At 32.8% G+C, this 60,948-nt stretch overlaps 1 protein-coding gene and 2 long non-coding RNA genes across 3 annotated transcripts; 2 read left to right on the forward strand and 1 right to left on the reverse strand.

Annotated features, from left to right (window-relative positions):
- Positions 1-9,172: 9,172 nt before the first annotated feature.
- LOC134693782 (uncharacterized) lies at positions 9,173-10,073 on the forward strand. Its single transcript, XR_010102475.1, has 3 exons — positions 9,173-9,395; positions 9,752-9,829; positions 10,031-10,073. It is a non-coding gene; the product is annotated as an uncharacterized LOC134693782 (long non-coding RNA).
- Positions 10,074-16,980: 6,907 nt separating this feature from the next.
- Positions 16,981-20,834, forward strand: LOC134693783 (uncharacterized). The gene is made up of 3 exons (XR_010102476.1): positions 16,981-17,048; positions 19,349-19,456; positions 20,266-20,834. It is a non-coding gene; the product is annotated as an uncharacterized LOC134693783 (long non-coding RNA).
- Positions 20,835-44,962: 24,128 nt separating this feature from the next.
- On the reverse strand, positions 44,963-59,486 carry LOC134692630 (aplysianin-A-like). Its single transcript, XM_063553089.1, has 6 exons — positions 59,234-59,486; positions 58,575-58,767; positions 57,890-57,994; positions 56,263-56,472; positions 46,577-46,691; positions 44,963-45,646 (listed from the first exon to the last, which is right to left on the reverse strand). The coding sequence occupies exons 1-6, from the start codon at positions 59,484-59,486 to the stop codon at positions 44,963-44,965; spliced, it is 1,560 nt and encodes a 519-aa protein (XP_063409159.1).
- Positions 59,487-60,948: the final 1,462 nt, after the last annotated feature.

The following is a 60,948-nucleotide window of genomic DNA, read 5'->3' on the forward strand; positions in this document are numbered from 1 at the left end:
AGTTTAAAGTAGTTGTTTCTATGTTGTTGTGTCATATCTATATCTAAATACAAATATTGATTTTCATCAAGTAGTTATTTCATTAGCATCGAAACCATACCAAGAAGAACTAACAAACCTTTTCGTTAACGATTTATCTTAAAAAATGAACGACCCACATCTAAAAATTGACCGTGATTATATGTTTTTATCTATTATTTGACCGTGAAGTTTACACACTATTTGTAATACTGTGAATACCTTGCATAGGCAGTTAAATTGTCTTCACTTAATGTTTACTTATTTAGACTGACTTGCGGACATTTGCAATCAAATCAAATTATCTTTTGTTTCAAAGATATTAAAATTAGGTTTTTTTCAGGTTGATAAGATGTGGAATAAGGTTTATTGAAGGTTTATTGAACTAAATATGCTTACCTGAAACTATTTTATCAAGAGTCAAATACGACAAAGATGATAAAATACATGTTTAATGTTATCCATGATTTACATGTACATGATAAGTTGTTGAGTTGTAAGTACTTTGTTCATTGTCCAATATTATCATACATTTATCTTTGTAGTGAAATTTTATTTGATATAATTTCCATTTAACAATAGATTATGCATCTAAACTTTAAAATGATATTTTGTGATTCATTCGGACAAACCACAAAATTTATAAATGTATTATGTTTATATTGCGACTGATATAAAATAACTCGTTGTATTTTAAATCAAAGTTTTAAACAGGATACCTTATAATTTTCAATAGAAAACTGACAGACCATGCACATGGGGTTTGAAACAAAGTCTGATATTTATCATGTTTAACATTGGCGTAAACTAAAATTGCAAAAATGTTTTTAAAACTCATCCAGATTTTAAAGTTTAAATGTTTTTTTTTAATGATTTTAGTAAAAAAAAAAATTTGAATGAATGCATATATAACAATACTGTTTATTATATAAAGGAAGCATATGGAACAATACACTTTCTATAATCTCAACAAAAGAGTAATGAACTCACATATTGAAATCAGATCATGTTCTAGCTTGTAAAAACTAAATGAATTGATTTTGAAAATGTTTCTTAAACTACCCCGAAACGGTACTTGATGTTGTACATAAATGGATGTTTGGTTGAAAATATGTCGTAACGTTGGCGACCTGAATCAGTCTGACGTTATTAAACGACGTCTACATAAACTTGGTTTTAAGTCGCGATCTTATACAACGCCAACACAACATCGGATGCAAGATGTTGTTCGGTACTTTGACCTACAATTGTTTACTTTTTATAAATTGTGACTCGGATGGAGAATTGTCTCATTGAAACCCATACCACATCTTCTTATATTTATTAAGACAAAGAACAAGGAAACATACACTGAACGAATAAGATTTGTACAAAATGTAAATACAATATTAAAACTTAGGTGCCTGTTTATCAAAGATGTCACAGGTAATACTTAAAAAGAATAAGACCATTCTTACCTGAGACAATATGGCGTTGAATAAAACAACTTACACAGGTAAATTTAAATTCGATAATTTTGTTTTTAGGAGTAGGGAAGTAAATATTTATTTACACAACTAATCAAGACTGTTTTTGTATCATTAAATAGCGATAAAATGTTACCATTTGAACTTAAAACCCTACTTAGCATTTATGCATTTTAATGATGATGACAATAAAACAGTAAAGATTCTTAAAGTTATGTTTGGGTTGATTAAGAGTTCAATTATTTCTTTATTTTAATTGAAATCAGGAACTGCCGTTTGATTTTTTTTTACTCTTTGTACATCATGATCAGATAGTACAAATTGGTTCGCATTGCTTTACAATGCAAAATAAAGGCAACAGTAGTATACCGCTGTTCAAAACTCATAAATCAATGGACAAAAAACAAAATCGGGGTAACAAACCAAAACCGAGCGAAACGCATATAATATAAGAGGAGAACAACGACACAACACCGAAACGCAACACACACAGAAACACTACAAAAATACTTTTTCTTTTGTACTGTGGATTCATTTCTTTTCTTCGTGGACTCAGGAAAAGTTGTATTTTTGTGAATATTTGATTTCGAGGTTTAGCCAAATAAAATTGAGAAAGGAAATGGTAAATGTGTTCAAGCGACAACACCCAGACCATAGAGCATACAACAGCCGAAGGCCATTAATGGGTCTACAATGTAGCGAGAATTCCCGCATCCCAAGTTTGCATACAAGCATATCAAAAATGTGTACTTTGTTGAACATTTAAATTCGTGGTTTTCTTCCACCCACGATCTCCACGAAAATACATATCCCACGAATAATATTTTAATCCACAGTCTCTGCATGAAACTATATATTTAATTTGTAATTATACCCTTGATAAACTACATATAAATTCTCATTAAGTTTATTTATCATTTCAATTTCACATTTAATTGTGGTTTAATTTAAATTTCAGCTATAAATTAAATTACTACATTTAATTGTGGTTTAAATCAACCTTTATGCTAGCTTAAATTAAATTTATGAGTAAGTTTAAATGAATTCATATTTGCAAAAATTCTTAATTTAAGCAAAACTTATTCAATTAAACATTCGTTTTACTTAACATGTATGTGCATTTCGTCAAATATAAATACCTATTTTCAAAATTTATTTTAATATAATCTCCACTTTACTAGACATTTAAGAAAATTTAATCAATCATTATATAGATATTTTGAAAGTTTAATTTCGAATAATCTTCATTTTGTTAGACATTTTAGAAAATTCAATCAAACATTATGTAGATATTTCAAAAGTTTAATTTTGAATATTCTTCGTTTTACTAGACATTTAAATCTGAATTTAAGCAAGTTTATTTTAATTCATATTTACAAAATAAATGAATTTAATCAAATATTAAATTGCTATAAAACAATTTCAGCTACATTTAATCTTCACTTTGTCCAACATTTAAGTATTTATTTTAGAATAAATGCTTAACTTAACAAAAACTTGGGCCTTGGTCATTGTTGAAGGCCGTATGGTGACCTAAATAATTTAATGTCTGTGTTATTTGGTCTCTTGTTGTCTCATTGGCAATCATACTGCATCTTTTTTTTTTTTTTTTATATTATCTGAAATTAAATTTGAATAAAATTAAAGATTCAAGAAGAAAATACTGAATTATAATATTAAATCAGCTTTTCGTTTAAATCCTGATTAAAGGGTTTGCTGTATTTGTGTTTGATTTTTTTAACTTTCTTTGTAGAATGTATACAATAAAGATACCATGAGTTTGAATCCATAAAATGTTATTTCATCATTGAGATGTAATTATCAGTTGATTTTTGAAGAGTAATAACTGTCGGGAAGTAGATACTCTTCTTAATAAAGATACACATCACTATATTTTTAATGATCAAATATCTACATGTAAACCCTCTCTTTTGTATCATGTGAGGAAATTTATTAAAAAAGTTTAGTCTAAACATAAAACTGTTTAAAATCAGAACAATATTTTTTTCGTATTTTAAGCTTTCTAATGCAACACACTTGTAACGTTCATTTTGATTGGATAACGTCACACATTTTCATGGCATCAATTGACAATTGATTTTATGGGACGTACGCGCAACAGCAGACGGCATATGGCAAACTTTAAATACGTGTTTTAACGTTCTTTTCAACCCGTTTCATTAGAATGAAGATAACATTATTGCATTTTAAGCTCCGACAGGTTCAATTGGGGAGTTGATGGTCGCAAATACTCGTTTAATCTCTCCGCTAACGCGTCGCCAGTAAACTTAATTTGCGACCATCAAATCCCCACTAAAACTACAATACAGTTATCTCCTAATTGTTACATTTCAAGAAATTAATTTTATTGAATAAGTTTCAGTTTTGAGAATCTAAAAAAGTTTATCCCCCCCCCCACCCCACCCCTTTTAGACTCTTCTGTTCTGCCTATATTTCTTTGGAAAAAATATTTTGCAAGATTAAATAGGCATTTATTGTTTATGAATATTATCAGAGATTTGAGTTATTAATGGCATCATATGCATGACGATATCTAACTTGTATTTACCATCTAATTAGAAAAAAATATATAATATTCTGTATAGTATGTATACATAGATGTACCATACATTTTGAGTCCCCTAGCAATAAAGTTGGAATGGACGTTAGGTTTGCACTCTTAAGTCTCTGTCTGTCAATCTGTCTGTCAATCCGTCCGTCCTGCAAATCAGCTAAACATATTACTGTTGTCATGCTTGAAGATATTGGGTATAATATTTGGTATATTATAGTATAAACATGACAAGTTACAGATCAAGTTATAAGTTTGTTCCGGTTTGATGAGCTTTTATCAGAATAATCGTCTTAGAAAATCACATAAGTAATCCGTGTTCTACCCTTTTTTTTTATTTGCTTAATTTTTTTTCATATAACATTACATTTAAAAGTTACAGATCAAGTTTCATTTTTCTTCGAATTGATGATATTGTGCAGAGCTACATGTATATGATCCTCAGACCATGGTGTTATGCCACTGTTTCAGAAAAGGGAGCAGGTTTAGTACCATTAAAACGTTTAATCCCTCTGCAATTGTTTGCACCTGTCCCAAGTAAGGAATCTGATGTTCAGTATTTGTTGTCTGCTTAAGCAGTTCATATAAGTGTTTCTCTTTTTTATTTAGATTACACTGTTGGTTTTCCCTTTTGAGTGATTTTAAAATTGTTATTATTGGGGACCTTTATAGCTAGCTGTTCGATGAGAGCTAAGGCTCCATGTTGAAGGCTGTACCTTCACCTAAAATGGTTTACTTTAATAAATTGTTATTTGGATGGAGAGTTGTTTCATTGGCACTCATACAACATCGTCCTATATCAAGAACTAGAAAAATCATACAACAAATCAATTGTCTGCGTTTCTACTGTTAGTCATGCCAGACTACCATTATACTTATTTGATATTTGGTATACAGTTTTAACATGACAATTCATACATCAAGTTCAAATTTTTTTATAAGGAACTTGTTAACCATTTTAATAATTACTACATTTTACTGTATATGCTGTTTCTGGTTTTTAACTTTTATTCTTTTTGTATATATGTACATTTGAATTCGAAGATGTGCAATACATGTATACAAAGCATAATATTTAGGAGATAACTGTATTGTATTTAAAGCTCCGACGGCATCAATTGGGGATTTGATGGTCGCAAATTAAGTTTACTGGCGACGCGTTAGCGGTGACAGTAAACGGGTATTTGCGACCATCATATCCCCAATTGATGCCGTCGGAGCTTAACATACAATAGTGTTATTTCCATTCTAATTAAATTGACAGAAAACAACGTTAAAACATGTATTTAAAATCTGTCATATGCAGTCTACGCCTGCGCGTACGTCCCATAGCACCAATTGTCAATTGATGCCATGTTAATAAGTGACGTTATCCAATCAAAATGAACGTTACAAACGATGTTGCATTAGAATCTGTAATAGTATATTTTTTTATGAATTTCCTGTTCGTTAAAACACATTTAAAACGTTCAAAGCTTCACAACAAGGCCACTGAAATGTTGATTTCATCGTGAAATTTTCTGTGATTTCTGTCAACAAGGAGTGTCCAAAATGTACTAAAATTTTGATTAACTATATGGGAGGTTACTCTGGTTGCCTTATACAAAGAACTGAAATTAAAGTAAATAATTGCACTAAGGAAGATAACTCTTACATTTTTTAGTTTCATTTTGAAAACAGTTTTCTAGGGATTTGAATCATTTTCAATTAAATTTGAATATTAACTTTTGATTATTTTCTTTGTAACAGCACTGTTAATTTTAAGTTAAAAATTAGGAAACTAATAGGCGAGTGACATTTTCAGAAAAGACGATTAGTTAGTGATTTTAATGCACCCACCTAACACACAGCTGGATTTGTTATATGTTTTAGTATGATATCGGAACTTCCTTGTTTTTGTCGGTCGTAAAAAAATTGTACGGTGTAATTTTTGTAAAAATTGAATTAAATAAAGGCAACAGTAGTATACTGCTGTTCAAAATTCATAAATCCATGGACAAAAAACAAAATCGGGGTAACAAACCAAAACCGAGCGAAACGCATTAAATATAAGAGGAGAACAACGACACAACACCGAAACGCAACACACACAGAAACTGACCAATCATCAGACAAAACACCACGAGAATAACAAATATAACATGAAAACCAAATACATGAATTTGGGATAGACAAGTACCGTGCCACGACTTATCTCAATATCTCAAAAATAAGAGAAAACACAAACGACTCAACGTTTAAATGCAACACACAGAGAAACGAACAATAATATAACATATTCCTCACTTGGTACAGGACACTTTTAAAGGGGAATACAGTGGTGGGTTAAACCTGGTTTTATGGCATGCCAAACCTCGCACTGTAATGGCAAAGTTAAATATAATTTTGAAATGACAACATAATATTACAGGACTACAATACAAATAAATAGGAGAACATATTAGACAAAGAAAAACCTGATAATAGATAACAAAAAGCATCAGGTTTAAAATTCAATACGACAAAAAATCGAGAAATAATTCCAATTTGAAAAATGAACAACAGTGTTGAAGCCTGAAAATTAACAAGTAGCTTCATTTTCTGTTGTCACATTGCAAAAAATATGTACGTTAAACATGTCAAAAAATAAAAGAAGTAATTTTTGCGAAAAAAAGGATTTTTGTAACAATTTTGGATTTTTTCAAAAAAAGGTGATGCCAATTTTCATATTTTTTTTTTTCATTTCTTAGATTTTTTTGCCTTGAAACCCAGATTAATGATGTTCGTATTATTTAATAGTTCATTACGTTTTTAAAACATATCGTTATCACTGTATTATTCTGGATTTTATACATTTTTACACACTCCCCCTTTTCAATAAAATTTCCGAAATGGCTTTCTCTGTTAATTTCACCCAATTTAACTGACTTAAACGCTTCAAAAAAGAGTATGAATAACCATGAAGGCATTTTTTTTAGTACAAAAGTTACGCAAAGTGTGAAAAAAAATGGACCATAGAAGCTGAGATGTCAACGTGTTTTTTTTTTGGTAGAAATAGCAATATCTTATTTTTCTTAGCCAATTTGCACTTACAAAGAGCGGAGATTATGAATAACTATTGAAAAAAATACTTCTTTCTCAATTGGATCAGTGCTCATTTATTTGTGCTACTTTAAGTACGTAAAACTGTATCATAAACTTTGAACGTGAGATATGTTCACCTTTTAAAGAGCCAGAGCCATTTTCCAGTGAATTCTTTTCATGCGATAAGATAGGTAAATCAGGTTTTAAATAGCCAAACAGATTCTTATTATAGTACATAAAAATACGTCACATCATCTATTTTCATACCTTGAACATGTATTGCTACAAAAACAAGGCCATGACTATTGATTTTTTTAATATTGATTTTATTTTATTATTAACATCCTGTATGCAAGGTGCCATACCATGTAACTTGTCAAGGAGCCAAATAATATCGAACTAATTTAAATCGTGATTTTCTCATTCTGAATATGTATATCTGTATTTGTCCTGGTCTTTTAAGTTTTTATCGTTTATAAGATAAGACAAGAAAATACATGTACATGTATATATTTTAACCGGAAAAAATCTTACATAAGTTTGTCATAGCTCACCTTGTGTTACTATTTCATGTGTTATTGCCTTTTCTGTAATTTTAACAAATCGGCCCTTCGTTGTGATACAAATGCAACAGCTTCTTGATGTTTTACCTACAATCACGATTTGTAGTGTAATTGATTTGTTCTGTTATGTTGTTTTATTTTTCTGATGAATTAGGTACCCGTGTATAGACGGTGGTAAAAATGTCAGTACTAGTATCTTTACAGTTTGTGATTTTTCAACACAATTGTTGTTGACTGCACTTGTTACATATAATACCATGTTCAAAAAAGGATTCGACGAATTGCTTTTTGTTGTTATGAAACTTGTATACAATGGCCTAATTTTAAGTTATACCGTGACACCAGTCGTACTAACCAAAACCGTGACACCAGTTGTACTAACCAATACCGTGACACCAGTCGTACTAACCAATACCGTGACACCAGTCGTACTAACCAATACCGTGACACCAGTCGTACTAACCAAAGCCATGACACCAGTCGTACTAACCAATACCGGGACACCAGTCGTACTAACCAATACCGGGACACCAGTCGTACTAACCAATACCGGGACACCAGTCGTACTAACCAATACCGTGACACCAGTCGTACTAACCAATACCGGGACACCAGTCGTACTAACCAATATGGGGACACTTGTCGTACTAACCAATACCGTGACACCAGTCGTACTAATCAATACCGTGACACCAGTCGTACTAACCAATACCGTGACACAAGTCGTACTAACCAATACCGTGACACCAGTCGTACTTATCAATACCGTGACACCAGTCGTACTAACCAATACCGTGACACCAGTCGTACTAACCAATACCGTAACACCAGTCGTACTAACCAATACCGTGACACCAGTCGTACTAATGAATACCGTGACACCAGTCGTACTAACCAATACCGTGACACCAGTCGTACTAACCAATACCGTGACACCAGTCGTACTAACCAATACCGTGACACCAGTCGTACTAACCAACACCGTGACACCAGTCGTACTAACCAATACCATGACACCAGTCGTACTAACCAATACCGTGACACCAGTCGAACTAACCAATACCGTGACACCAGTCGTACTTACCAATATTGTGACACCAGTCGTACTAACCAATACAAATAGTGAATAATAGTCAAGAAATTAAGTTGATGTTGACAACAACATTCCAAAGTGTCATAGTCACTAGTGAGAAGTAACCAAAAAAAAAAGTTGGCAAAGCTCTTCAAACCATTTCAAAACAAGTTATCGACAAACAGATTACATAAAGTTGTATATAAATTCAACGAATATTGGTATCTAGCAAATTCTAAATTCCGCAGTGTATACTATTTATTGACCTTATAGGTGTAATACCACCAAATCATGGTACGTCACATCCGGTTGCATACAAAAGTAGGCCTAAAAAAATATTCCCTTGAATTTGACAGTTGTAGAAAATTAACCCTGCATTTCAACGCACTTAAATTTGTATGTTTAATGTCTGAAAGCATCCTTCTTTTTTTATTTGATGGTCTTATAAAATATTTTGGAACGTTGAGGTTACATAGCTACCAAAGCAGGTAACCAGTAAATAATAGTGTAAAAATTGGGTTGTTTACTTCCGGTGATGATTATTTTCTTATATGCAATGAAATGTTGTGTGAAATTTTCACTGTATCACTGGAAAGGATTAAACTTTACACATGCAAAGTATTTCTTTGGTTGAAATAAAGGTAAATACTGTACAATTTTTTTAAAAGTACCAATTTAACAAAGACTAATAGGGAAAAATCAATGGTGGTATTACACCTATTTAGGGAAACTACATGTGCACTCGTGACCTTATTGTACTTTCATTTTTAAAAGTTATTAATAAACCAGTTCATACATTGTAAACATGGACTATTCGGAATGGATTGAGACACAGAAAGCACGTTTGAGGTAAAATTGCCTTGAAATGGGGGTTTACGGGTGTTTTCTAAGTCAAATGGGTGGACAGACAAAGCTGTATTTAGTTTACTGTGTTGAATTTTAAATTACCCTGGCTAATAGTTTTGTTTAGTACAACATGTGATTTTTTTTATTTCAGTGTTCACATGTTCTGAAGAGCATTCTGTTGAAAAATCTTATATGTGAATTGGTCTGCGGATGACACTTCAGCATTAAAGTAAGTATCAACCATCATCATGTTTTTTGGGTTTTTTTTGGCCGCAAAAGTTTACAACACATAAGGGCTTCTAGAAACTTCCGTGTAGACAGTTAACATTTATAGAGACAGTTCTTTCAGCTAAAACACTTTAATTATTGATTTAACATTACATTTATATTATTTTTGTGGGGAAATAATCACATTTGTTTTATTTTTTAGACAAAAGATATCAAGTTTTAATGAAAAAGGAAGGAAGAAGGAAGGAAGAAGGAAAAATGGACCAAAACAGACCTAAACAGACCTTCAAATGAACTATTAAAGGTGTAATAAAATTGTTTATTATCTAAAAGTTGTCTTTTGTATTCTATTTAATTGTTTGAATGTATAGATCATGAATTTCTGATCAGATATTAGTCAACACTGCATTTTATAATGATACACTGAAATTAGGATTTGTCGAAGAAATTAGACTGAAATTGCCGTAGGATATGGCCTTACATTATAGTGATTTTCTCTGAAACTGAAGCCCTGACTGAGACAAAACTTGACAGTTATGCTTGAAATAACTTGCAATTGGAGGGAAATAAATTACATTAAGTTTATTTGACATTTAGGTGTTCTTTAGGTGTAATACCACCAAATCATGGTACGTCACATCCGGTTGCATACAAAAGTAGGCCTAAAAAAATATTCCCTTGAATTTGACAGTTGTAGAAAATTAACCCTGCATTTCAATACACTTAAATTTTTCTGAGTCGTAAATATGTATGTTGGATGTCTGAAAGCATCCTTCTTTTTTTATTTGATGGTCTTATAAAATATTTTGGAACGTTGAGGTTACATAGCTACCAAAGCAGGTAACCAGTAAATAATAGTGTAAAAATTGGGTTGTTTACTTCCGGTGATGATTATTCTCTTATATGCAATGAAATGTTGTGTGAAATTTTAACTGTATCACTAAAAAGGATTAAACTTTACACATGCAAAGTATTTCTTTGGTTGAAATAAAGGTAAATACTGTACAATTTTTTTAAAAGTACCAATTTAACAAAGACTAATAGGGAAAAATCAATGGTGGTATTACACCTATATGACGTTTACGTTTTGTCATAATGGCTAACCCGGACACTATATACCATAACATAATATTTGTACAGCAAAATAATCGAAAATAAGACTAAATGTTTACAATTAACCACTTGGCGTATTTACGTGGTAAAGTGTTTAACCTGTATGTCAATAAATCTCAATAAAACTATCAACACAGATGCACAACACATTCTTAAATGTTCTTCACATTTAGGCTTTATCTGATAAGATATCTCAATGGTATGTCTTTTATGACACTCAAACAAACAATTTTACTATTTTGTCATTATGTATATTCTCTTAAAAGAAGTGTATGCGTACGGCGTTTATTAAAGATCGTCTTTCTCATACAAGTTTCCTGCGTATGATGCCCTTGTCGTAATAGGTTTACTAGGAAATCTTATTATTTAAAAGCAAGGCATAAATACATGCGTATGAACATTAAAAAATATAAATAAGGATAAGCAAACTACGTCTAAGTAGAAATCAAAAAAATACGCCTGAATAAAAAGTTAATTAACATTAGAATTTTTAAAAATTTAATCAAACATTCAAACATTAAAAAAACAACTAAATGCCATTTCTAAATTTATCAAGAATGATAACTCATGAATGACAAATATTGAAAATATCCCTATTTTGAGAAAGTATGTATGCAATAAGAATGGCTTTACGAAAACGGCAGGAAACATCCGTCGTACTACGAAACATTGGTAACAAATTAAAGAATATACCGATCAAATTTGATGGATTGATTCTTCCTTCACACAGTGTATTGTAAATGATTAGCCAACATTAAAAACTAATATTTTTACTCACCCTTTAGCGGTATCATCAATACTAACACTTACTGATCACGTGATGCAGTTTTATTATCATATCATTGAACAAATATAGTATTTGTGTAACACGATATACATTTGATCTATTCGTCTACAACCTACATTAGTTAGATATTTGAAATACTATTATGTCATAAAGCTACATGTAACTGTTCAAAGATTAAAATCATTTGGTGGCATAATCTGTTTTATTCTAGAAAAAAAAAAGTTCATAGTAGAATGGTAATTTGGAAATCTCAAATATAGCAATGCGAGCAAACCAACATCTAGGTCATTTTGGTGTTTGATAGAAAACTGTATCTCGTGGTTGTGTGTTTAGGTGCTGGTATATTGTATATATAACATCTCCATTCATTTTCAGAAATAAATACCTACTCTTTTTTATAAACCTATTTGTAAAATTATTATACAAACTCCTTCTTATACTCGTAATACCATCGAGCATTTCCCGACAACTATTTGACCAATTTGTTCTACCCCAAAAAGCACGGGCTTTTATTATCTGTGAGTCGTTTTGTCCTTGATTTGTGAATATGTGCCTTTTCATCATCTGGACTTGAACATTATGCTCAACTTAAAACATCAAAAACACTGCCCTCCGGAGTTCTTAAGATCTCGTTGGTAAAGTAAGTTTAATGTGTTTCTGTCGTTTTAAAAATATTGGTTCATAAAAATATCTCTTCGTAATTTTTGGGTTAGAAGCATTGTCGGGATATTTTTTCACCACATCACCTATATTTTATTTATTGTAGGACCACTTTTTTAAATGAATGATTTATTTCATACTGGAATTACAGAAGAATATGCAACGATATCTGAATGAATTTTATTTTTACCTAATCGAGTGAAAACTTCAGTGTTGACATCCTATATTACTAAGCATATGTCAAACGTTATCCTAATTCCGATTGCGCTTATACGATAACAGCGAAAGCATTACATGTTCCACTTGTTTCGGAACATATATCGCATGTTTTATCTACAGTCCAAAACAATTCTGTGAATGTTTACATTTAGAACATTGGGAATGTTGTCAGTCAAATGACCAAGTTCGTCTTATATTCTATTTGTCTTTAATTCCGACCAACAAGCCATTTTCTATTCTGCTTTCAACTTTTGGCAGTACGATGCTTGTTTTCGCTTAATCGTATTCGTTGTCTTTTCAGATCAACTGGTATAAAAAAAAGTATGCGTAGCTTGGCGTCCGTCTTCGTCGTCGGCGACATTTACAATAAACTCCTTTCAAATTTTACCTACATTTATCAATATTGGAGTATTGCGTTCGATATCATCGCTCGCCAACCAAATAGGCCGACATGGCTTTAATAAGTGCATATGGGTAAAATGAAAGTTTGTCTATTTCATTAAAACAAAATAGAGAAATAGAGACATTCGGAAAGAGCAAAACTGTCCAGATTGTTGACCTTAGATGAATTTGGCTATATGTTTTAGATGAATGGAGGGCCTATATTAAAATCCGTATGATTTGTATCTATAGTAAGTCACACATATAGTATGTATCATGTTTTTTTCCAAAATATGAAGAAAAAATCACCAAACTTGTTTTCACAATACAGTTTCGGAATTTTTTTTTCATACCAACGTATGTAACATATTTAATTATATGTGTAGTTAGTTTTTGTACTGTATCTTTGACGGCTATGCTATCTGTTTGAAATATGTTATTAAGACACTGTCTCATTGACGAATATGCAACATTTTTCTTTATCATTTGCGTCGTTAGGATATAATCTAGTTGACGTATCTGACACAGTTTAATTTATTTTCTTGTGTCGTTAGTGTTCTATCTCATCATAAAAGAGAGACAAAAGATACAAAAGGGACAGTCAAACTCGTAAAATAAACTGACAACGGCATGGCTAAAAATGAAACAAACAGACGAACAATTGTACACATGACACATCATAGAAAACTAAAGGATAGACAACACGGTCACGACCAAAAACTTTAGTTGATCACAGCTGCTACGGAAGGGTAAGCAGATTCTGCTCCACATCTGACACCCATCGTGTTGCTTATGTGATGAAAAATCTGGTAAATAGTATAATTCCGAAGGTCACACACAGGTTTGAGTACGGTATGATTGACCTACTTTCTACTTTGTTTAGCGTCGTTAAGGTACTGTCACAATGACGAATATGATTTTTGTTTAATTTGTGTTTAACATGTATGAGTACTGTGTCCGTGGTATGTACGATACATTCTACTTAAATTTATGTTTCAATAACCTTTTGCATGTCTATTTTATCATGTGTGTTGTGTGAGTGACATTGAGGTATACGCACACCTTTTTACTGGAAGTGAGAGCTCTGTCGTCAATACCCAATTGTTGAAATATTTTCGTCGTTAATTTACTTTGTTGTTGGTGATAATGTAACAGCTTTTTCTTACTGGTATATTTGGTTTATATACTATCTCATTTATGTATATCACACATTTTCATAAATTAATTGTGCCATTGATGAACTGTGTTTGCTTATATACAACTGTCTCTTATTTATTTTTGTCGTAGAGGTACCCTCTCTCTCTATATATAGCGTATATATGCCATAGTTGCCTCTCAGCTCATTCACCATTTCAGTTGTGATGTTCCCGTCTTGTTGATGTGAAGAAATGTTTATGTCACTTTTTTACACTGTTGTTAATATACAGATACATTCTGAGTGTCGAACATGACAATTTATTTTAATTTGGAGTTGTTGGAGTATCGTGTCATATGTTATACGGGTTCAGGCGACATTTTGTGTTTAAATTTGTTGCGCTGGATACTATTCGTTTGCGTCTATTCAAAATATATTTTTCTATGATTGCATTTATTGATTCAGTTTGTATCAGCTGTTAGTCCTATTTGTCTTTATTTCATAATCTTTCTAATGTCTCGTTTGTTAAATTGTTTTCGTTTGATACTGGCATATTGGCAAATGGTCGTTAAACAACAGCAAATCATTTATTGACGTAAATTTCACATTGTTTTATTTTTTGTCTGTCAAAAATTACAACTGAAATGGTGAATGAGCAGAGAGGCAACTATGGCATATATACGCTATATGGAGAGAGAGATATAACAGCAAAACCGAATACATGAATTTGGCATACACAAGTACCGTGACACGTCGCAATGTGAATGTACACTCAAAAATGAGAGAAAACAAACGACGCAACGTTAAAATGTAACACACACAGAAACGAACAATAATATAACAATGACCATCTTCCTGACTTGGTACAGGACATTTTTAAAGGAAAAAATAGTGGGTTGAACCTGGTTTTGTGGCATGCCAAACCTCGTCTTGTAATTGCAATGTTAAATATAACATTGAATTGACAACATTATATTACACGACTGCAATAAAAATAGATAGGATAATATATTAGACAAAGGAACACATGATTAATAGATAACAACATGCATCAGGTTTAAAATTCAATACGCAAAAAACGCGCCTCGTCCACACAAGACTCACATGTGACGCCTAGATATAAAAGATCGAAAATTAAAAAAAGTACAAAGTTGTACAGCACTGAAGATCAAAAGCTGAAAAAGGTTGTGTCAAATACTGCTATGTTTTTGTATGCTTGGGATAAGAACATCCTTATTATTCAGAACAGTTAATGCAATTGCAGACAGTAAAAAAAAATTATCAAATGAATATCAAAGAGATATACAGAATGAGACTGAAGTATTAACTAATTACAGAAAGCTAAACCCGAATACATAGTGACATGTATGAAGCAGATAGGAAAAGATGTGGATTATACGTCAAGGAGATTACACCCTTCTGACGCAGACAATAAAAAGGTATGGAATATAAGTCAAGGAGACTATACACTTACGACGCATATTAAAATAAAATATGGAATATATGTCAATGAGACAATAGCCTTATGACATATATGATGCAGATAAAAACAGATGTGAATATCTGTCAATGAGACTATACCTCAAAGACGAAGACAATATATCATACATATCTGCATCATACGTGTCATAGGGTTATTGTTTCATTGACATATATTCCATATTCTATTATCATATGCGTCGTAAGGATATAGTCTCAGTGGCGTATATTCGCGTATTTATATGGTCTGCGTACTAAAGATAAGTCTAATTGACGTATAATTCCACATATTTTATTAACTGCGTCGTACGGGTATAGTTGCATTGACATATATTCCAAATCAAACATCTTTCTAATCATCTGCGGACTAAGGATTTAGTCTTATTGACGTTAATTCCATATTTGTTTTCATTGTCTGCGTCGTAAGGTTATAGTCTCATTGACGTATATTCCACATCTGTTCATTATCTGCATCGTAAGGGTAAAGTCTAATTGACGTATATTCCACATCTGTTTTTATAATCTGCGTACTGAGGATAACGTCTTATCGATGTATATTCCATATTTTTTTTATTATCTACGTCATAAAAGTTTTATCTCGTTGTGTATACACAAACCCCACCAAAGACTAGAGGTGATCTCTGGTCCTCCTAAAGGGTTAACAAATCCTGCTCCTAATCTGACAACCATCGTGTTCCTTATGCGGTTTATAATTCGGTATGAAAGGAAAAGGATTGTAGTTGCGACTTAATGAACATATCCGATATCAATTTTGAAACGGTTATTCCGTTATGGTCAACCAACTCGTGACGGCGTCCGTAAAATTTGCGAAAAGATAATTTCAACTATCCCATTTGGAACTCTTGATTTAGTAGCTTCCTTGTCAGCAACAATCCTCTATCAATAACATTATGATAGGAATTGCAAGCACGGGGATATCGTATCAATTGGAATATGTATACACCGTATGCAGGTGCTCCTGGAATGTTGCTACTTATAAATCGAAAATTCAGAATAGGAAAGCTGAAATCATCTCTTAATTATCTGCGTTGTAATAATATAGTCTCATTGACGTATATTTAACACATTTTTTTATAATCTGCTTTGTAACTGTATAGTCTCATTAACGTTTATTTCACATCTTTTTACTATTGTAAATTTTGGACGTATATTTAACTTCTTTTTATTACCTGAGTCTTAAGCGTATAGTCTCATTCACGTATATGCCACATTTTTTTGTATTATCAGCGACGTAAGGGTATAGTCTCAATGACGTACATTCAACCTCTTTTTATTATCTGCATCCGCAGCGACATTAAGGTGGTTTTCCCGCAAAACCGAATAAAAAAATAGTGCAGGAGTTATTTCCCCTATCTAGATCAGAATGTGTAATGGCGGGCGACTTTTGACGTTGCAGACACAGTAACAAATGTAGCAACAGGTAAGGTACGCGTATCGCATGAATGATGAACTATATGTCATATGGTGTCTTTTTTCATATTATAATGTATTTTCACATCAAGAAATGGATATAATTTGAGTGAAAGCTGTATTTATCAAAAAAAAATATCAAGCGGAGTTTAAGCTCCGCCCACCTGTTTACCTTATTTGGAAATTCAATGTAGTTGCGAAGCTTGCAGTTTGCAAGTTGGTTAATTGAAAATAACTGAAGTAGCCGTGCACTTGTCAGTTGAGATTATAACGACCTGGTCGAAGAAACTAATGAGAACAAATGGAAAATTTATTCAATATGATCCAATGTCAGGACAAAACACGACTTAGGTGTAATTTATCGCTTTCACAGCTGTTTCAGGTATTACAATCTAGAGATATATATCTGTTTATATGCCCTTTATGGGCCCTGTAATTTGGGAAATAAAAATATTCTATTCTATACTAAAATGCAGAGGGCATGGCTTGTGCACTAAGAGATCAGATTAAGGTTCCACTAAAGTCAAAATATAGGACACCTCATAAACATCTAAACTTTGCCTGTATTTTTCACACAGGCACTTGTTTCTGTCAATATGGGGTTTACTATCCATACCAGTACAAAAAAAAATGGTATGGATAGTCCCATATTGACAGAAACAAGTGCCTGTGATTTTTCAACCTATAATGAATAAAGTCATAAACTATGAGAACATATTTACGGTATCTTTCGTATTGAAATGATGAGAATTGAAATGGGAAATGTGTTAAAGAGACAGCAACCCAGCTATAGAACAGACAATAGCAGAAGGTCACGAACTTGTTTGTTTTCAGACGTTTTATCTTCTATGTTTCGTGTTCAGAAGGATGACTTGATGTGTGCTTCATGTTTCCCCTTATTTATTTTCCATGTTTCCTGTCATACTCTTTAATTTCTCGTGCTTTTGACATACATCATGTACATGACATATTATTTTTATATATATAATAATAATTATTGGTATTAAAATTGAATAGTCACTGCATTCACTTTCCCTCTAAAATTAGAGTACATGAATGATATCTAATATCTGAACTGTGTCCCTGTTCAGTGTTCAGCTATATATATCCCCAGTAAACAGAATCGAGCCATAATGGTATTTGTAAAATTTTCATTGCGAGACCTCATGTCCAAGAGGCAGGAAAAAAAACACTTGTAATAAAGCTGTGTATTCTGTTATAACAGACAATTGTGTACAAGCATGAACAGAAGCAAATCATATCCATTTATTTTGACGGTATATTAAAGTCAGTCTGTCTGTCTGTTCCAGAATTGAATATTTTTCGTCGCATCTTTCTCAGGAAAATAACAAGGACTTCTAAAATTTGGTTTGAGGGTTTATATGAGTCAGCAATACCAAGTGATGCTTTTTCATATTCACCACTCAACACATTCCTGTGTACCTTAAAATTCTTAAAGTGTATGGGGGTATCAAAAGTGATCAGTAGCTTACAGATTCACTTGTTTGCTTTATATTATTTTATATTTGTGTGGGGGAGGGGGCTGGCTATTGTGAGCAGTGTTCTCAGCACTTCTAGTTAATCATAAAAATTACATTAAGACGAGCAAAAATTAGCAACATGCATATCCTGGGTTCATTTAATTTGCCTTAATATAAACATTAAAATGTTTAATCCTGCTGCAAATATTTGCACCTGTTCTAAGTCAGGAATCTGATGTACAGTAGTTGTCGTTTGTTTATGTAATTTATAAGTGTCTCTCGTTTCTTGTTTTTTATATAGATTAGACCCTTTGTTTTCCTGTTTGAATGGTTTTACACTTGTAATTTTGGGGCCCTATATAGCTTGTTTATTGATGTGAGCCAAGGCTCCGTGTTGAAGGCCATACATTGACCTACATGTATAATGGTTTACTTTTATAAATTGTTATTTGGATGGACATGATATATAGTTGTCTCATTGGCACTCACACCACATCTTCCTACATTGCATTTCTATTGTATGGCAAAAGTGATTTCTTTATTTTAAAAAATATATGATTCATTATCATGATTATACATGTTACAATGTATACACAGGTTCATACTATTTTTGACATACATGACATATAGCTCTGTAATTTTTTTCACTACTTGTACATCTTTGGATTTTAAATGTTTGGCTTTGAGCGTTCCTGATGAAGGTAAATCCAGACTCGGCCACAAAAGTGCTATGGACGCATGAAATTATTGAACGTGTTGTTTTCAATTTTTCATGCTCCTTTATTTTTAAAAAAAAGTATATAATTACATAATTACATTCTCTTTTTTTTTAAGGTCACCTGACAATAACAGGATTGAGGTTACAGTATGCCATTCAAGCTGTGTTGAAATATAAAGTAATGGTTTGAATTTGGAGAGCTGCATTACATATATTATAGACAGGTAAATTGTTTTATCCTGCAATTATCTAACTATTGTACATGTACAATGGGACGACTCTCCTGAAGGGTCCCAAGTTAAACAGAAATTAAAAACTATATGTCATCATTTAGGCCTTATGGCCTTCAACAATGAGAAAAACACATTCTGCCACATTGTCTTCTCTAAAAGGGCGCCAAATCATAATATTAATAAACCTGTTGAAGGAGAAAATTGATGGCCTCATTTCTGTGAGAAAAAAGTGAATGACCAAATCAATTCTTTCCTTTAAAATTCTGGACCCAAATTTTTTTACAGTGTAATTTCATCCCCCGACTTGCAATTTGAGGCATTAAACATGGAGAAATAAATTTGGAAGGGGTATAAAAATTAATGGCAAGAAACCCACTGTCAACACTATGGACTATATTTGTAAAAAACGAAAATCAAGGGACGACAATGGGTGTCTCAGACCATGTAGCTAAATTTTCTTGTGGATTACTGATATTGATCATGTTGATATTGAAGTATTCCTGTCATTGTTCACATTTGGAGAAGGAGATACGATACAAAATGAAGTTCAACATAATATTTAAATATTTATTACATAGTGCGCCTTATTAAAATGTGTTTGGAAAATTTATTTTTTGTTCAAATGTTGAATGAAGACATTACTACTGGTAAAAAAGGACGAGAATTATTTTTTTTAGCATTTTAACAGTACTTTTTTGAAGAAGTATGTTTGCATTAACTTTTGATTACTTTTCTCATGTTGAAAATTTCATTTGATATATACATTGTACTTGTATTATATTTGCATTTTCATATTTCAGGGATGAAGACCTGCAGTCAGACACCAGTTAAAAGTTACTTATAACTCATCATGGCCATTATGGAAGATCTGATTAAAATTTGTTTAGAAAGCCAACAAATATGTCCATGAAAAATAGAAAAATGACAGCAATTCTACATAATGCACCGTACTTAGTAGAAGCATTGACTGTTTCAAAACCAAATGAATTGGAATTTAGTGTATTGATGCTGAAAGAGAGAGGAATATTATTTATTGGACAATTTAACTTCTTTTTCATCATTATTGAAGTTGATGTATACCATCTTAAAGAGTTTTTACTTCAGTTAAAAGGAATACCAATATATACATAATAAAGGCAGTTTGGAGATTTGTGAATATTCTTAAAATAGGAGTTTCAAAAAGGATTTCAGTTCAAATATTGTATTTCATGGATGTCAGAAATGTAATTTTATGTCTCTTTCATGAAATGTTTTTAAAAATCTGCAATATCTAACCAAGACGAGTGAGAGATCTACAGATAGACATGATATTTAGTTGAACTGTAAACATGGTAAAGGGGAATTTTGAAATATTGATTTATTAGACTTCTATGAGTGTTTTGTTATTTTTATGGCAAGTACAGGAAACCGATGTAAAAAGTAATTCAATATAGATATTAATCCTACCAGAAAACCTACAGATATCATATGTACATTTCAGACATATACAAATTACATCATGTACATTGTACATGTACAAATGTAAGCATGCAATTCACTGATGCACCACCTACATGTATGTAGTTACATGTACATGTAATTATAATAGTAAGAATACGACATACACGACAGATGATTGCCAATGAAACAACTCTCAATCAGAGAACAACTAGTCATATACATGTATTAGCCACCAGAGAACAAGAAAATCATATTTTGTCATGGTTTATATTTCAATCTCATTTAATTTCATAACACAGACTATACAGGTTTACAAAATGTTCAAAAGCATTATAAAGTGTTTTGATTGCAGTTGTTGGTCATATTGATGTTGGCCTTCAATACTGAGCAAGACCTCTGTACAAATGTACAAATGTTACATCCACAGAATGTTTGAACCAAAAAATGTTGGATATTTTTCTTTGCTTGCATTTATCGTGTAGCTGCTCTTTTGTACATATGTACATTTACATACATGTTCATATGTATTTAATTTTCTACTGGTATACATCGTATACTTGGAAACTTGTGATTGAATATTTCCACAGTATAAAATCTTATACATGTATCTAGCAAGATTAGCAAATGATGTTAGATATACATGTACCGCATTATATTACCATATGCATACATAAAACATTTTACATGTACATTTGTATGGCAATGAGACAGCATTCCCAACACACAGACAGAAATTACTTTCTATATATTTGAAATTTGAATGTATCATACATGTAATTATGTAGTACAGCTAGAATTTGATTAAAAAAAAGATGATGTGGTATAATTGCCAATGAAGTTTTGATTAACAATTAAGTTGTGTTATTTTTTGTGATTGGGTCAGGTAAAGATTAACCCATGATTTTTGGTAGGCAGTACATTGTAGTTCTATAAGCGTTAACATGGTTAACACGTACATACATTGTATCATTTTATGAGTTTCCGTCTTGACTATTTTGTCCTTTCCCCTATATCATGGAAATCGATTCATTCTGATTGATCTGTCACTTCGGGAGTGTGGTTATGTATAAATTATATTAAGTTAGTTATTTCTGTATTTAGATGTATATTCTGGTACATAAAATTTCTTCTATTAGAACAGAAAAGAAATACCATTTCAGTTGACTCCAATCTCAGCAGGTGATAGGAAATCAGTTTTCTGATTTTAACATCTTTAAGATGAACATGATGAACCTGAATTAAAATATTATGGCACTTAATAATGAAAACACAATTGATGGATTGTGCTGAATGTCACATAAGCACATATGACTATTTCTTTGCTGTCCATTTGTATTGGTGGACACTTTGCACAGAAGGCAGGAATTTAATATGAAATGAGCGGCAGTAAAAAATAGGTCACTTTTTCCAACTTCATGATTGTATTCTTTGATGTCTTTTGAGGTTGAGAAATTAAGATGATATATTTACAAGGCTGCAGATTGAATCATAGCTATATATATAGGTACACTGTACATGTACCTAAATCTGAAACAAATCAGATGAGATTAAAATAAGTCATATACAATGTATGCATCTGAAATAATTTTTTCAAACTGGTATTTCGCTTTATATATATATATACATGTAGTGGAAGCATAAATTATAGAGTTTTTTTTTTAAATTTGGGGTACTCAATGTCTTATCTTTTAATCTTTACTCCAAAAGGTAGTTTGTGCAAATATTGAAACTCACACATTCTATGAAAAAAGGAATTATATCCCCCATCTTAATGCTGGTGTACAAAATTTTAAAATGTATGCCTTTGAATTACAAACATAATAAAATCAGTAAAAGTAGGGCAGAATTATTTACCAAGTAACTGTAAGGATATTCGAATAAGTCAAATATTGCTCCAGATTGGTTGAAGGGAATATTCTGTGTAATAAGACGCAGGAAATAACTATGGAGTCTGACATAATAAAAAAAAAAGCAAGCCATACAAAAAAACTGGCATAGCAGCTGGTGAAAATAGATGCAAAAGATCACCAGAATGAATCTAAGTGACAAATCATGATTTACAATTGATACCAGTCACACTTGATAAGCAGGAGAAATTCAACAAATAAAATCTCGATCTTTTGATGTGATGCAGGTAGGAGTTAAGTATATTTATAATTAAACATTACCAATGACACACCCAACTTCTTTATAAATGCAGATTTTCAAAGCTTAAAATGTTAATGATTCACAATACACAAACACAAGAAGAGACCTAGTAGGCTAATCTATTAAAATTTATATAATGAACTTTTACTTGCAGAACGAGAACTATACAAGCACACGAGATGCGATTCCGGATTTGAACAAAAAAAAGGGGGGAAGGCTGTATGCCCCAACACTACATGCAAGTAACCCACTATGGGGTGTATAATAATGACATTGTAGGCTTATCTATTAAATTAATTTATATATTGAACTTTGACTTGTAGAGCAAGAACTATACAAGCACCCGAGATGCGATTCCGCATTTGAAAAAAAAAGGGGGAAGGCTGCTAGCCACTGCTGCTAGCCAACACTTCATGCATGTAACCCACGTTTGGGGTGTATAATAATGACCTGAATAATTATGTTTGTTTGCCTTCAATATTGAATAATTTAAATAGCAATAAGAGAATAGTTGTTTCAAACTTCGCACAAACATATTATTAAATGAAACGCCGGTGAAAACAAAATATACACGTAGTTTTTCCGTCAGCCGATCCGACTACTGGAGGGTCTTTCAAACGCTTTTTTCGTGCATTTTAGGGCGATTATGCTACTACATGTTAGAATAATTGAAAAGTGCAGGTGCAAGAGCTATACCAACCCACTTCATTCTGGTATTGGTAGAAAGGCCACATTTCAAACTTTTCGAAAAGTGCTGCTACTAGTTATATAGCATTCGTGTAAAAGAAATTTCACAACCCGAAGTGCCAAAAAATCAATAAATCGATTAAATTCTCCATGTTTTATTGTTTTTTAATTACAAAACCTCTAATGAAAATTAAGTGGCAGCACTTTTCCAGTAAAACAAGTTATCCTGATTACAATGAGCTCAAAATCAGGGCGATCCGATTTCATCTTGCACCTGCACTTTTGACTTTTTTGGGAAATATCTTTACTTTCAGTTTGAAGTCACGTGACACTAGTGTATTTATATTTTTCTAAAAATAAAAGTTTGTAATATAAATAAGAATAGACCCTTTTCCCCCCGATTACTCATATGACGTGTATTTTGGCTTTTGGACAGAGAAAACTCACTCTGAGTTCAATATGATTTTTCTTGTGTATAAAAATGGAAATTTTCTTGAAACGACCTTAACTACCCTGCGTCGTAAGGCTATAGTTCAGTGACATACATTCAACCTCGCGACTAGGTTATAGTCTCATTGATGGATACTTCTTATTTTTTTTAATCTGTGTCCTAAGGGTATATTCTCATTGACGTATTCCCCGCATCGTTTTATATCTGCCTCCTAAGGCTATAGTCTCATTGACGTATATTCCACATACGCTTTTATTGTCTGTGTCGTAAAGGTATAGTCTAATCATTGCTTATTGACGTATATTCTATATATTTTTATTGTCTGCGTCGTTAGAGTGAAGTCTCATTGACGTATATTCCAGATATTGTTATTATCTGCGCGGTAAGGGTAAAGTCTAGTTGACTTATATATTAAACATCTGTGTATTATTTTCGTTAAAGGGAATAGTCTTATTGCCGTATATTCGACAACTTGTTATTATCTGCGTCGTAAGGTTAAAGTCTAATTGAAGTATATAACACATTATTATATTATCTGCGTTGACAAGGTATAGTTTCATTGACGTATATTCCAATATGTTTTATTATCTTCGCGGTGAGGTTAAAGTCTCATTGACATATATTCCACACGTTTTTATTATCTGCATCGTAAGGGTATAATCTCAGTGACGTATATTCCACCTATTTCTATTACCTGCGTCCTAAGAATAAAGTCCTATTGATGTACATTCCACTTCTTTGTATTGTCTGCATCGTAAGGGAATAGTCTCATTGACGTATATTTCACATCCTTCCATTATCTGTATCGTAAGGGTTAAATCTTATTGACGTATATTACATATCTGTTTACTATCTTCGTTGAAGGTTATAATATAAATGCTGCATATTCCACAACTTTTTATTATCTGTATCATTAGGTTAAAGTTCCATTGACGCATATCTTTTTATTTTCATTATCGGCGTCTTCAGGATAAAGTTTTATTGATGTATATTTCACATCTTGTTATGATCTGCTTCGTAGGGTATAATCTCAGTGACGTAATTTTTACATATTTTTAGTTTCTGCTTCGTAAGAAAAAAGTCCCATTGACGTACATTCTACATCTTTTTATTATCTGCGTCGTAGGGTATAATCTCAGTAACTTAAATTTAACATATTTTTATTATCTGCTTCGTAAGAATAAAGTCCCATTGATTTCCATTCTACATCTTTTATTATCTGCGTCGTAATAGTAAAGTCTCATTAACGTATATTCCACAGAATTTCATAATCGGCGTCTTGAGGATAAAGTTGTTTTGACGTAAATTTCACATCTTGTTATGATCTGCCTCGTAGGGTATAATCTCAGTAACGTAAATTTTTACATATTTTTATTATCTGCTTCGTAAGAATAAAGTTCCATCGACGTACATTCTACATCTTTTTTATTATCTGCGTCGTAGGGTATAATCTCAGTGACGTAAATTTTACATATTTTTATTATCTGCTTCGTAAGAATAAAGTCTTATTGACGTCCATTCTACATCTTTTATTATCTACGTCATAATAGTAAAGTCTCATTGAGGTATATTACACAGAATGTCATTATTGGCGTCTTGAGGATACATTTTATAGACGTATATTTCACATCTTGTTATGATCTGCTTCGTAGGGTATAATCTCAGTAACGTAAATTCGTTTATATTTTTATTATCTGCTTCGTAGAAATAAAGTCCCATAGTCGTACATTCTACATCTTTTTTATTATCCGCGTCGTAGGGTATAATCTCAGTGACGTAATTTTTACATATTTTTATTATCTGCTTCGTAAGAATAGAGTCCCTTTGACGAACATTCTACATCTTTTTATTATCAACGTCGTAAGAGTAAAGTCCCTTTGACGTATATTCCACAGAATTTCATTATCGGCGTCTTCAGGATAAAGTTTTATTGACGTATATGTCACATCTTGTTTTGATCTGCCTCGTAGGGTATAATATCAATGACGTAAATTTTACATATTTTTTTCAATATCTGCTTCGTTAGAATAAAGTGAAATTGACGTACATTCTACATCTTTTTTATTATCTGCGTCGTAAGAGTAAAGTCTCATTGACGTATATTCCACAGAATTATATTATCAGCGTCTTGAGGATAAGGTTTTATTGATGTATACTTCAAATCTTTTTATGATATGCCTCATAGGGTATAATATCAGTAACTTAAATTTCTTCATATTTTTATTATCTGCTTCGACGAATAAAGTCTCATTGTCGTCCATTCAACATCTTTTTATTATCAACGTCGTTATTGTATAGTCTCATTGACGTTTATTCCAAAGAATTTTATTATCGGCGTCTTGAGGATACAGCTTTATTGATGTATATTTCACATCTTTTTATGATTTGCCTCGTAAGGTATAATCTCAGTGATGTAATTTGGTCCATATTTTTATTATCTGCTTCGTAAGAATAAAGTCCCATTGACGTCCATTCTACATCTTTTATTATCTGCGTCTTAATATTATAGTCCCATTAACGTATATTCCACATAATTTCATTATCGGCGTCTTGAGGATACAATTTTATTGATGTATATTTCTCATTTTTTTATGATCTGCCTCTTAGGGTATAATCTCAGTAACGTTAATTTGTTCATTCTTTTCTTATCTGCTACGTAAGAATAAAGTCCCATTGACGTCCATTCTACATCTTTTATTATCTGCGTCGTAATAGTAAAGTCTCATTGACGTATATTCCACAGAATTTCATTATCGGCGTCTTGAGGATAAAGTTTTATTGATGTATATTTCTCATCTTGTTATGATCTTCCTCGTAGGGTTAATCTCAGTGACGTAATTTTTACATATTTTTATTATTTGCTTCGTAAGAATAAAGTCCCATTGACGTACATTCAACATCTGTCTTATTATCAACGTCGTAATTGTGTAGTCTCATTGACGTATATTCCACAGAATATCATTATCAACATGATTATCGGCGTCTTGAGGATAAAGTTCTATTGATGTATAGTTCACATCTGTTTATTATCTACCTCGTAAGGGTATAGTTTCAGTGACGTATACTTCAAATATTTTTTATTATCTGCGTCGTAAGGGAAAGTTTCATTGACGTATATTTACAATCTTTTTATCTATTTCAGTATTTGGCGATATGACAACCCTCTTTTTGTTTGTCGTTTGGTTACTGTCTCATTAAAAATGTCACATGTTTTGTGTCCTTAAGGTACTGCATTATTGATGTATATTTCACATATAATTATTCGTTTGCGTTATGGTTTCATTGACGTATATAATTTCGGGTTTCTTTCTTTCTTTGGCTGTCATATTTGAAAGACGTTAAATATTCAAGATTGCTTCAAAAACATCCAGCGGTACATGTAAGATTAGAAGAAACAATAATAATGTAGTACGTACATCTATAAAATTGAGAATGGAAATGGGGAATGTGTCTCCCAGAATGAACAGGAGGTAAGGTTTGGATGTTGTTTATGTTATTTGGGTAGCGGGCGGGAATTTTTAATGTTCTTATATCGAGGACTAAGATGAAGGTTATATTTAAACTTTAAGTAATAATTTTTATTGTAAAAAGCATTATGAATATGGAATTGTATAACCAACCTTTAGATCAGTGGAACGTATAAAAGATATCAGGCCTGTCCTTAGATGAATTCTGGGATATATATGATGGCAAATGGTAGGATTTTGTTGTATCAACATATGTTTTGTTTTGTTGTATATGTATAAGAAATTTATAGTTTATACACCTTATAGCTATATACATGCTTTAATGATAAGTGATTCATGCTCAAAGATAACAATTGTATTAAATAAAACTATGAAGTTCATGCCTTTTGCAGTGGTTAAAGTTGGCTTCACGTATTGAAGTGAGCTTGTGATTATTGAGTGCACATTAGAAGAAATGTGACAAGTTTAGTAGAGTTGTGTTTTCAATGGAAGTTTGTCATTTGAAATGATTTGTATTGAACAATTTGTGAAATACTTGTTAAAGATTTTAAACATAATTCAATTCCAATAGGCTCTGCAGAAAAGCAGGCAAGACATGTCAGTGTGTGCACTCTTGTCATTAGATGTATGTTTTTTATCAAGTCTAAATCATTTTCATGGTTATGTAAATTTATATTTAGGACTATCAACATAACAACAATGATTAGAAAAGATAGCAAAACATTTCAGTGTGTGCACTCTAGTTTTCATATACATTATTATTATAGAAAAATAAGAAAATGTGTTGTGAATAGCCAATGAGACAACTATCCATTAAAGACTAAAGAACACAATGAATATTGAAGAATAACAGCTCATTAGCCTTGACTTTGAAACTGTTGGAATGCTGTAACTTTTTTCCCCATAAATTATAAATTTATGTTTTGTAGGCTTGTTATAATAACAGATGTTGTTGATAAATGGCCAGCTATAAACTGGACAAAACGTTTCTTTCAACAAAATTATGCAGATGAAAAAGTTATCATGGTAAAAGCTGTTGTGGTGAGTAGGATATTTTTTTCTTTCTGCATGCTTTAAAATTTGCATGAGTTGTCTTTCCTTGGATACACATCAAATAATTGATTGATTCTTGTTTTTTATGCCCCTGTCATAGTAGAGGGGACATTAAGATTTATCCTTGTCTGTCTGTATGCACGTCCCAAAGTTGGTTTCCATTCTTCAACTTTAGATTGCCTCAATCAAATGTTATGAAATCTATACACAATACTTATAACTACACAATACAGATCAAATTTGAATTTATAACTTTATATGATAGATAAGTGCTGGCCTCATCTTTCCCATGGACACATTATAAATGTATTTGATAAATTACTGATAAATAAGAGATATTAATACATTTATCAACAAAAAAATCAACAAAAAAAACCACAAACTATGTATTCAGACTTGTTAAGTGTGCAATTGTATGTTGTCTGCTGCTACATCCCCCTTTTTGCTACAATAATATTGGATAATTTTTGGAAATGCATTAAAAGGTCTTTGTTTAGTCCTTCCAAACTTTAAGACTCCAGGCCATTAAAATCAATTTAAAGTTCAATATAGGATCAACTAGCATTGAGACAAGATTCTGGTGTCCATACATCATGTACATTTTGTCAAGATTTTAATGGCTCAAAATTTGGTAAGTGTTGAAATTTGTTAACAAAGACTTGAGGTTGAGATCTCATAAACATGTTTAACCCCGCCACATTTTTGCGTCTGTACCCAATTCAGGAGCCTCGGGCCTTTGTTAGTCTTGTATTATTTTAATGTTAGTTTCTTGTGTACAATTTGGAAATTAGTATGGCGTTCATTATCACTGAACTAGTATATATTTGATTGAGGGCCAGCTGAAGGACGTCTCTGGTAGCAAGAATTTCTGGCTATATTGAAGATCTGTTGGTGACCTTCTGCTGTTGTTTTTTTTTTCTGTGGTCGGGTTGTCGTCTCTTTGACACATTCCCCATTTCCATTTTCAATTTTATTACATTGATCTGTCCCAAATTTCCAAATGACAAAGCTTGAGATATAACAAAATGAGGAACAAATAATGATTCTTTGCAGGGTACTACAATGTGCATTATACAGCTATCTTTAACATTCAGCAATGCTTTCAAGAGGGTTTTTTACGTTGTTTTTTTATCAATTAGGTTTCTTATTTTAAAAATATTTAGAAATGGTATGATTGTAATTGCCAATGAGACAATTGTACACCAAAGTTCAAATGAAGTAGATGTAAGCAGTTATGAGCAATTTTCTGGCCTTCAGCAATGAGAAAAACCCATATTGTATTATCATACATAATGGTAATCCGTGGCCAACCATTTGCAAACAGATTATCATAATATCATGTTTTTTTCCCTCCAAAATATGAAAAATGTATATGGAAGTTACTATTAGATTTAGGGTGCTAGAATGAAAAAAAATGTCATGCTGCATTTATAAAGTGTCCATGAGACAACTCTCCACCCAAGTAACAATTCATAAAATTCAAAATGTCTTTGTAGTGAGCCTGTAAAATAGTTCAAACATGTGTTTCTTTCTATACATAATTCATGTTAAATCAGCTGAAAAGAAGTTTGAATGATTCATTGCTTATTTTCTCCATCAGAATAGCAAACTAGCAGCAATAGCAGTTGACATGGACACTTTTATTAATGAGCTGGACACTTCTGGACCAAATAGTTGGACCTATCTTGAGGATGAGCTATTTATAGTCACCAGACCTGAACTTAAGAAAGATATTGGTCCTAATGTATGTAATGTGCACTAATACTACCACTTTAACTGTAGAAAAAAAACATAGAAATTATAGTTAGACTAACAGTTTTAACCAACCAGGTCATGATCAAGGTGTTTTTGTTTAAATTCAGTTTCTTGGTGTTGCTTTTTCATCAAAATAAAACAAACATAAAAAGGAAAATGTTTGGGGGAGAAAAATAAACACAAACAACCCTCATGTTGAAGGCCGTACTTTGATCTAAAATGCCATTAATGGTTTTCTTTTACAAATCCTGATGGAGAGTTGTCTCATTGGCACTCATGCCACATCTTCTTATAGTCCGAGCCAACCTTTATTTTCCCATATTTTAACAGTTTCCACAGAGACCCATCGATTTTGGCATTTTGAAATTCACTTTCAAATGGACGTCAAGTTACGAGAGAGTTTGTGGTCTCGAGACTCAAAATATGCAAATATTTATATTTTTTCACCTCCTTTAAAGGAGATCGATGTTTAACATGATTTAGTAGCTAACCACTGTTTTTCACCTCCTTTACAACCATTTTAAAAGTCACCTGGGGCCAACAGAAATTTTTTTTTTAGAATGATTTTGTATCATATGATAAGGTAACAACTACTAAAGGTAATAAATAAAATTTGTGATGAAAAATAAATGTTTAATTGTTTTCTCAAATCTTATACCCGCGAGCCTTCTTTAGTTTAAAATCAATCAAATTCTTACACATGAACAATTAAACACTTGCATAAGGTCGATTTCTATCTGAATCAGATGTACTCTTTAATCAGGGTGTTGTCTCTTTGAAACATACCCCATTTCCATTTTCAATTTTATGCATAAATAAAGGCAACAGTAGTATACCACTGTTCAAAACTCATAAATCCATGGACAAAAAACAAAATATGGGTATCAAACTAAAACCGAGGGAAACGCAATAAATATAAGAGGAGAACAACGACACAGCACTGAAATGTAACATACACAGAAACGGACCAAGCATCAGACACAACATCACGAGAATAACAAATATAACATAAAAACCAAATACATGAATTTGGGATAGACAAGTACCGTGCCACGTCTTATCTCAATATCGCAAAAATAAGAAAAAAAACACAAACGACTCAACGTTAAAATGCAACACACACATAACATAAAATCTTTCCTGAAGAATTGCAAAAGTACATAGATAATTGTGTGTTACGTTACACCTCTAACACACACTTTAAAGATGTTCTTGGTGTTTGTCACCGCTTTAGAACTTGTATTTAATTACTAAAGTTATATATCATTTTATTTTGTTTGTATAAGTTTTCCATTTGTGTATAATTGTTACAGTAACATTTGTATTTTGTTGAGTTGTTGTGACACATTTAGTTTACTTTTAAAAAAAATATTTTGTTTGCACCTTTTAAATACTTATTTACCATAGATCATAGATAAATGTAGATTCATGGACATGAAAACTCAACCTTGTTGAAATATTTTAAATTTTAATGACTTTCTTAAAGTATCTTGGATTTGTACCAAACTTAGACAGAAGCTTCTAACAATCAATTTTATTTTTTGTTTGTATAAGTTTTCCATTTTCAATGATTTTTGTGTTACATTGTATTCAGTGTATAATTTGTATTTTTCAGAGTTGTCTTGACACATGCATTTAATTTACTTTTTAAAATTATTGATCTTTTGCAACTTTTAAATTATTATTAAACTTTTGTAACTTTTAAATTATTATTAACATTAGACATGTTAGATCATAGATAAATGTAGATACATTTGTACATGGACTATAAACAACCTTATTGAATTATTAATAAGTTTCTTGGATTTGTACCTTATTAGAACAGAAGCTTCTTAAAATCAAAAGATAGTACATGTATGTAGAGGAAAATATTTGACATGGCACTTCACCTGCATCAGAAACTAGCATTAGTAAATCATATAAAAATACTGAAATCTTCACAATTTTAGTATTTCTGCTAACTTTAGACATTTCTCAAATAGAAGTGGTCGCACTTGTGTTCAGTCTTAGTATTTTAGAAAACACTATGAACATGATGATATTAAATCGCCTTAGTTTTTGGAAAGTTTACTATAGCTTGCTATTGCTACTTTCCATAGGCATCGACCTCAAACTTATGGTGACAGATTATCGCAATTTATTCTGCTCCGAGATAATCAAGTACTAGTACTAGTGTTTGAATTCTGATTCTTGGAAGATTCTTTTGAAATATTGAGTAACTACTCTTTTGACTGAAAAGATTACAGCTTGAACAAAACAGAAATGAATGTTCACCAACGATTCAGATGAATTTAACTTCATTTTGAAAATGAGTATCACTAACACTACTTCGCGGATATGCCATGCGCTGAAGACAAAATCACAAAAAATCTACGCGAGATTGCGTTTTCATTCATAAAAATTTCATGAATGAACTTTTTCCGCTCTACTTTTACCTGTTTACTACATACGTACGTAAACGTGGTAAAAGTTCGAGTGGATCGAAAAATTTGGGAATGACTGCCGGATTAAAATGCGAGAACAAGTTGACATTTTGACCAAGCCATCGGATAATTGACAAGTGATAATGGTTTGTTATAACAAAACACAGGTGATAGAATATAAAATACTTGATAATCATATGTCTAATGTCTCACGTTAAAAAAGAGTTAAGTTAAATACCGGCTTTGTTAAAAAAAAAGATGCATTGTTTTTGTCAAAACATTGATTGGAAGGTTTTCATGGATGCCAAAAATCATTTGAAACTTTTAATTCCGTTATTTAAATACATTTCAATGTGAATATAAGGCCCTTCACTCGTTCAGCATGCTCAAGTGGATCAAACTGACAGCACAGGGCTTGTTACAATTGCCGGGTTTACTATCCATACAAACCCTACTATTTTTTTTAGGGGTTCGTATGATAGTAAACCTGGCAATTGTAACAAGCCTCTGTGCTGACAGCAACATCAATTCTTCTTTAGTCTTCTTCCAATAACTTACATCATACCACCTCTGGTGTATTATCGCAAATTCGTAACATATAGCCGTATTATAAGCAACCAAGTGAGCATCTCCTTCTTAGAATATCATAGCTCAGGATATGAAGACACTGAGACAAGTGCTGTAGAAATGATTCAGGTTCATGATGTGTACCCTTTGGCTAAAATGGCTGCATTTCCCCTGCGTATCCTTAGCCTAAAATTCACTGTTTTCTATTTTCAGCCCAATTGATGCTTTTGTGCCAGATTCAACCAAGTACCCACATTTTGATAAAGCCCAGTATCTAGAGGTTACAGTTACTGCTGGAGAAATGTTAATTATCCCAACTGGATGGTACCATCAGGTAAGGAGAAATAGGATTTGGAGAATGAATTTTCTCATCACTTGGCGTCCGTTGTCTGCTGTTAAATTTTATTAAAAATCTTCTCCTCTGAAACTACTCTGAAAGCCAAATTTAACCATACTTGGCCATAATCATCATTTGGGTATCTTGTTTAAAATAATGTGTGGCGTGACCTGGTCAACCAACCAACATGGCCTCCATGGCTAAAAATAGAACATAGGGGGTAAAATGTATATTTTGGCTTATAACTATGAAACCAAAGCATTTAGAGCAAATATGACATGGGGTTGAATTGTTTATCAAGTCAAGATTTATCTGCTCTGAAATTTTCAGATGAATCGGACAATGGGTTGTTGGGTTGCATGCTTGACCTCATTTTTATGGTTGATTCATGGATCAATGTTTAGGTTTCATGATGAGGTCTGTTTCTTATTTATATAATTGTTAATAGGGCAACATTGTTCTGTGTAATATATACAACTGCATATAGAATTATTATTTTGTTTTTGTTTTTCTTTTATATTTGTTTCATGTACTACTACAACATAAATATTTCCATGGTTACAGGCATTTAACGAAGGGGAGACTCTGGCTATTTCTAGCCAGATCATGAACAGAAATAATTACCTGGCTGTGTTAGAGGAAATCATTAAGGGAGGGAATATCAGTAGAAAGAAATTACCTGCTTATATCAATACACTGCTACCACCTGACCAGGTAAGAAATAATTACCTGGCTGTGTTAGAGGAAATCATTAAGGGAGGGAATATCAGTAGAAAGAAATTACCTGCTTATTTCAATACACTGCTACCACCTGATCAGGTAAGAAATAATTACCTGGCTGTGTTAGAGGAAATCATTAAGGGAGGGAATATCAGTAGAAAGAAATTACCTGCTTATTTCAATACACTGCTACCACCTGACCAGGTAAGAAATAATTACCTGGCTATGTTAGAGGAGATCATTAAGGGAGGGAATATCAGTAGAAAGAAATTACCTGCTTATATCAATACACTGCTACCCCCTGACCAGGTAAGAAATAATTACCTGGCTGTGTTAGATGAGATCATTAAGGGAGGGAATATCAGTAGAAAGAAATTACCTGCTTATTTCAATACACTGCTACCACCTGATAAGGTAAAAAAATAATTACCTGGCTGTGTTAGAGACAATCATTAAGGGAGGGAATATCAGTAGAAAGAAATTACCTGCTTATTTCAATACACTGCTACCACCTGATCAGGTAAGAAGTAATTACCTGGCTATGTTAGAGGAGATCATTAAGGGAGGGAATATCAGTAGAAAGAAATTACCTGCTTATTTCAATACACTGCTACCACCTGACCAGGTAAGAAATAATTACCTGGCCTTGTTAGAGGAGATCATTAAGGGAGGGAATATCAGTAGAAAGAAATTACCTGCTTATATCAATACACTGCTACCCCCTGACCAGGTAAGAAATAATTACCTGGCTGTGTTAGATGAGATCATTAAGGGAGGGAATATCAGTAGAAAGAAATTACCTGCTTATTTCAATACACTGCTACCACCTGATAAGGTAAAAAATAATTACCTGGCTGTGTTAGAGACAATCATTAAGGGAGGGAATATCAGTAGAAAGAAATTACCTGCGTATTTCAATACACTGCTACCACCTGATCAGGTAAGAAATAATTACCTGGCTATGTTAGAGGAGATCATTAAGGGAGGGAATATCAGTAGAAAGAAATTACCTGCTTATTTCAATACACTGCTACCACCTGACCAGGTAAGAAATAATTACCTGGCCTTGTTAGAGGAGATCATTAAGGGAGGGAATATCAGTAGAAAGAAATTACCTGCTTATTTCAATACACTGCTACCACCTGATCAGGTAAGAAATAATTACCTGGCTGTGTTAGATGAGATCATTAAGGGAGGGAATATCAGTAGAAAGAAATTACCTGCTTATTTCAATACACTGCTACCACCTGATAAGGTAAAAAATAATTACCTGGCTGTGTTAGAGGAAATCATTAAGGGAGGGAATATCAGTAGAAAGAAATTACCTGCCTATTTCAATACATTGTTACTACCTGATCAGGTAAGAAATAATTACCTGGCTGTGTTAGAGGAAATCATCAAGGGAGGGAATATCAGTAGAAAGAAATTACCTGCTTATTTCAATACACTGTTACTACCTGATCAGGTAAGAAATAATTACCTGGCTGTGTTAGAGGAAATCAATAAGGGAGGGAATATCAGTAGAAAGAAATTACCTGCTTATTTCAATACACTGTTACCACCTGATCAGGTAAGAAATAATTACCTGGCTATGTTACAGGAGATCATTAAGGGAGGGAATATCAGTAGAAAGAAATTACCTGCTTATTTCAATACACTGCCACCACCTGATCAGGTAAGAAATAATTACCTGGCTGTGTTAGAGGAGATTATTAAGGGAGGGAATATCAGTAGAAAGAAATTACCTGCTTATTTCAATACACTGCCACCACCTGATCAGGTAAGAAATAATTACCTGGCTGTGTTAGAGGAAATCATTAAGGGAGGGAATATCAGTAGAAAGAAATTACCTGCTTATTTCAATACACTGTTACCACCTGATCAGGTAAGAAATAATTACCTGGCCTTGTTAGAGGAAATCATTAAGGAAGGGAATATCAGTAGAAAGAAATTACCTGCTTATTTCAATACACTGCTACCACCTGACCAGGTAAGAAATAATTACCTGGCCTTGTTAGAGGAAATCATTAAGGGAGGGAATATCAGTAGAAAGAAATTACCTGCTTATTTCAATACACTGTTTCCACCTGATCAGGTAAGAAATAATTACCTGGCCTTGTTAGAGGAAATCATTAAGGGAGGGAATATCAGTAGAAAGAAATTACCTGCTTATTTCAATACACTGTTACCACCTGATCAGGTAAGAAATAATTACCTGGCCTTGTTAGAGGAAATCATTAAGGAAGGGAATATCAGTAGAAAGAAATTACCTGCTTATTTCAATACACTGCTACCACCTGATCAGGTAAGAAATAATTACCTGGCTGTGTTAGAGGAAATCATTAAGGGAGGGAATATCAGTAGAAAGAAATTACCTGCTTATTTCAATACACTGCTACCACCTGATCAGGTAAGAAATAATTACCTGGCCTTGTTAGAGGAAATCATTAAGGGAGGGAATATCAGTAGAAAGAAATTACCTGCTTATTTCAATACACTGTTTCCACCTGATCAGGTAAGAAATAATTACCTGGCTGTGTTAGAGGAAATCATGAAGGGAGGGAATATCAGTAGAAAGAAATTACCTGCTTATTTCAATACACTGCTACCACCTGACCAGGTAAGAAATAATTACCTGGCTGTGTTAGAGGAAATCATTAAGGGAGGGAATATCAGTAGAAAGAAATTACCTGCTTATTTCAATACACTGTTTCCACCTGATCAGGTAAGAAATAATTACCTGGCTGTGTTAGAGGAGATTATTAAGGGAGGGAATATCAGTAGAAAGAAATTACCTGCTTATTTTAATACACTGCTACCACCTGATCAGGTAAGAAATAATTACCTGGCTGTGTTAGAGGAAATCATTAAGGGAGGGAATATCAGTAGAAAGAAATTACCTGCTTATTTCAATACACTGCTACCACCTGATCAGGTAAGAAATAATTACCTGGTTGTGTTAGAGGAGACCATTAAGGGAGGAAATATCAGTAGAAAGAAATTACCTGCTTATTTCAATACACTGCTACCACCTGATCAGGTAAGAAATAATTACCTGGCTGTGTTAGAGGAAATCATTAAGGGAGGGAATATCAGTAGAAAGAAATTACCTGCTTATTTCAATACACTGCTACCACCTGATCAGGTAAGAAATAATTACCTGGCTGTGTTAGAGGAAATCAATAAGGGAGGGAATATCAGTAGAAAGAAATTACCTGCTTATTTCAATACACTGCTACCACCTGACCAGGTAAGAAATAATTACCTGGCTGTGTTGGAGGAAATCATTAAGGGAGGGAATATCAGTAGAAAGAAATTACCTGCTTATTTCAATACACTGCTACCACCTGATCAGGTAAGAAAAGAAAATAACAAAGTAGAAAATCAAGACTAATGATAAGGAGGTTTCACAAATGATATTGAATATGTTTCTGATGTCTTAATTACAATCCGCATCCCTTTTCATGAATTTGACCTACCAAATTAGGGTATTTACCAGACTTGTAATACCACGAGCAACACAATGGGTGCCATTAGTTAAGCAGGATTTGTTTACCCTTCCAGAGAGCCTGATATCATCTTCAATTGTTGGTGGGGTTAGTGTTTCTTAGTCCTTACTTTTCTATGTTGCGTATTATTATTTGTATATTTGTCTTTTCCATTTTTAGCCAAGGCGTTGTCAGTTTATTTTCAATTCATGAATTTGACTGTTGATCTAACATCTTTCACCCTTCTTTTACATTAATTGCAAAAAGCAATTAATCACAATTTTCACAATTTATAACCTTATATTATATAGTTTGTTTCCCATTTTTCAGGTGAAGCTGTTCTTATCTCTCCTTCATAAGAAGATTTTAGAAAGATTGCTTCCTATTTTTCAGGTGAAGCTGTTTTTATCTCTCCTTCATAAGAAGATTTTAGAAAGATTGCTTCCTATTTTTCAGGTGAAGCTGTTTTTATCTCTCCTTCATAAGAAGATTTTAGAAAGATTGCTTCCTATTTTTCAGGTGAAGCTGTTTTTATCTCTCCTTCATAAGAAGATTTTAGAAAGATTGCTTCCTATTTTTCAGGTGAAGCTGTTTTTATCTCTCCTTCATAAGAAGATTTTAGAAAGATTGCTTCCTATTTTTCAGGTGAAGCTGTTTTTATCTCTCCTTCATAAGAAGATTTTAGAAAGATTGCTTCCTATTTTTCAGATGAAGCTGTTTTTATCTGTCCTTCATAAGAAGATTTTAGAAAGATTGCTTCCTATTTTTCAGGTGAAGCTGTTTTTATCTCTCCTTCATAAGAAGATTTTAAAGAAAGGTAAAGAGGTGACAGAGGGTGTATTGAAAGACATGCATCAGAAGAAAGTGTTGAACATTTGATGGATTTTGTATTCAAACATGTAAAATGACCATACTTTTTAGACATTTATAGTTTTCTAATTAAAAGTTAGTAATTTCTAATTAGTTATTGATGTCATACCCCTTACTTCAGTGCTTGTTGTGGGTTTGCTGTCTGTCATATAAAAAAGACGAAGTGGTATGAATGCTGATGAGTCAACTCTTCACAAAAGACCAAACGATGCATATTTCTTTTATTATATAAAAAAGAAGATGTGGTATGATTGCCAATGAGACAACTATCCACAAAAGACCAAAATGACACAGACATTAACAACTATAGGTCACCGTATGGCCTTCAACAATAAGCAAAACCCAAACCGCATAGTCAGCTATAAAAGGCACCAATGAGACAATGTAAAACAATTCAAACGAGAAAACTAACTGCTTATTTATGTAAAAAAAAGAAAGAAAAACAAATATGTAACACATTAACAAACAACAACAACTGATTTACAGCCGGCTCCTGACTTTGGACAGGCACGTACATAAATAATGTGGCGGGGTTAAACATGTTTGCAGCATCCCAACCCTCCCCTAACCTTGGACAGTGGTATAACAGTACAACATAAGAACAAACTATAAAAATCAGTTGAAAAAGGCTTAAGTCATCAGATGGACAAGTGGATAATAATCAATACATGTATTGCTTCAACAGAACTCCTGACATATTTGAGAATTAAAAGATTGTTGCAATAGCAGGAACAACAGGAACAACCCGATGAAGTTTCCGTCTATGATAAAATTGAGAATGGAAATGGGGAATCTGTCAAAGAGACAACAACCCGACCAAATAAAAAAACCAACAGCAGAAGGTCACCAACAGGTCTTCAATGTAGCGAGAAATTCCCGCACCCGGAGGCGTCCTTCAGCTGGCCCCTAAACAAATATATACTAGTTCAGTGATAATGAACGCCATACTAATTTCCAAATTGTAAACTAAACTGAAATTAAAATAATACAAGATCAACAAAGGCCAGAAGCTCCTGACTTGGGACAGGCGCAAAAATGCGGCGGGGTTAAACATGTTTGTGAGATCTCAACCCTCCCCCTATACCTCTAACCAATGTAGTAAAGTAAACGCATAACAATACGCACATTAAAATTCAGTTCAAGAGAATAGAAGTCCGAGTCTGATGTCAGAAGATGTAACCAAAGAAAATAAACAAAATGACAATAATACATAAATAACAACAGACTACTAGCAGTTAACTGACATGCCAGCTCCAGACTTCAATTAAACTGACTGAAAGATTATGATTTCATCATATGAACATCAGACACAATCCTTCCCGTTAGGGGTTTAGTATCATACCATCATAACATATATGAGAAGAACATAACCCGTGTCATGCCAACAACTGTTTTTAGAATAAATGTGTTTAGTTCCGACGCAAAGACCTTATCAGTGACTCAATATTAACGCCAAAATATGCAATCTTTAATGACTTGACAACAGTATCGTAATTATATCCCTTCTAAATAAGTCTATTCAAAGGTTTGCAAGCCTGTTGCAAGTATTCAAGCAAGCAAGTATTCAAACCTGTTGCAAGGCAATTTTTCTCCTCTATCCAATCCACCATTATTTTGCAATGGCAGTCCTTATTTCATCTATTACATGGCCTTTATCCCGTTAAAATAAAATGTACCTATTGGTGTAATTGTTGAATTTTTTTCTCGTCCTGAAAATGAATGAAATATTTTCCACTGGAAATTAAACAAGCACCTATCAATGAACTTCTTGACATTTTTTGTGTGACATTTGTCTTACTTATGGAATGTTGGTTGTTACAATTAACTAGACAAAAAAATGTAAAAAACATATTCATTCATACACAGAAAACCGGCAAAAGATACCAAAGGGACAAATATAGGTCACTGTACGACCTACAACAATGAGCAAAGACCATACCGTATATTCAGACAATGTCATTATGGTTAAAACAAAAAGACCAACAGACAATAACAGCACTTAAAAAACAGCTAAACAGTTAAAAAAAGACCATCATATAAACAACAGAACATAAAAAACCCTAAAGACTTAGCAACACAAGTCCAACAAAAATCTGGGTCAAAATCAGGTGCTCCGAAGATCCTGCTCCACAATGTTATAAAAATATAATAGTGCTGCTATGAACAAACTGATGGTTATTCAATGTTAGAAAAAGGTAAAATAAACCAATATAATTGCATTACTTTTATGACGGGGTAAAACGAATCCCTGGAGGTATCATTTGTCCATAAATCAGTATATATTGATTGCACATGACACAATTTGCTACCGAATTCTTCGTGTGATTTTTTCTTTTAGCTACCAACGCTTTCTACGATGTAAATTTTTATATCCCTTATTTAGCTCACCTGAAATATCACCGTCGTTCGTAAACTTTTACAAAAATATTCTGCTCTGAAACTACTGGGCCAAATCTAACCAAACATGGTCAAAATCGTTATTGGGGAGTCTTATTTAAAATCTTTGTCCGGTGACCCGGACAACCAACCAAAGGGGTTAAGATGCAGTTTTTAATTAAAAAAACTTGAAGCTTATAATTAAAAAACCAAAACATTTACAGCAAATCTGACAGGGTTAAATTGTTTATTTCGATCTTCTCTCTTTAAAGCCAATTCCTACCCCATTAACACATCTAGTGTAATTAATGAACTGGCAAAAGTCCACTGCTATAAAATGCATGACAAATCCTGTGATTGACCAAGAACTCATCATTCGGAAGGTAAGATGATGACGACCATACATAGGAATGTGATTTCTCCTTGGTACACATCAGTCTTACAGATGCTACATGTCCTTTCATAGTTCTTTTAAATACTTTGAGCTTTCCATTACACATACTGGTATGTGCCTCAAAGAGTTCTCCATATGTTTCCAAAGATTTTTCTGCAGTTACAAATAATCCTTGGTCTACATCCTGGCTTCTTGTTTGGAAATAGGTGGATGGAAATGAATGAAGTTCTTTCGAATTGTCACTTCCAAGTTGTTGTTTAATCCAAAAGTCTAAAAGTTTCTCTATGATTAAACTATTGTTAACTGGCTTATTCAAAGTTGAAGTCAAATAACCCTTTACTTTTTTGACGTTTTTCCAAAATTCTACTTTTGACAGTTTCGTCACCAGGAATTTCTCTTATAAAATTGGGTGGACGTTTTCGTGAAGAATCTTGTTTTTCAGTAGCCATGACTGACCATGAAAGAAACTGAAGGAATGAGCAGATATTGGATATGAAATTATTAGGAGATTATGTTTCATGATATTCAGTATCAACTTAGAAAAATGTGTCTGAAGGTTTTATAATAATTGATTTTTGTATAAATAAAAGTGATCTATGCAAATTTCTTTGATCTTTACATGGCTTTTTCAATAAATTAATTTTTATTTTATTTTTTATAAATTTCTGTGATTTGTTGTAAAAAAATAGTATTTCATTTCTTGCTAAGTGAATAACTACATGTAATCCCCTAATTGCCTCTGGAATTGACATGCAATCCCCTATTTGCCTCTGGACTTGTTTATATTTATTGAACAAATTTATGAGGTCACCTGCAGAGTCAGCAACTTTCTGTACAAATAACCTGGGGGTAAAATTAAGACCAAATTATCTTTGAAGTCAGTATAAATATTTTGTTTGTGTGCTTTCTAAATAATCCTAAAAATGAGTGATAAGAAAGTTACTATGGAATTAAGTGATCTTCAATTAGAAACTATAAAACATTTATTTGGGCATAATGATAGGGAAATTAAAATTCTTGATGACTCTACTGTTGCTATTGAAAATGGCGGGAATGCACAAAATCTACAGATGACCACAGAACAGAGTACTCAAACAGACAATAATGATGAAGATGAAGATGATGAAGACAATGACCAGCCTGAATTTGTTATACAGCAAGACCCGTACAAAGGAGAATGCAGATATTGCTTTTGTAAGCCATGCATTACTGATGATCAATACAGACAAATGTGGTGGCATGGTCAGTCAGAAGTAGCCCATCAAAGACACTCAAATTTGAGAAAGGAACACAACAAAAGATTTTGGACTATGCTTCTCCATCGTAGTGCCTGGAATGGTGATAGATATATGCTTATGAAAGCAGATGCCATGACCATGGACCACAGAAGCCAAATATTTGACTGGCACAAGAAAGACATTATGCCAAAATGTGTTGTGACACTTGAGCGTTGTTGGTTTCCTAATCCTGGTGGGTTTTCATATATGGGAAACATGTGGGAATAGTTTTTTTGTATTCTCCTGCAGGATGTTTTATTAATTATATCGAAATCCTTTGTTCTGTATATAACACAGTTTTGGAGGGAAAATGATTGTGACTGGATAAAATTCAATATTATGACTGTAATTGCATTTTTGGGCAAATTAGCTGCATATTTATTTGGTTCTTTGAATTATGAAAGAAATATAAAATGGATATGAGGATTAAATAGGTACGGAATGAATTTATCACAACAGTTAAGGTCTTTGTTGATATTGTGCATGGAAGCATGGCTGCATGCATGGCAACATCTACTTCCTGTGTAAACAAAAACAATATGTATCCGCCCAGCTATCAATCAAGGTATATTTCAAATGAAAAGTTCCTCTGCTTCATGATTTATTTTAGGAATATAACAAAATAGAATTAGTTAATAATTTTTATTTTTCTTGCAACAGATAATATAGTTCAGTTCTAGGCTCTGTGACAATTTTTTTTCTAAAAATCACTCTTTGAACAAGGTTATTCTTTAAAAAAATAGGTCCCTGATATGAATGTGGCAAAGAAATTTCAATTTACCACTATTTCGTTCATTGGCTGCTATTTATACTCTTTTCCTGGCCTTTAACAATACAACGTACTAAAAACGTGTAGCTGATTTTACAGAGTTATTTCCCTGTAGTGTTAGGTACCACCCTCAGGAAATTTTGGAGGTTTTGGTTATTATATTGAATAGTATTAATTGTAACGATAAGCAAATATGTTCAGCAAAGTAGGTTCTACAAATAGATTCGTACGACAAAATTTTTTATTTGACCCCTTAAAGGGTATTTGCCATTTAAGGACAATTTTACACAATTTGTTTATCATATTTTCTAACTTTAAAAAATCTTCTCTAAAACTACTGAACCAATTCAACCCAAATTTGAGCTGAATGGCCCTTGGGTTATCTAGAATAAAGTTTGTGTTTTATTTTCTGTTTCTTTAATAAAACATGGCTGCCATGGCTAAAACATGAGGTAAAATCCAGTTTTTGGCAAAAACCTAAAAAACCAAAGCAAAGCATTTAAAGCAAATCTGACAGGCAACAGTAGCAACATTCCAGCAGCACCTGCATACGGGGTATATATCTCCCAATTGATTCGATATTCCCGTGCTTGCATTTCCTATCACGATTTTCTTGATAGAGGGTTACTGCTCACAAGGAAGCTATTAAACCAAGAGTTCCAAATGGTGAAATTGAAATCATTCCTTCGTAAATTTTACAGACGCCATCACGAGTTGGTTGACTGTTATGGAATAAACGTTTCACAAATGATATCGGATATGTTCCTCATGAACGTGATCAACCGAATTATACTATTTACCGGATTTGTAATCCCATAAGCAACACGACGGGTGCCACATGTGGAGCAGAATCTGCTACCCTTCCGGAGCACCTGAGATCACCCTTAGGTTTGGTGGGGTTCGTGTTGTTTATTCTTAAGTTTTCTGTGTTGTGTCATGTGCACTATTGTTTTTCTGTTTGTATTTTTTTCATTTTTAGCCATGGCGTTGTCAGTTTGTTTTAGATTTATGAGTTTGACTGTCCCTGTTGGTATCTTTCGTCTTTCTTTTCTCTTTGCTTTAATATATCGTTTAAAAATGAGAATAAAAGAAAATTATGGGTGCAATTTAAGCAGTTATAGATCTTTAAGTGCAAATAATTTAGTTTATATATTTGGTTCATCATTTCAGATTAAAAGAATTCATTACAACACAGTTATGACGAACAGGTTTTATTTCTTAATTGCAAAGTCCTGAAAAGGAAAAAGCACATACTACAAAAATAAAGTAATAGTTTTACTCTCTACATTTTAAACCAAAATATGGCATAACGACCTCCACTACTTGCAACGCTGAGTTAGAGAACGAAGAGCGAGAACTGAATGCGTTTACAGCTACAAACACATCATCATTCTTTGACGGTTTTGTCATCTGTTTTTCAACTTCCGGCCATATATATCCTGGCATCCATAGCTGCCACGCCCCACCATATGGATAATTCTGCCAATAACCGAAAATTCCATTTATTGGTGGTGGTATGTCTGAAAGTGGAAGTCGATGAATGGCAGACAAATATTTGTTTGTAACTTTGACAATTTCTTTTCCAACGGAGAAGACCACATCCCTATTATTTATATTACCATGTTCCCTTTCAATTAGTTCGTTCCAGTATGACATTTCACTATCGGTGTACATGGGTAGTAGTATGGACTTTGTAGGATTAGCTTTTGATGTACCGAAATCGGAAGTTTGCTTTAATGGGGTATCTGATATAGCATATTTGGAGTAAACCGGAGAATTTCTCCACCAAGGGATATTATAAGCTAGAAAAAGTTTCCCAGCGCTGACATCTTTCACTGATTTGGTTATGTATTCTCTGATATGAGGTTGATGCAAACCTTTCCAATTCAGCCTTTCAATTGATAATCTATTGACTGCAAGGATGATCTTTTTAGCACACTTCTTTATCAAAGGTTTATTCTGAAAACAAAACATTTATTTTAATGTATTTGCATATTGTTTAATATACTTTATAGTGAAAACAAGAGTATTATATGTATAAGTAACCAATGGCAGTGGTTCTGTATCTGCCTTCCGTGTGAAAATCAATCACGGCTAATACAGGTTCAATTTATTTGAAATTCATTCATTGTTTCTACGTTTGTAAAAAGTCTGATTACAAATAACATGTACACGCATTATTCAGTTATTGAAAGTTAAAAAAAAGGGTAAATAAAGTCTTATTAAACAATGTATTTTTTCTACTTTTGAAGCGTTAAGAAAACAACAACAAACGCGACACAAGGTTTACAAATCAAGGCAACAGGAGTATACCACTTTTTTAAACTCGTAAATAGATGGATCAAAAAATCGGGGTATAACCAACTAAAACTGAGGGATTCGCATTAAATATAAGAGGAGAACAACGACACAACATAAAAATGTAACACACACAGAAACGGACTATGCATAAGACAAAATTTACACATTTGTATTATAATGAGTTTATATAAATTAATATTGTTTTATAAGATGCCATTGCTAGTTGACATTTCACCAGCTCAGTAGTCAGCACTTCGGTGTTGACATGAATACCAATTATATGGTCATTTTGATAAATTTCCTGTTAAAATTTTTTCCCCTTCTAAACACCTATTGATTTTCTTATCCAAGAAATAGATTACCTTAGTCGTATTTGGGACATCTTTTGGAAATTTGGGTCCTTAATGCTCTTAAAGTTTTAACTTGTACATGTTTTATGGCTTTTAAACCTTTTTGATATGAGCGTCACTAATGAATCGTATATAGACGAAATGCGCGTCTCGCGTATTAAATTATAATCCTGATACCTTTGAAAACCAATATTGTTTTTCCATTATACATTTAAATAGTATTTTATACATCAATTACCTTTACAATGCTTGTCCGTCCATTTCTTGTAATCGTACGTTCGAAGTACAAGTTGTAATAACCATTCCTCATTTTCTTAATTGCTTTTAAGTGGTGATTCAGCTTAACATTGTGCCTGTTGTTTAAATATATTACATATATATTTTTAATTTAGTTCAGATGCAATGAATTTTGTGAATTGATTTTTCCTTGTTGGCTTTTGTCTTATATTTGCTTCGTTTCATGGAACGAAAATATAAGTTGTTTCATCAATTTAGTAAAATAAAATGAAATATCTGCATTCGCTCAGTTGTACACTTGATCGTTACATTGATATTACAAAAACACATGATCAGTTATTATTCTGTTATTCACGCGATGTTTTACTGAAATTTACGATATTTTCCAAACACAATGTTTTATCTACAGCTCAACTGACAAATGAAAACGTGTGAGATAATGATGTGTGAAGTAGAAATTTACATAATAAAGTTAATGAACTAATAAGGGTATCGGCCAAGATGTTGCTTAACTTCTACATATAAGATTTGAACGAATGCCGTGAGTGAAGCATGATCTTAACTTCTAAATATAAGATTTGAACGAGTGTCATAAGTGAAGCAGGTTCTTAACTTCTACATATAAGATTTGAACGAATGCCATAAGTGAAGCATGATCTTAACTTCTACATATAAGATTTGAACGAACGCCATGAGTAAAGAGGGATCTTAACTTCTACATATAAGATTTGAGCGAAGGTCATGAGTGGAGCAGGATCTTAACTTCTACATATAAGATTTGAACGAGTGTCATAAGTGAAGCATGATCTTAACTTCTACATATAAGATTTGAACGAATGCCATAAGTGAAGCATGATCTTAACTTCTACATATAAGATTTGAACGAGTGCCATGAGTGAGCAGGTTCTTAACTTCTACATATAAGATTTGAACGAGTGCTTTGAGTGAAGCATTATCTTAACTTCTACATATAAGATTTGAATGAGTGCTATAAGTGAAGCAGGATCTTAACTTCTACATATAAGATTTGAACGAGTGTCATGAGTGAAGCATGATCTTAACTTATACATATAAGATTTGAACGAATGCCATGAGTGAAGCATGATCTTAACTTCTACATATAAGATTTGAACAAGTGCCATAAGTGAAGCAGGCTCTTAACTTCTACATATAAGATTTGAACGAGTGCTATAAGTAAAGCAGGATCTTAAATTCTACATATAAGATTTGAATAAGTGTCATAAGTGAAGCATGATCTTAAATTCTACATATAAGATGTGAACGAATGCCATGAGTGAAGCAGGATCTAAACTTCTACATATAAGATTTGAACGAGTGCTATGAGTGAAGCAGATTCTTAACTTCTACATATAAGATTTGAAAGAGTGCTATGAGTGAAGCATGATCTTAACTTATACATATAAGATTTGAACGAACGCCATGAGTAAAGAGGGATCTTAACTTCTACATATACGATTTGAGCGAAGGCCATGAGTGAAGTATGATCTTAACTTCTACATATAAGATTTGAACGAGTGCCATAAGTGAAGCATGATCTTAACTTTTACATATAACATTTGAAATAGTGCCATGAGTGAAGCATGATCTTAACTTCTACATATAAGATTTGAACAAATGCTATAAGTGAAGCATGATCTTAACTACTACATATAAGATTTGAACGAGTGCCATGAGTGAAGCATGATCTTAATTTCTACATATAAGATTTGAACGAGTGCCATGAGTGAAGCAGGATCTTAACTTCTACATATAAGTTTTGAACGAGTACCATGAGTGAAGCATGATCTTAACTCATACATATAAGATTTGAACGAGTGCCATGAGTGAAGCATGATCTTAACTTCTACATATAAGATTTGAACCAGTGCCATGAGTGAAGCAGGATCTTAACTGATACATTTAAGATTTGAACGAGCGCCGTGAGTGAAGCATGATCTTTACTTCTACATATAAGATTTGAACGAGTGCCATGAGTGAAGCAGGCTCTTAACTTCTACATATAAGATTTGAACGAGTGCCGTGAGTGAAGCGTGATCTTAACTTCTACATATAAGATTTGAACGAATGCCATGAGTGAAGCAGGATCTTAACTTCTACATATAAGATTTGAACGAGTGCCATGAGTAAAGCAGGATGTTAACTTCTACATATAAGATTTGAACGAGTGCTATGAGTGAAGCAGGCTCTTAACTTCTACATATAAGATTTGAACGAGTGCCATGAGTAAAGCAGGATGTTAACTTCTACATATAAGATTTGAACGAGTGCTATGAGTGAAGCAGGATCTTTACTTCTACATATAAGATTTGAACGAGTGCCATGAGTAAAGCAGGGTCTTAACTTCTACATATAAGATTTGAACGAGTGCCATGAGTGAAGCAGGATATTAACTTCTACATATAAGATTTGAACGAGTGCCATAAGTGAAGCATGATCTTAACTTCTACATATAAGATTTGAACGAGTGCCGTGAGTAAAGCAGGATCTTAACTTCTACATATAATATTTGAACAAATGCTATGAGTGAAGCAGGATCTTAAATTATAAATATAAGATTTGAACGAGTGCCATGAGTGAAACAGGATGTTAACGTCTACATATAAGATTTGAACGAATGCCATGAGTGAAGCAGGATGTTAACTGCTACATATAAGATTTGAACGAGTACCATGAGTGAAGCAGGATCTTAACTTCTACATATAAGATCTGAACGAGTGCTATAAGTGAAGAAGGATTTTAACTTCTACATATAAGATTTGAACGAGTGCCCTGAGTGAAGCAGGATCTTAACTTATACATATAAGATTTGAACGAGTGCTATAAGTGAAGCAGGATTTTAACTTCTACATATAAGATTTGAACGAGTGCTATAAGTGAAGCATGATCTTAAATTCTACATATAAGATTTGAACGAATGCCATTAGTGAAGCAGGATCTTAACTTCTACATATAAGTTTTGAACGAGTACCATGAGTGAAGCATGATCTTAACTCATACATATAAGATTTGAACGAGTGCCATGAGTGAAGCATGATCTTAACTTCTACATATAAGATTTGAACCAGTGCCATGAGTGAAGCAGGATCTTAACTGATACATTTAAGATTTGAACGAGCGCCGTGAGTGAAGCATGATCTTTACTTCTACATATAAGATTTGAACGAATGCCATGAGTGAAGCATGATCTTAACTTCTACATATAAGATTTGAACCAGTGCCATGAGTGAAGCAGGATCTTAACTTCTACATATAAGATTTGAACGAGTGCCGTGAGTGAAGCGTGATCTTAACTTCTACATATAAGATTTGAACGAATGCCATGAGTGAAGCAGGATCTTAACTTCTACATATAAGATTTGAACGAGTGCCATGAGTAAAGCAGGATGTTAACTTCTACATATAAGATTTGAACGAGTGCTATGAGTGAAGCAGGCTCTTAACTTCTACATATAAGATTTGAACGAGTGCCATGAGTAAAGCAGGATGTTAACTTCTACATATAAGATTTGAACGAGTGCTATGAGTGAAGCAGGATCTTTACTTCTACATATAAGATTTGAACGAGTGCCATGAGTAAAGCAGGGTCTTAACTTCTACATATAAGATTTGAACGAGTGCCATGAGTGAAGCAGGATATTAACTTCTACATATAAGATTTGAACGAGTGCCATAAGTGAAGCATGATCTTAACTTCTACATATAAGATTTGAACGAGTGCCGTGAGTAAAGCAGGATCTTAACTTCTACATATAATATTTGAACAAATGCTATGAGTGAAGCAGGATCTTAAATTATAAATATAAGATTTGAACGAGTGCCATGAGTGAAACAGGATGTTAACGTCTACATATAAGATTTGAACGAATGCCATGAGTGAAGCAGGATGTTAACTGCTACATATAAGATTTGAACGAGTACCATGAGTGAAGCAGGATCTTAACTTCTACATATAAGATCTGAACGAGTGCTATAAGTGAAGAAGGATTTTAACTTCTACATATAAGATTTGAACGAGTGCCCTGAGTGAAGCAGGATCTTAACTTATACATATAAGATTTGAACGAGTGCTATAAGTGAAGCAGGATTTTAACTTCTACATATAAGATTTGAACGAGTGCTATAAGTGAAGCATGATCTTAAATTCTACATATAAGATTTGAACGAATGCCATGAGTGAAGCAGGATCTTAACTTCTACATATAAGATTTGAACGAGTGCTATGAGTGAAGCATGATCTTAACTTCTACATATAAGATTTGAACGAGTGCCATGAGTAAAGCAGGATCTTAACTTCTACATATAAGATTTGAACGAATGCCATGAGTGAAGCATGATCTTAAATTCTACATATAAGAGTTGAACGAGTGCCTTGAGTGAAGCATGATCTTAACTTCTACATATAAGATTTGAACGAGTTCCATGAGTAAAGCATGATCTTAACTTCTACATATAAGATTTGAACGAGTGCCATGAGTGAAGCATGATCTTAACTTCTACATATAAGATTTGAACGAGTGCCATGACTGAGCAGGTTCTTAACTTCTACATATAAGATTTGAACGAGTGCTATGAGTGAAGCAGGATCTTAACTTCTACATATAAGATTTGAACGAGTGTCAAAAGTGAAGCATGATCTTAACTTCTACACATAAGATTTGAACGAATGCTATAAGTGAAGCATGATCTTAAATTCTACATATAAGATTTGAACGAATGCCATGAGTGAAGCAGGATCTTAACTTCTACATATAAGATTTGAACGAGTGCTATGAGTGAAGCATGATCTTAACTTCTACATATAAGATTTGAACGAGTGCCATGAGTAAAGCAGGATCTTAACTTCTACATATAAGATTTGAACGAATGCCATGAGTGAAGCATGATCTTAAATTCTACATATAAGAGTTGAACGAGTGCCTTGAGTGAAGCATGATCTTAACTTCTACATATAAGATTTGAACGAGTGTCAAAAGTGAAGCATGATCTTAACTTCTACATATAAAATTTGAATGAGTGCTATAAGTGAGGCAGGATGTCAACTTCTACATATAAGATTTGAATGAGTGTCATGAGTAAAGAGGGATCTTAACTTCTACATATAAGATTTGAACGAGTGCCATAAGTGAAGCAGGATCTTAACTTCTACATATAAGATTTGAACGAGTGTCAAAAGTGAAGCATGATCTTAACTTCTACATATAAAATTTGAATGAGTGCTATAAGTGAAGCAGGATGTCAACTTCTACATATAAGATTTGAACAAGTGCCATAAGTGAAGCAGGTTCTTAACTTCTACATATAAGATTTGAACGAGTGCTATAAGTAAAGCAGGATCTTAACTTTTACATATAAGATTTAAATAAATGTCATGAGTGAAGCATGATCTTAAATTCTACATATAAGATTTGAACGAATGCCATGAGTGAAGCAGGATCTTAACTTATACATTTAAGATTTGAACGAACGCCATGAGTAAAGAGGGATCTTAACTTATACATATAAGATTTGAACGAACGCCATGAGTTAAGAGGGATCTTAACTTCTACATATAAGATTTAAACGAGTGCCATGAGTGAAGCAGGATCTTAACTTCTACATATAAGATTTGAACGAATGCCATAAGTGAAGCATGATCTTAACTTCTACATATAAGATTTGAACGAGTGCCATGAGTGAAGCAGGATTTTAACTTCTACATATAAGATTTGAACGAATGTCGTGATTGAAGCATGATCTTAACTTCTACATATAAGATTTGAACGAGTGCCGTGAGTGAAGCATGATCTTAACTTCTACATATAAGATTTGAACGAATGTCATGAGTGAAGCAGGATCTTAACTTCTACATATAAGATTTGAACGAGTGCCATGAGTGAAGCAGTATTTTAACTTCTACATATAAGATTTGAATAAGTGTCATGAGTGAAGCATGATCTTAACTTCTACATATAAGATTTGAACGAATGTCGTGATTGAAGCATGATCTTAACTTCTACATATAAGATTTGAACGAATGCCATGAGTGAAGCATGATCTTAACTTCTACATATAAGATTTGAACGAATGCCATGAGTGAAGCATGATCTTAACTTCTACATATAAGATTTGAACGAATGCCATAAGTGAAGCATGATCTTAACTTCTACATATAAGATTTGAACGGGTGCCATGATTGAAGCATGATCTTAACTTCTACATATAAGATTTGAATAAGTGTCATGAGTGAAGCAGGATCTTAACTTCTACATATAAGATTTGAACGAGTGCCATGATTGGAGCAGGATCTTAACTTCTACATATAAGATTTGAACGAGTGCCATGAGTGAAGCATGATCTTAACTTCTACATATAAGATTTGAACGAGTGCCATGAGTGAAGCATGATCTTAACTTCTACATATAAGATTTGAATAAGTGTCATGAGTGAAGCAGGATCTTAACTTCTACATATAAGATTTGAACGAGTGCCATAAGTGAAGCATGATCTTAACTTCTACATATAAGATTTGAACGAGTGCCATAAGTGAAGCATGATCTTAACTTCTACATATAAGATTTGAATAAGTGTCATGAGTGAAGCAGGATCTTAACTTCTACATATAAGATTTGAACGAGTGCTATGAGTGAAGCATCATCTTAACTTCTACATAAAAGATTTGAATGACTGCCATGAGTGAAGCATGATCTTAACTTCTACATATAAGATTTGAACGAGTTCCATGAGTGAAGCATCATCTTAACTTCTACATATAAGATTTGAACGAGTGCCATGAGTGAAGCATGATCTTAACTTCTACATATAAGATTTGAACGAGTGCCGTGAGTAAAGCATGATCTTTACTTCTACATATAAGATTGGAACGAATGCCATGAGTAAAGCATGATCTTAACTTCTACATATAAGATTTGAACGAGTGCCGTGAGTAAAGCATGATCTAACTTCTACATATAAGATTGGAACGAATGCCATGAGTAAAGCATGATCTTAACTTCTACATATAAGATTTGAACGAGTGCCGTGATTGAAGCATGATCTTAACTTCTACATATAAGATTTGAATAAGTGTCATGAGTGAAGCAGGATCTTAACTTCTACATATAAGATTTGAACGAGTGCTATAAGTGAAGCATGATCTTAACTTCTACATATAAGATTTGAACGAGTGCCATGAGTGAAGCATGATCTTCACTTCTACATATAAGATTTGAACGAATGCCATGAGTGAAGCATGATCTTAACTTCTACATATAAGATTTGAACGAGTGCCGTGAGTGAGGCATGATCTTAACTTCTACATATAAGATTTGAACGAGTGTCATGAGTGAAGCATGATCTTAACTTCTACATATAAGATTTGAACTAGTGTCATGAGTGAAGCAGGATCTTAACTTCTACATATAAGATTTGAACGAGTGCCGTGAGTGAAGCATGATCTTAACTTCTACATATAAGATTTGAACGAGTGTCATGAGTGAAGCATGATCTTAACTTCTACATATAAGATTTGAACTAGTGTCATGAGTGAAGCAGGATCTTAACTTCTACATATAAGATTTGAACGAGTGCCGTGAGTGAAGCATGATCTTAACTTCTACATATAAGATTTGAACGAGTGCCATGAGTGAAGCATGATCTTAACTTCTACATATAAGATTTGAACGAATGCCATGAGTAAAGCATGATCTTAACTTCTACATATAAGATTTGAACGAATGCTATGAGTGACGCAGGATCTAAACTTATACATATAAGATTTGAACGAATGCTATAAGTGAATCAGGATCTTAACTTCTACATATAAGATTTGAACGAGTTCCATGAGTGAAGCAGTATCTTAACTTCTACATATAAGATTTGAACGAGTGCTATGAGTGAAGCATGATCTTAACTTCTACATATAAGATTTGAACGAATGTCGTGAGTGAAGCATGATCTAACTTCTACATATAAGATTTGAACGAGTGCCATGAGTGAAGCAGTATCTTAACTTCTACATATAAGATTTAAACTAGTGCCATGAGTGAAGCAGTATCTTAACTTCTACATATAAGATTTGAACGAATGCCATGAGTGAAGCATGATCTTAACTTCTACATATAAGATTTGAACGAGTGCCGTGAGTGAAGCATGATATTAACTTCTACATATAAGATTTGAACGAATGCTATAAGTGAAGCATGATCTTAACTTCTACATATAAGATTTGAACGAGTGCTATGAGTGAAGCATGATCTTAACTTCTACATATAAGATTTGAACGAGTGCTATGAGTGAAGCATGATCTTAACTTCTACATATAAGATTTGAACGAGTGCCATGAGTGAAGCAGTATCTTAACTTCTACATATAAGATTTAAACTAGTGCCATGAGTGAAGCAGTATCTTAACTTCTACATATAAGATTTGAACGAATGCCATGAGTGAAGCATGATCTTAACTTCTACATATAAGATTTGAACGAGTGCCGTGAGTGAAGCATGATATTAACTTCTACATATAAGATTTGAACGAGTGCCATGAGTGAAGCAGGATCTTAACTTCTACATATAAGATTTGAACGAGTGCTATGAGTGAAGCATGATCTTAACTTCTACATATAAGATTTGAACGAGTGCTATGAGTGAAGCATGATCTTAACTTCTACATATAAGATTTGAACGAGTGCCATGAGTGAAGCATGATCTTAACTTCTACATATAAGATTTGAACGAGTGCCGTGAGTGAAGCAGGATCTTAACTTCTACATATAAGATTTGAACGAGTGCTATGAGTGAAGCATCATCTTAACTTCTACATATAAGATTTGAACGAATGCCATGAGTGAAGCAGGATCTTAACTTCTACATATAAGATTTAAACTAGTGCCATGAGTGAAGCAGTATCTTAACTTCTACATATAAGATTTGAACGAATGCCATGAGTGAAGCATGATCTTAACTTCTACATATAAGATTTGAACGAGTGCCGTGAGTGAAGCAGGATCTTAACTTCTACATATAAGATTTGAACGAGTGCTATGAGTGAAGCATCATCTTAACTTCTACATATAAGATTTGAACGAGTGCTATGAGTGAAGCATCATCTTAACTTCTACATATAAGATTTGAACGAGTGCCGTGAGTGAAGCAGGATCTTAACTTCTACATATAAGATTTGAACGAATGCCATGAGTGAAGCATGATCTTAACTTCTACATATAAGATTTGAACGAGTGCTATGAGTGAAGCATCATCTTAACTTCTACATATAAGATTTGAACGAGTGCCATGAGTGAAGCAGGATCTTAACTTCTACATATAAGATTTGAACGAGTGTCATAAGTGAAGCATGATCTTAACTTCTACATGTAAGATTTGAACGAGTGCTATAAGTGAAGCATGATCTTAACTTATACATACAAGATTTGAACGAGTGCTATGAGTGAAGCAGGATATTAACTTCTACATATAAGATTTAAACGAATGCCATGAGTGAAGTAGGATCGGTTTGCCACTATAGAGAAACAGGATAGTTCAGCATATAATTTTATTTGTGTTCGTTTTGCTTATTCGCTAGTTTTATGTGTGATGATTTTGGGACAGTTGTCGTTTTATTGTTTTTATATTTGATCATGGTTTCGTCGGTTTTAATTTGACGTTGCTATCACCTTTCACATTTTGAACTCACCTTCGACTCGCCCAAAGGAACTCTTCAAGTAGCTTTTCAGGTATAGAACTAAATCCTGTTGTGACTGTTAAAACTTCATTCTCTGCATGAGACGGAGGCGATGTAATAACCTTTGCCGATGCACTTAAATCTGAGTTAATGAAGGAAGCTGTGTCTCTGATATAATTCTGCGCTTCTGAACTAAGGAATTTATGGTATAACGAATTGATACTACAAAAAATAGAACAAAAATATGAAATGCATTTTAATAACATTTTTCACTCACGTGTGTTCGACTGTTATTTTTCGTTTTAATTCCGGTCCGTGTTTTTTCCCTGACATACTGATATACTTATTAAAGCTTTTAAAATTATTGATTTTTCCTTTCGTCAAAAACATGTACGATTCTAATATTATAAAGTAAGATTAACAGATGGAGGATTAAACGTAACATCTTATAAATACTGAAGAAAATTCCAAACGGAAAGTCCCTAGGACAGTTAAATTTTATTTTCTCTTCAATTACAAACAAAATTGAGTATGGAAATGTGGAATGTGTCAAAGAGACAACAACCCGACCAAAGAGTAGATGAAACCTTTTTGGCAGAAATTAGTTCTTCTTCTCTAATATATTCATTTAAATGAAATGCCGATGATTCCATTAGTCAGTCAATGCAGGGTTATGACAATTCACATCCCCATCAAATTCTTGTTTTAAGACTAAACAATAAGATCTTTGAGAAATATATTGAGATAGGTGTTTATTCTGGGTCCTATACATTTTTCTCTATGTATTTGCTCTTTTAATATATTTTCTAACGGAAGTTGAAATAGGTGTTTATTCTTGGTCCTATACATTTTCTCTCTATGTATTTTCTCCTTTAATATACTTTCTAACGGAAGTTGAAATAGGTGTTTATTCTTGGTCAAATACATATTCTCTCTATGTATTGGCTCTATTAATATATTTTCTAACGGAAGTTGAAATAGGCGTTTATTCCTTGTCCTATACATTGTTCTCTATGTATTTGCTCTATTAATATGTTTTCTAACGGAAGTTGAAATAGGTGTCAGGAATATGACAGTTCTTGTCCATTCGTTTTTGATGCGTTTTGTTTTTTGATTTTGCCATGTGATTATGGACTTTCCAAATTGATTTTCCTCTGAGTACAGTATTTTTGTGATTTTACTTTTTAGACCTCATAATACATCAAAAGAAGAAATCAGAGTTATCAACAATATATCGTCGTCTTTAAAACTTGTCACACTCAAACTCGCCCCGAGTCCACACAATTGCTAACATACTATTTATCTATTACCAATACTATTTGATATTACAAAGAATGATATTACATATTATAATTATACATGGGATTGTTTAATATTGTTTGCTGATCTTGTGTAGAAACGTCTTGAAATTGATTTTATAGTTAAGCTGCTGTTTGACTGACGTATCAACTATAAATCCGTTTAAGTCGGATCTTTTATATTATTTTTGGTCTAACATTCTTAATTTATTAAATTGATGCTTAACTTCCTTTGATTATGACACTTTGAACTATTAAATTTCAGACATTTTGTTTTATTCACCATCAATCACGCATTAATTTTGAATAATTGATATGAATAAAACAAAATTAGATATTACCTTTGCTTGTACATTTGAAGTCCATCAACATCTTTAATTTGAAATCGTTTAGCATCTTCTGGGACACTAGTTGTTAGTAGGTCGGTATAATTCGTGAACATTTCCCTGAAATTATATTACAACAAATTTTGATAAAGAAATAACCAATTAGTTTTTATCATCAAAATTTTATACAAAATATACAGTATAATTGAATTACATTTATGATGGGGTACCATGAATCTCGGAAGGTATCATTTATTCATAAATTAGTATAATTATTATATTGAATGGGCATGATATAATTTTAAATTAAGATCATCAATCAAGAAATATTACTGTCGTCATCATGAGCTGATTGGCCATTATGATAAAAGTGTGTCAGAAACAAAATATGATTTACTTCCGCAGTCATAATAACTTTTCATCATTACCGAACTGAACAAAGAAGTAACAAGAAGGATGCCGTATACGGTACGGGAAATGTTTACCCCTTCCGGAGCACTTGATTTCACTACCTGATTTTAGTGGAGTTCGTGTTGTTTTCTAATCTATGACATTTCTTTAAGTTTTCTAATTAATGGCGTATTTCTGCAAAGGTCGGACAAGTGAACTGTTTCAATTGTTTTTGATTACATTTGATAGTTAAAACTTATTCAGGGATACAGATCTGATAAATGTAAGCAACAACTTAGGTAAAATGTACCTTTGAAGTTGACTAACTGGTTTCTGCTCATTCGGATGTAGTTTGTAAGGAGTACTGGTACCCCCTAAATCTTTGTATCGTAGATGTGCTCCACGCACGTGTACAGTAGTATTAGCTGATGCTCCACTGCCTAACACGAATTTTTGGACCGGAAGTCCTAGTTCTCGTATTGTATCATACAGTAATTTGTGTGCTGGAAATATACATATTATATACAAATATGTAATAAGTAGTTAGATCAGTTTAAATCATATCAATGCATTATTTTGATAACTAAATTTCAATTTTCAATTAGATAATGCAATGTTATAGTGATGATTCATTTAAATGTAACAACAGTTTATTACCCCTTGCAGATAAAAAAAAATCTATTTTATTTTTGTCATTTCCTACTCAATAAAAAAAATAAAAAACTTTTCAACAAATAACGAACAATAACAAGGTGAACCATCCTTTTTATTATATAGTTGTAAAGAGCAGTGTAAATTTTCATTTTGGCAAAGTATAAGAAAATGTTGCTCGGGAAAACATATACCGATGATCTATAAGAAAAAAAAAAGAACTGTTCTTTCCGAATATAAAGAAGCTGAATTTTAGAATTATAGTTTTAGTTGATGATTTTTTTTTTAAAATTGACTTTATACTTTTTTTAATCTTACGTGTTGCAAAGAATCGCATAGCGCCGAGCTCAATGTTGATGTCAGGAATATCTGGAAATTTCATCGTGTAACATCTTCCCCCTACTCTGTTAGAGTATTCGTACACAGTTATTTGTTTATTTAGGTTTCTGAGTCTCCATCCAGCGTATGTTCCAGCTATACCGGTTCCTATTATAGCTACATCATCACATGACCTCGCTTTACAATATACATCAGAAAATACTGAGTTTAGTAAACATTTAAATTTAAACATCTTTATATTACTCGATTGCCCCAATATGAAATAAAAACCATTAGATTGTGCGGTCTAATTCCAGGATACAACTTTCTGTCTGAAGAATTATTATGTATGTTATTTTAAGATTATGTTTAAGGTGTCGTGTCCCTTAAAAAACTGACTCTATATAGTATCATTTGTTATTTTTATAATATGGATTGAACGTCATATATCAATGCTTTCTTCAAAGAATTTCGTTATTCTAGGATATTTGTGAGTTCTGGTAGAAATGAATAAAAGGAAGGCGAAAGTATTGTTTGTCCTTTTTTATATCTTCTTTTGCTTTTCCGACCCTATCCACTCGGTTTCCATTCCTTTTTTGTCCTTTAATTTTACTCCTAGGTTTTCATGAAATAATTATTTTCTCTATCGGTATGTATGGTTTGTATAATTCCTCCTTTCACTAGAAACATACATAATAGAACATTGAACAAACTTTTGGAAACATATGAATGTGGCATTACTGGTTAAGTTCAAAATGTTTTTTTTTAAAGCCGACCAACAATATTATTCATTAAACACTAGTACAACTTTATGACAAATGCAGATATGGTTCTTATAATATACCATATGCAAAGTAGCCAGTTGTAGATATAAACAGAAGGAGTGTGGGATTGACATGTCAAACCATTTTTTTTAGAAGTACACTTATATTTCATCGCTTGTAAACATGAAAAATTTCTTACTGGAATAATTATTATGCAACACCTTGTTGAAAAGGAGTGTAGCATGTATAAATTATCAATATATTTTTGTATTATGTATTGTAAAATTTCGTTTAAGTAATATACTTTTCTTATATACGTTAAGTTACTTATACCATATATATTATATCTTTGTTTATTTACACAGCTACGTTTGCATAGGCACTATTTCTGTACCAAAAATCAGTAATACTAGAATTCCACTTTTGATATTCAGTATATCAGCGACATAATATTTGAACCGACGTTGGTAAGTTTAACCCGAACTTATCAAGTCATCTTCTGGTTGCTGGTTAAAAAAATAAAACACTTTCAAAAGCTTTTTTTTCTACATTTGAAAATGTCTGTACCAAGTCAGGAATATGACAGTTCTGGTCCATACGTTTTTGATGCATTTTGTTATTTGATTTTGCCATGTGATTATGGACTTTCCGAATTGATTTTCCGCTAAGTTCAGTATTTTTGTGATTTTACTTTTTACTTGATACAAGTGATAGCCGAAAAATCAGTGATGGTAGGGAACATGAGCGACTCGTTCTATGATTTTCATCAATGCCCTTTTCCAAGCACGTCTGTCGGCCCTTAACCAACCCTCGTTTGGTACTGGACTCTTACACATTTCGGATTGTTTTACTCATACGAGTTTAATAAAAGGGTTGGCGGGGGTGTATAAGAATGCAGTATTTCTTACTCATTTTTGTAATCATTATCAAACTGCTACTTATTTTGGATGT

The sequence above is a fragment of the Mytilus trossulus genome, chromosome 12, assembly GCF_036588685.1.
Source record: "Mytilus trossulus isolate FHL-02 chromosome 12, PNRI_Mtr1.1.1.hap1, whole genome shotgun sequence".
Taxonomy (NCBI): domain Eukaryota; kingdom Metazoa; phylum Mollusca; class Bivalvia; order Mytilida; family Mytilidae; genus Mytilus; species Mytilus trossulus.

What these genes read in the sequence shown, in the direction of transcription:
- LOC134692630 (XM_063553089.1), bottom strand. Translation starts at nt 59,486, where the DNA reads ATGTTTAAATTTAAATGTTTACTAAACTCAGTATTTTCTGATGTATAT. An exon ending in CCAGTTAGTCAACTTCAAAG is followed by an intron (nt 57,995 to 58,574) that starts GTACATTTTACC and finishes ATATAATTTCAG; the next exon opens with GGAAATGTTCACGAATTATA. An exon ending in CTTCAAATGTACAAGCAAAG is followed by an intron (nt 56,473 to 57,889) that starts GTAATATCTAAT and finishes TATTTTTTGTAG; the next exon opens with TATCAATTCGTTATACCATA.